This window comes from Xenopus tropicalis, chromosome 1 (assembly GCF_000004195.4).
Source record: "Xenopus tropicalis strain Nigerian chromosome 1, UCB_Xtro_10.0, whole genome shotgun sequence".
NCBI classification, from domain to species: Eukaryota; Metazoa; Chordata; class Amphibia; order Anura; family Pipidae; genus Xenopus; species Xenopus tropicalis.
Window position 1 is genome coordinate 97,587,616 of NC_030677.2, and position 55,673 is coordinate 97,643,288.

The 55,673-nt window shown below is 38.5% G+C and overlaps 1 protein-coding gene across 2 annotated transcripts; it reads left to right on the plus strand.

Annotated features, from left to right (window-relative positions):
• Nucleotides 1-23,744: 23,744 nt before the first annotated feature.
• tex15 (testis expressed 15, meiosis and synapsis associated) lies at nt 23,745-54,305 on the plus strand. 2 transcript variants are annotated; one of them, XM_031904390.1, is made up of 11 exons: nt 23,745-23,998; nt 30,080-30,115; nt 31,511-31,582; nt 32,759-32,924; nt 35,168-35,399; nt 36,033-36,179; nt 40,529-40,685; nt 41,918-46,533; nt 47,609-47,676; nt 47,791-48,749; nt 51,295-51,541. In XM_031904390.1, exons 3-11 carry the CDS (start codon nt 31,516-31,518, stop codon nt 51,303-51,305), a joined length of 6,423 nt encoding a protein of 2,140 aa, XP_031760250.1. In that variant the 5' UTR covers nt 23,745-23,998; nt 30,080-30,115; nt 31,511-31,515; the 3' UTR covers nt 51,306-51,541. The 2 variants fall into 2 exon arrangements, with proteins under 2 accessions (XP_031760250.1, XP_002939306.4); XM_002939260.5 differs by lacking the exon at nt 30,080-30,115 and having other exon boundaries at nt 51,295-54,305.
• Nucleotides 54,306-55,673: the final 1,368 nt, after the last annotated feature.

Here is a 55,673-nt window from a genome sequence, read left to right on the forward strand (position 1 = left end):
TGTGTCTAATAACAGTTAAGTGTAGTAAGCATAATGTACAGTAAACTGTTGCTTAGACAAGCACAGAAGAACTATATCTTTTGCTAGCCAAACAACAGACAAGACGTTTTTCCCAAAGAGGGGCCACAATGCAATGTAATTTTACTCACATTGACAGTGTCATCAGCCATTCTAGTTTACCAGAGATAAAATTAATTGGAGGTGCAGGTTTTGGGCTGACCCCATAGTTGTTACTTTCGCCACCTGATATTATGCCGATGTGTTAAAAAGAGGAAGATTTATAACTTGGAACATTTTCGATAGGCCTATGTCATAAGCTTCTGTTGAACAAAATATGGTTGGCATGAAGTCTGTCCCAAGAAATTCTAGACCTCTTGTTTTAATTGGTTTGAATAGCTCGCCAACATATAATAGTTTTCATAGAAATAATCTACTTCCAAATTTAATAATTCAAGGCTACATTCATGCATTTTATTCTTTTCTTTCTTCAATATTAAATATTATTTTTCCTGGAATAACCTTTGCCCATTCATGCATGCTGGATATTGTCATACAGAGCTATGATAAAATGGCAATGTTCCTGATTAATATAAAAAAATTATGCACACGACAATTTTTTTTGACGTGCAACATTTGAGCCGTTTCGCAAATCTTTTAAAAAAATCGCAGATTCATTAGTGCTTTATTTTAAAAATAATGGATTTTCTATTTACATATTATTTGTAAAACAACAGTATAGCTGTATGTGTGTAAATTGGTTATAAAGATGTTGTAAGGTTAGTGATACCGTTTATTGGCTAACCGCTTTGCTAAGCTTTGCAGCACCCAGGCCTCTTTGTCAAGCAAAATACAATTGAAAGCTGGAAAGGCACAGCATATATACTGTTAGATCATTTAAAAAGGTTCATGATCAAAAAAATAGGAAGTTACAAATACATAGAGATAAGTTGTAGAGATAAAAAAAAATATTAATTAGGGTGGGTTGTAAATAGTCCAGGGGGTCTGGATTCAGTCAGGTCACTGACTTAGTCTGACTTAGACAAAGACAGAAGACTTGGTAAGCATAGTGAAGGACAGTAGGCAATACATATATTCAAATAAGTATTACAGTGTGTGAGTAAATGAACATTCCCTGGGAGAAATATTTTTAAACATGCATTCTCAGTCACAGGCAGCATTTATAGTTAAAGAATTCAGGGAGAGAGATAATGAAAATTCAGCTTTGGCTGTTGTGTGTGGTTCTTTTTTTTAAATAATAATATATGTGTTCACTGCCATATAATAATTGCATGCACATTTATTTAGCGCAAACATATTTAGGAAATTAAATGATTGGTGTGTGAAAAAAATAATAGATTGGACGATAGTGTTTATAGTTTGTATTAGGTACCACCTGGTCACCTTATGTTGCTGACAGATGACAGCCTTTGTGGTGTCAAGCAGTAATACAACATGGAGATTTCCAGAGTACCCCAGGGACTGGCAGTGGTGCTGGCATAACTGTGGGTTAATCAGCACTTATCAACCACAATTAATTTTAATTACAGATATGAGATTTATTATCTGGAATGTGTGGGACCTGTTTTGTTGTTTTTTACATATAAGGGACCTTTCCATAATTCTGAACACTTTGCCTTAATTCCACTAAAACATATCTGAATATAAAAAAAAATAGGGCTGTTTAAGCACCAGTATGGATTGATACTATCTTAATTACCATCAGGTAAAAGTTATTGTATTATTGTTACTGAGAAAAATCAAATCAGTCAAAAATTAAGACTTGAACCAGAATTCTGTGAAAAATCTTTTCTGGATAATGGGTTTCTAGATAATAGATCACATATTTTACTGATTTCAAGTTATCCATTCCATTCATCCAGGGCTTCCAAAAGAACCAGTGATGTGGTGCCCATTATGGCCCTTCTAATGTGTGCCCTGGCTGAATCCCATCTGTTTCCATGCAAGCATGAAACATGTTTGATGCTGTAATAGCATTGTGTTGCTATATTCGCGGTATATGGTAGTAGACGTTTTGGTGCTATGTATGTCGTCTGGTGTAGATTCCAAGTTTGCATAGTAATATAAATATTGGTAAAGATAGATATATTCTCCCCAGTGGTGCTGTTATGCTAAAACAAAATCTGACTTTCCCTGCTTGTACTTTGATGAAGAAAAAAAAATGATTTCTTATTGGAATAATGTGTTAAAGAAAGTGCTGTATAATTGATGTGTTGCATCTTTGTCTTTCATGCCGTTTCATGGCAAGGTTGTTTTAATACTGGATACATTGCTTGGCTGTGATTGTCAGTGCTACATTTCAAAAAGTCCCAGTATCCTACTGGCTTGCTTTTTATTTGTGTGTGAATTTCAAAAAGTGATAGCAGACATAGCAAATAGGGGTTTCTAATAAAAATAACACTGTTCCTGTGAGTGCACTGGCTTAAGTATTGTTTTTACCTGGCATTTTGTTGCTTGTTCACCTTAAGCACCATGGTTGGAAAAAAAAAATGAAATGTATTCAGCTCTGTGTTGCGCGTATCCTCCTTTATTCCAGTGTAGCCATTTCGCTTGGGCTTGACAGTGTTTAGATTTCAGATAAAAGGTTGTACTATGTTAGCTATTTGTAGAAGCAGGAAGAAGTTTACTTACATTTATGAGCTTTTTGGCTAAACTAATAGTTATTAAATAATTCTTTAGAACTAACTTTGTCTCTTGACCAGGTTAGACCATATGATGAAGAATATACCCCATGAGGAATATGCCTGATGGGACCAAATTAGTACTGAAACCATAACATTTGGAGTCTGTCAAGGTTTTAATTTAATATTTTACTGGCTTATATGTAAAGCATTGTACACTATTGAAATACTTTTTACAGTTTTATTGTTTCTGATCAGCTAAAACAAAAGAGCATAATACTATACGAAGAGATAAAGTATATATGAATTAATAATCTGAGTATGAATAAATTCCTTTTAGTATCATACTTTTTAACTTATAAAGACATTAAGTTTTTGCCTAAACACTATGGGATTTTTTTTAAGCATTCAAAAGCTTTAATTCAGTTTCCAGTGTTTATGTAGAATAGGACACAATATCAGATTTTACCATTCAGTTATAGACATATATATATATACATGGATATACTGTATGTGCACTGCAAGTAGAATTAAGTGTACAGGCATCAATGGGGTGATTGTAGTTTGGTTGCTTAACAGTGTAATGCTTGCTTGAAATAGTGTAATAGAAATGATTTCCCCTTTTCCCTTTTGTAAAAAGTTGTTAGCCTACAAAATTGTTGTAGCAAAATAACATTCTACATGTAATTCAAAAATAAACAAAAACCTATGGCTTGGCTATTGGAGTCTCTGCCAAAACCTGCTGCTGCTACACATTGCAATAAAGTCATTGTGGCGCCTGCTCTAGAGTGGTTGCCGAGTGCAGGTGCAAATGCTCTGTCTAAGACTTGTATGCCAGATTTCCCCAGTCTTTCTTCTTCCTTCATGTGTCCACCTGTGTGCATTGTACAGTTGCCACAGGACAAATCACTGAAAGCAAAGCAACCATTGTGGAAGGAGAATGCTTATCTACAATTAAGATGTAGACAAATCTGCTGTCCAGCTGCATTCAACAGACAGTGTTTCACTTTTGATTTTACAATACTCCAGTGTCAGCAGGGTGCATGGTGGTATTCCCATTGTACTGTACTTTAAATGTGCTCTATTAAATGTATTGTACTGTATTCAAATATCTTTAAATTGCCTTGTATTGGACCTAAATGTGTACCAACACTAATTTCCAAGTTTTTCTATGCAGGTTGCCAGTTAGCTTCCAGAACAATTACAATTATCTGTGGTGCTATTCCTTCTTATGGTGCTTCTGTGGTTGCTAACTGCATACATGCTAAGCAAAGCTGGAAGAAAATAATATCCTTTATTGCAGCATTGTCTGTCTGTAACAGCATAAGAACAATGTTTTGATAAACTTGAATTTCCTTTCAGACTCATTGACAATCTAAGTGAGATTTTATATGTGACCTTTTGTTTGTGTCTTCTGATTCCCTATGACCCCCTTTTTTCTTGAAAAAGCAGCTCCTACACAAATCATACTTCATTCTCAGAAACCACAAACCTGTCTGTTCTAGCCAAGGAATTAACAAAACACTTCTGATTAGCCCCTTCTTCAGTGCTGAAGGGGTTATTATTTCACTTCGTAATCCTGATATGGCCAAGAATCTTCTGAGCTTCATATTAACCTGTACAGAACTAAAATCAATATGGACTAACATATGGGCTGACCAGCTTAGTACAGTGACAGTCTTCAAAATGTTATGTTATTGTTACTTTATTGCATGGTGCTTATGGAATGTAGTTTGCATGGAACTATATTTGCCACACAGGCCCTTTAGAAACCAGTTGGTCATACTTGCACAAGGACTGCTGAGGAAAATAGCACCTGAAACTATACTGTGCCTAAATAATCTTAGGGCTTTTCTTTTTATGTCAACATACCTCATGATTTACTTGCTAGTGGGGATATTAATGCAGCGGCCTATAAAGGACACAAACTGCAGGGCAAAGACAGGATGCATTCATATTTTCTAGGGAAAAATATTTATATAAGTGTGGGCTATTCTTTTTTTCAGACCTAGATGTGGCTTTTACAGAATTGGGCCAAGCCATTTGGGTGCCCTAGGCAATCTGGTCAGCTACCTCTTCACCTCCTATGCCCCTCAGCTCCCGTGTGCACAATGACGTTTTTGGAGGAGAGCACAGCATGTCAAGGTGGCAGGGGGCAAAACATTGCAAAGTAGGGGTAGGCAGAATAGGTACCTGCCTAGCACCCCCCATCATTCTGCCTTAGGCAGGTGCCTCTTCTGCCTACCCCTACTTCTGACCATGGGCTTATACAGTAGCTTTGAGTTCTCATTTTGGTGTGTCAGCGGCCCTGCAGATACAGGTTACAAACAGGTGCTGATGGGTGTAAAATAGTAAGCAGTTGTTTCAGTGCTGTTTTCCTCATTACAAAGAAGACTTGTTCATTCCATGTGGAGTGAGTCAAGCTTTAGATAACTTTTCTTCAGCTTTCTTGGCCTGATGGATTTAACCAGAAATAGAATCTTGCTGTGCAAATATCAACAAACACAAGACATGAGCTGCTGTAAAATAATTTCAAATAAAGCAAACATGAAACAATATTAAAACAGTCAGTATATTTTGTAACTATTTGAAACAAAGTCTGATGTTTACCCTGGTTATTGAGTAAACTTGCATATTGGTGTTTGCCACTATATTTGTTCTGTCTTAGAAATAAATTTGCTTCTGTGTGTAATAAGTGTCTGGGTATTTTTTAATCAAGGCAATAAGCATTATTTATTTATTAATTCATTATTAGTTTTTTATTTTGAATTTTATTTATGTTGGAAGACAAATCAAAGAGTTAAGGTAAGTACCTAAACAAAAATAATTTAATAAATTTTGCATACTATGGGCGACATTGAATTTGATGAGAAAATCGTATCTCCTAATTCAATTAGAAGCTTATCTTGAAACGATTGTTTAAAAGTACGAATTGTCCATCAATGAAAATGACAATTTGAAGTGATTATTGTCTAGTTGAAGCTAGGAAAACTACCTGCTTGGTCCTGCAAACAATTGGATAATGGGCAAATTTCATTGCTAACAATGAAAATTTTCAAACCTGGCCAATCTATTGGGTTTAATTACTGTTTAATTTTTTTTTTTTTTAGCAGACTTAAGGTAGGAGATCCAAATTATGGAAAGACCCCTTATCCGGAATACCCCAGGTCCCGAGCATTCTGGATAACGGGTCACATAGCTGTATATATAAACCAGTTTGCACTATAAAAGAAATGCTACTCTAAACAACTTACAAATATTTAAAAAGCAGTATGTTCTCTATATTTTATTCTCTGAGGCTGACTCTGGGAAATAATTTAGCAAAAATCAGTTTTGCAGGACTACTAGATTGTTTCAGGAGTCGGGACCAACAAGAAAAGATGCTGAAAGATAAAGATACTGTTTTCAGTACATCTACTTAGAGCATCAGTGCTCATGATATAAGAGAAGTAACTTACATATAGTGACTGGCCTTCCATTCTCAGCCATAGAACCATCTAAGCTTGTTTGCATGGAAGGTGGCTGTCTATATGTGTACTGTATGTATTGGTCATTATCCTACACTACTAAACTCCTAATATGGTTTTGGTTTTGAAATATTTTGTGCCTTTTACAGTCATTCCATTAGAGTCTTCACAGTTCATGTACATTAATGTCCTTTTCTTGCCTTGGGCCACAAATGCCTACAGAATCCACTTGTCCTTTCATGGTTGACATTCTGTTCTAGCATAAAACCAGCCACTACCTAATGCTTTGTGGAGGATCGTTAGGGCTGGTTTGTGAAAAACCATAAGGGAATAAACTAATTAAAAGGCCTTCCAGGTTCATCTTATTTCCCACCATGCATGATATTCCTGGATGCATATTGAGTGTTGTACTGTCAGCACAAACATTATTTGGTTGCTATGGGTTACTGCTCCTCTGCAAACTTTTGCATTTAATTACATATTAGGGCAACTGTTTCAAAGAAAGCTATTTATGCAAGTTTCAGAAAATTGCTTGATTGCTATGGAAGTAAAGATATTATACTGCACAACATTGTTTTAATGCTACAAAAATATGTCTCAATCTTCTATTATACATACAAACATAAAATATTTCTACAATTATCGTAAGGTTGTTTTTTAAAAAGAAGTATTTACACAGGATTAGATAGTTCAAGTACACTCTCACTGTGCTGTCTGCTTGAGAAATACAGGCCACTGCTGGAATTATTAAAATTTTTCGAAAGAAAGTAACAAAGGTACTAAAGTGGGTGTTGGTAAAAAGACAGAGCACAGCACATACAGAATTAAATGTTTAAATGTGTATTTGTTTATGCCTAGATACAATTTAAGCACACTGGAGATCTGCAATCAGCCATCCGAGATTTCCATGCAGCAAGTAATTACACGCTGTGTATTTATATATATTTTTTTGCCATACTTTATGTTACACTTTGCTGTAAACAGTGTAATCTGCGGTCATCAGACAAGCATCAGCAGTCACCAGTGGTTCGCTTTATTCACATAATGCCTGCTCATATTGAAGATGCATGCTGCAATTATGTGGCAGACGTAGATGTGCAGAGCAAAGTATGGGGACATTACACTTTAGACATGAGGAAGACACAGTTGCCAATATTCTTTAATGTACAGATATTTACAGAGATACTGCCTGGCATTGTGTCTGTGCTTAGTTTTTAAAGCTGACTAAATGGATCAAAGTTATATGATCTTATAACCAGTAATCAGCACTTGCTCTAACTTGCAGTTATTGCAGTAAGTTTCTTAAAATATAGCTGTAATATTCCTAAATGCGTATTGAGTGTTGCCTTCCCAGCCCAATTCACTCAAGGCTTCAATGCTCAGTGACTGTGCACTTTTTGATTCCAGGTAAGGATTGTATTTTCTCCCAAGGGCTCAGATAATGGGTGGCAGCTCTATGGGGTGGCCCCCTGGAGGCTTTGAAAAAAATCCCCTTAAGCCTGGTGCATGGGGCAACTGTACTGCATATGTGCCAACCAGCTAAGGATGGGAAGATGTCAGATGCTTATAGCAGCACCTGCTAAAAATATCACACTTTTTGTTGCTGAATTAGGAGCCGTTGGATTTAACAGGCAGATGTCCGTAAGCAGGGCCACCATCAGAAATCACGGGCATGGGCATCCGCAGAAAATTTTCCAAGGGGGGTCAAGTAAGCTAGCATCATCCTGCAACAGACAAATATATATATATCCTTGATAAAGGTCCTAATGAGGACCGAAACGTTGGTTTTTAAACAATGAGTTTTCAATAAAAAATTTTTTTTGAATTTTAAGGGTGTGCCGGCCATGGATTATTTCATACTAAATACTCAGATTTTGGCTGTGCACCCCACAGAATACTAAAGCCTTGGAGTGCAGACACCATCAGGACTGTGATATATATAAATATATATATTTTTTTTTTTGCAGGATGATACTAGCTTACGTGTGTCTGTATGTAAAAATATACAATTGTAATTAAATATATTTTAATTAATGAATGCATTTACAACTGTTAGTGCCTTTTACAACTACTCTGCTCTCCTCAGCTACCTACTATTCACATAATTCAGTACTCAGAAACACACATTAGATGGATCAAAATTATCATGCCACATAAAAAAGCCCCCAATTGCCCCCATGTACCAGTGCCAACAGCCATCATATTGCCCCCATGTATTTGTGCCAGCACCCAACATATTGCCCCCATCTGTAATGTGCCAGCAGCCAAGCCCCCCTCATATTGCCCCCCATCTGTACTGTGCCAGCAGCCAAGCCACCCCTCATATTGCGCCCCCAGGCCCCAGCATCTGTACTGTGCCAGCAGCCAAGCCCCCCTCATATTGCCCCCATATGTACTGTGCCAGCAGCCAAGCCACCCCTCATATTGCACCCCCATCTGTACTGTGCCAGCAGCAAAGCCCCCCTCATATTGCACCCCCAGGCCCCAGCATCTGTACTGTGCCAGCAGCCAAGCCCCCCTCATATTGCCCCCCCATCTGTACTGTGCCAGCAGCCAAGCCCCCCTCATATTGCCCTCCCATCTGTACTGTGCCAGCAGCCAAGCCCCCCTTATATTGCCCCCCCATCTGTACTGTGCCAGCAGCCAAGCCCCCCTCATATTGCGCCCCCAGGCCCCAGCATCTGTACTGTGCCAGCAGCCAAGCCACCCCTCATATTGCCCCCATATGTGCTGTGCCAGCAGCCAAGCCCCCCTCATATTGCCCCCCCATCTGTACTGTGCCAGCAGCCAAGCCCCCCTCATATTGCCCCCCATCTGTACTGTGCCAGCAGCCAAGCCCCCCTCATATTGCCCCCCCATCTGTACTGTGCCAGCAGCCAAGCCCCCCTCATATTGCGCCCCCAGCAAGGCCCCAGCATCTGTACCTGTGTCAGCAGCCAAGCCCCCCATCTGTACTGTGCCAGCAGCCAAGCCCCCCTCATATTGCGCCCCCAGCAACTGTGCCTGTGTCAGCAGCAGCAGTGCCCGAAATCCCAGTCCCAGGTGCCAGTCAGCCAAGGCCAGCAGTCCTGCTCACTCAGCCAGCCCACAGCACAACCGACCGCCGCCGCACCCAAGCGCCTTCTGCGCCTTCTGGCGCCTTGTGTTTCAAAGACACGCATGCGTAGGGGGTGCGTGCCCAATACGCATGCGTGTCAAATGGGCGCACGGAGGTAAGCGCCGCTCCAGTATAGGGAAGGGTGGGAAGGTGGTGCCTGCGCTTAGTTCCTGGGACCTTTAGAGGGGGGTCTGGGCGGCGGTTTTATAATGGCCAAGGTGGGGATATAAATAATGTTACAACCAAAAAAAAAAAAAATTCTTCTCCCCTTTAATATGCGCCCCCAAGTGATTGCACCTGTTTTTTTTGCTACTTCCAGGGGGGGACAAGTGCCCCCTCTTGCTCCCTTCTGTGGACGCCCATCATCACGGGGCCCCTCACAACCAAATTTTCTGGGCCCCCCTCCTCCCATGCCCTGCACCCCAATGCTCCCTCCCATTAGTACAAAGGACACACAGACATTGGTAGCCAGGACCTCCTAAAACATTGGTAGCCAGGGCCCCCCAGCATCCTCCAGCTCCCCACCAGCTCCAACCAGAATCCTCCAGCTCCCCCCCAGCAGCTTCCTGTGGCTCCCCGCTGCATCTGCACAGCTCACCCCCATCGTCCTCCTGCGGCTCCCCCAGCTCCACCCCCAGCGACTTCCTCCAGCTCCCGCCCCCCCCAGCGACTTCCTCCGGCTCCCCTAAGCTTCCCCCCACCCAAGCGACTTCCTCCAGCTCCCCCCTCCCAGCGACTTCCTCCGACACCCCTCAGCTTCCCCCCATCCCAGCGACTTCCGCCAGCTCCCCCACCCCTGCACATTTTATAAGGTTGCGCCCCATGTGTACGGACGCATGGGGCGCAACCAATCAAATTTCATGCTATCCACCAATGGCAGGGCCCGTAGTTCTTTAAAGGGGGCCCAAGCTAAAATAGAAAAACCGTATCACGGCCGGGCACCTTTAAAGCGACCATCGTCCGGGCCCGGGACAACTGTCCCCCCTGTGCCCCCCTGATGGCGGCCCTGTCCGTAAGGATCATTTGGCTCAAAGGCTTCAAATTTATGACACTGGACAGCATAAACCACATTACTTTTCATGTGCTTGTTGTAGGGCCTTTAGGGTGCACCAACTTTTGTATTAGAGTGTTGCTGGGTTTGAAAAACACATGAATGCAATGTTTTTTGAAAACATTCTGATGTTCCAGCAACATATGGGATGACTGTGTTGCTTTGCCTGCTGTGTTCCTCCCTTCTGTTTGTTGGTCTGGTCTTTTTGCTTGTCTTTGATTTAGTTTTGATAAAGGCCAAGTCTGGGTACCCACAAGTTTTCAGAGGTTCTTTCAGATGTTTGTATTCCTTCTCTTGAGCCTCTGCATTGGATGCCACAGTTTCAGCCGGATAATGTAGAGTCCTAATAACACCCAGTTTATGTTCCAAAGGGTGGTGGGAATCAAACAGCAAGTACTTATCTATGTGGGTGGGTATCTTGTATACTTCAATATCCAGGTCGCCCTCTCTTTAACAACTATTGCATAGTACAAAAATGCCAGTTTGCTGTCTTTCACATCTTCCCTTGTAAACCTGATGTTTTTGTACACTGAGATTATGTGTTCAGTGAAAGTTGGAACCTTGCATGCTTTCAGTGTCATCCACATATCTGGACCAATGACTGGTGTTTTTCCCTTGAAGGTGTCCAGAGCTTTCTTTTCCACTTATTCCATATAAAGATTCGCTACACTTCCACACTTCTAGCAATAAGAGGTGCAAAGCACTCTAGCAGAAAAGGGGGTTAATGTAATTTAAACACACACTCTTCCTAACAGCAGTCAAACTGTTAATCAGCATACAGAAGACCAATGTTTCCTTTCAGTATGCAGAGGGTTAAGTCACACAGTTACACACATTCAGACTATGGGTTATTTTAGAGCAGCTATAACAACATATATTTAATATTAGAAGTAGAAGCAGTGCATTGATATGAAAATATTTTATAAAATGATGTACATTAAAATACACAATCACAAACAATTTTTTAAAAATAAGGTCAAAACATAGTAAACATACACTTAACCCAAAAAATATAGAATTTTCTAGTCCTAGAGGCAAGGAGAAAAACTCCCAGCCAGAATTGGTCCCTCAAATTAATCCAATTCTTAACCAGAAGAGTCACCCAGCAGCAGTTCTTTAGGGACTGGAATATAAAGCTCATACTTCTTTACAGGCAAGATCACATGGAGCGTAGATCCGCTTCTCGTGGATTCGCTTCCCTAAGCTGCTCTGTGTGTCTGCACTGAAAACTACAGTAAGAAAAACTAAGTGCAGGCACATGCAACGGAGTAGATTAGAGGTTGTGAACTCTTCACACACAGGGCCGCTCCTTCCATGAGGCAAGGTGAAAACCTTTCCTTAGACAACAGCCAGTTGCCAGGTGTGGCAAAAGGCCACCTCTTGTAACTTTAAGAGCCAAATGTTTGTTTTATTTTTTAATTAAAAATTAAGCTTTGCTATGTGGCCCCCTCTGGACCAACTCCAACGCTAAATTTGTAAACGTGGAGTGGCAGAGAGGGGGCAGCATTTCAGGCAGCAGCAGCAGCCCCATGGCAAGGAGACTTCTCAATTGACCCTTTGCCTTGAGCCATCCCACTGAACCCCCATTGTTACATACCTTAATAAAACACCAGGAGATAAAAATGGAATAAAATGGCCACAGCATTTATTTACATATTTAAATAAATAAATAAATAGGACCTTGCCAGCCTAACCCAAGGCAATATCCTAAAGCCAGAATTCCATCAGAGATTGCTACTATGCTCTGTCGTTTCTTACTGAAGTCTTGACTTTCACTTCCGTGGTTGCCATTTGAGATCAGCACTATGTTATTATATCCACCACTGAGTATTAGACTGCCTCTACCTACAGAGAGGATGGCCCCAAACTCTGCTACCAGCAGGAGCTGCATGTCCCATAATGAGAGAGGTTCAGCAGCTCTGCTGCCAGTCCTGAATCTGCAAAGTCTTGATGATAGGAAATCCAAGCAGGCTGTCAACTAGCACAGCAGTAGTAGATTCTGTATTAATGAAACCATCCTGCAGTCACAGATGAGAACCTCCTTTCTTCCTTGCAGTACTCTGGCAAGGTCCTACCGCTGCTGCAACAAATAAAACTTAAAATACATTTTCATATATCCACTGTTTTTGATCCAGAGGAAGGCAAAAATACCCAACCTAAAGTCAGCGCCAAATATGCCTCAAGATGGAAAAGTGGTGTGCCTGGTGCTGTTTATTTGTTTAGTTACACCACAGTTTCCTCTTAATTGTAATTTAGAGAAATCATTTTGTTTCTGCATCCATCTTGTATTCTGCTGTGTAAAGTTAATATTTTTTAGAATAATAAAAAACACAAATACAAGAGTATTGTAGAAATGATACCTATATTGGCTAACAATAAAAAATACATTGCAAGCTTTCAGAGCTCTAAGGCCCCTTCGTCAGGCAAAATACAAATGAAAACTGGAATGGCACAAAATTTATACTGTTAGATCATGTTTACAGGGTAACCCTTTTGAAATAAAAAATAACAAAAGTGGTATAAAGGTGATACCTTTATTGGCTAACTAAGATAACCATAGCAATCTTTCAGAACATTTTAGTTCCTTTTTCAAGCTGATTACTGTTAGATCAGAAGTGTTCATTCACGAGCAATAAATTAGGAAGTTACAGAAACAGGAAAAGGTGATGTACCGTGTTAGCCAGTCAAAAATGTTTACAGGGTAACCCTTTTGAAATAAAAAATAACAAAAGTGGTATAAAGGTGATACCTTTATTGGCTAACTAAGATAACCATAGCAAGCTTTCAGAACATTTTAGTTCCTTTTTCAAGCTCATCGAAGTTACAGAAAGAGATAACTTGTGAAGATAAAAAAGTAATTGATGTTTATTAGTATGGGTTGTAAATAGTCCAGGGGTCTGGATTCAGTCAGGTCAGATAGTGTGACATGAAACCTGACCCCAAATTAAGGCCCTGTCTTAATGGGTTGAATAACTCCATACATTTGAATTTATAGCCTGTGGTCCTGATTGCAGAAGTGTTGTCCCACTGGTGTATCACACGCTTTGGTCTTGATCTTATGTCCTAATAAACATTAATTACTTTTATTATCTTCACAAGTTATCTCTATCTATCTGTAACTTTCTAATTTATTGCTCGTGAACACTTCTCTCTGATCTAACAGTGTAACTGTTTTGCCATTCCAGTTTTCATTTGAATTTTGTCTGAAAAAGGGGCCTTAGAGCTCTGAAAGCTTGCAATATATATTTATTGTTAGCCAATATAGGTATTATTTCTACAATACTCTTGTATTTGTGTTTTTTTTTTAATTATTTTTGACACTGGCTAACACGGTACTACAGTTTATATTTTTTAGAAGGCTTTCTTGTGAATATCAGCACTGCCTACCCCCTGTTTCTCTGTATCAGTGTGTGCAATGGTACTGGAATGTGAAACTCTAAGGGAGTGTAGATAAGATTTTAGGAAGTAAAGGTGGGAGATGGTATAGAGTGGTCAGGGTCAGCTCTGCTGGATTTTACTTCTTAGGGCTCTGGCACACGGGGAGATTAGTCACCCGCGACAAATCTCCTGTGTCTCAGGCGACTAATCTCCCCGAAATGCCATCCCACCGACGAAAATGTAAATCGCCGGTGGGATGGCATACACGGCGGCGCAATTCCAGTGAAATCGCTCAAGTTTTCTCTCGAGGCAACTTGCGCGATTTCACTGAAATCGCACCGCCGTGTATGCCACACCACCGGCGATTTACATTTTCACCGGTGGGATGGCAATCCGGGTTAGTCGCCCGCGAACAGGGAGTTTTGTCGCGGGCGACTAATCTCCCCGTGTGCCAGAGCCCTTAATGTTCACATATGCAATAAAATATATAAAACCCACAGATTGAGGGCTTAAAATCAGACTTTCCTTCTTACTGCTATAAAAGCTGCATCTTGCTGTTTTCTGGCAAATATTCAAATAATTAATGTGAAGCTTTACTCTTTAATTTTTTACTGCTATAAAAGCGGCAGCTTGCTGTTTTCTGGCAAATATTCAAATAATTAACGTGAAGCTTTACTCTTGAATTTTTGCAAGCAAACTTTACTTTACAGTTTTCTTGACAAGCAAGCAAGGAGTCAGATCTCTGCTGCCATTGTACCAGGACATCACTAAAAGGTGCTTAAGGTGAGAGATTTTAGTGTTCATTTACAAAGTAAGTAGGGAAGCACCGAATCCACTATTTTTGGATTCAGCTAAAACCCCAAATCCTTTGTGAAAGATTTGGCTGAATACCTGACCAAATCCTAATTTAAATATGCATGGAGCATGGATTAACAAGGAGTAACAGCCATGGTTACAATGCACTTTTTTCTTATTACAGTTGTGTTTAAATGCCATCACTTCCTGCACACAACATGAATAACCTTATTAGCATCCAATTCACTTGTTGCTAGTCTGTTGTGGCTAGTCACTAAGGGAAGTCCAGACCTTGAGAGGAAACTTCCGCGATTTCAGGGAAAATGCGGCACCGCGTATGCCATCCCACCGGCGATTTACATTTTCGCCGGTGGGATGGCATTTCGGGGAGATTAGTCGCCTGAGAACAGGGAGATTTGTCGCGGGCGACTAATCTCCCCGTGTGCCAGAGCCCTTACAAGGTAGCCCTTTTGAAATAAAAAATAGCAAAAGTGATATAAAGGTGATACCTTTATTGGCTAACTAGATAATCATAGCAAGTTAGTTCATTTTTCAAGCTGATTACAATGAAGCTGTGGTGCTCTCTGATATAAAAACTGTTAGGGTTGTACCGATTATTAGTTTTGCCACAGATTATATACATGTAGATAAAGATATTCCATTATGCTTACATAACATGGGGTGGGCACATACGCCTTGCAGTTATTAGCAGAAAACAGGAATTCATTTAGAGTAGCTGCTGCAGCTTATTTTGGTTTATTAGCCTTGAACATTTGCTGAGATAATAATTTCGACAGAGACAGGATGGTCAAGGTAATCATAACAACTGAAGTAGCACATACACAGACCTTCTTAAAATTGTGCATACATATGTTAACCCTTCATATGCAACATTCAGCTCATAGATCAAATAACCAGAAAAAAGGAATATCTGTGTGGAAGGTGTTAACAAAGTCATATAAAAGGGGTCTGCAAGGGACCGATATCGGCAGCTATAGTCGGCTCGTGTATGGGGACCTTAAAATGTTCTGAAAGCTTGCTATGGTTATCTTAGTTAGCCAATAAAGGTATCACCTTTATACCACTTTTGTTATTTTTTATTTCAAAAGGGTTACCCTGTAAACATTTTGACTGGCTAGCACTGTACATCACCTTTTCCTGTATAGACAACATACACAGTGTTCCACCACAGATCAGTACCCGTCTTCAGGTAAGGGTCTCCGAAATGTTATCATCAGTGGGGGGAATGTATATATTTACGTTAAAGTGTTCCTTAGCGATAGACTTGGATTAGATGCTCTACAATTGGATAATGCTGACAGGGAGTTAAATTATGTAGCTCTGAATTTTAAGTTGTGCAGCCCAAAGCAGCCAAATATTGAACAGATAGTACATACAGTTAGTACACATAGTTAACAAGCAATATGAGCAACAGACTGCCATACAACCAGAAACATTAGGTATGCAGGGGGACCTGGGAGTGAATTGGATGCATATAGATTGTAAGCTCTACAGGGCAGGGACCTCCATCTTCTTGTGTCTTTGACCCTTAACTTGTTGCAACTGTATTTATCTTGTATCTATCTGAATTTATTGTTATACTTTGTATTTATTATTATCTTAATAACCCCCTGTTTGCATTAATGTATTCTACTGTACAGCGCTGCGTACATAAGTAGCGCTTTATAAATAAAGATATACATACATACATAAGATTCACACCTGATGCTGCAGCATCCCTCACCAGGATAATAATAAATAAATAAAAAACCTGATCCACCAAACCGCGAAATAATGAGACACATAAAGTTCACATAATGGCTACTTGACTGTTGCCCTACTTGCTTACTAATTTTACCTGGAACTAGACGTTGGTCTACACCTACCAACCTCCCTGCTTAATCAGGATCCAGCTACATTGCAGTCTATGAGGCACTCAGCAGTAAGTAGGCGTTTTATCTGATGTGTCAGATGTGCCAGTATAATTACTACAGAAAATGGATAATCAGCATATCAACCCCTGACATGCCAGTATAATTACAATAGACATGCCAGTAGTATAAAAGCAGAAATAGATATTGAAATAACCAACTAAACTTGCACAAGCAAAATACCAATATCAAAGTGTTCATCTCTCTTTGTGCTGCTAGAGTTGCTTGTTTCTCTTTTTCTCTCTGTCTGGCTGAAACTGCTGTGACACACCGCCATCTTGGATTTTTTTTTTCCATGGAGCAGGGAGCAGAAGAAGAGCAGGGCAACGCTGGACTTTTAAACAACAATCAGTACCAAATGCAGTACTGTCCTGCAAAAAAGTGGGACAGTTGCAAAGTATGCCATACACCCCTCCTTAAAGGGGAAGGAAAGGCTAAGTCACTTGGGGTTCCTAAAATGTTAAGCACTCCCAAGTGACTTGAATCGCTTACCTCGTACCCCGGGCTGGTGCCCCTGTTAGGAGAAAACTGCACCAGCCCTGGGCACCTGGGGCGATTCGCTTCCTCCTTCCGTCTCCCTTTCCCCTGGACTCCGAGTCCGGCGCATGCGCAGTAGAGTGAAAAAGCCGACTTCTCTGTTAAAGTTTGGCTTTTCACTCTACTGCGCATGCGCGCACAGCAAAAGAGGAAGGAGGAAGCGATCGCTGCTACCCCGGGCTGGTGCAGTTTTCTCCATACAGGGGCACCAGCCCGGGGTAGAATGTAAGCGATCTAAGTCACTTGGGGGTGCCTAACATTTTGGCACCCCCAAGTGACTTAACCTTTTCTTTCTTCTTTAAGGTGAGGCTCAAAGTAGGGTTATCAGGTCTAATTTTCAAAACTAGCCAGCAAGTAATTTTAAAAGTAGCTGAATTTTCATGGTGATTTTTTTAAACAATAAAAGAGTATATCTGAAACTACACCTCCTAAAAATCTCAAACAAAAAGGAATGCCCATACCTACAGCCCACCTTTCAGTGACATCCATCCCTGAAATTGATAGGTGTCTGCTGTGCCCAGTACATGCAGCTTACTGTAGATTCACTTTAATGAACACATATCTTACTAAATACGGTAAGGAAACAAAAGTAAATGTTTTCAAAGTATCGACCTACAGAAGGGGACAAAACTAGCCCAAATATATTCACTGGTAGGTTGAAACTTTGACAAGTTGAAAACACCCCAAGCAGGTAATCCCAGTCCAAAGGGTCGAGACCTCAAGATGTTCCCCTATTAAAGACAAGGGATACCTGACACCCCTGTCCAATAAGAAATTACCCTGGCATGCTTAAACCTGGAACTGTCCGAACTCTAAACAGACCCAACCCAGTGCTAAGGTTAACCCTAGGGGACTTTTCTAAGTAAAGCAAGACCTTCAACTATAATAAGACATAAAATGAAAATGGTTTAATTTTCTTACTTCCTTGTAGAGTAAGAAAGGTTAGAAAAGCAAATTATAAGTCCATGGGTAAACTGTATGTAAAATGAGCTGCTTTTTTTAAAAAATCTCAAAGCCTATAAAAAGCTGAAGCTTATGAATTGCATGAGGTTTATTTTCATTTGATAAAATACTTTTTTTAATGATTTATATTCAGGGGTGCTGCTGCCATGAGGAAAGCTGAGAAATTCACATCAGGCAGCAGTGCCCGGCAAGTTACCAGGGGCGGAAAAAAGCCACTCCTGGTTACTTAAAGAGCCAAAACTCAGATTTTTAAATCAGAATTTCGGCTCTTCTAGTGCAGAGAGTGCTATTGTGCTCTCTGCACTAGAGATGCCCCCCTTCTCTGACGCAAAAAAGCTAAGCATGGGGGGAGCAAGGGGGGCAGCAGCCAGGATCACTGAGCGCTGTTTATAATTAATAAAATGGAAGATATATTAAAAAAATACTAGAAAGAATACATGTATTTTGCTCATGTTAAACAATGGTGTATCCACTCCAAAGACCAGTATTATCATTAAAGGTGTGGTTCACCTTTAAGTTAACTTTTAGTATGTTATAGAATGGCCAATTATAGAAAAATTTCAATTCTTTGTTTATCTTTCTTAGTTATTTAATTATTATCCTTCTTTTTCTGACTCTTTCCAACTTTCAAGCTAGGGTAACTGATCCCAGCAAATACAAAACTGTTGCTCTGTGAGGCTATTATTATATTCTTATTATTAACCTTTATTTCTTATTTTTCTATTTAGGCCCTCTCTGATTCATATTCCAGTCACTCATTCAAACCAGTCCCAGGTTTCTTAGGTATTTTGAACCCTAGCAACCAGATATCTGCTGAAATTCCAAACTGGAGAGTTGTTGAACAAAAAGTAAAATAATTAACAAAAACACAAATAATAAAAAATTAAGAACTTTAATATGTATAAATTAAACATACAAGAAAACATACAAAAATAACCAAATACAGTAGGTACAAAGGCCCTGCAAAGGCAATGACAGACAGGGTTATTTTGTTGCCATATATTGTTGCATAGACAGCTGATGACTAGGCCAGAAGGAGCTGAAACGCCAGCTTAAAGTAGATAGAATTTTCGCTTACTAGGGGTTCCGAATGTTTGACACCCTGAGTGGTTGTAATCCATTACCTTATACCCCAGGCCAGTGCTCCTGTTAGTGAAAAACTGAATCAGTCCAGGGTACTTGTGAGTGAGCGATCCTCTTCTTCCCGTCTTCTTTTTTCAAAGTTCTGGGGTCGGCACATCTGTAGCAAAGTTGAAAAGTTGGCTTTTTTGTTAAAAGTTGGCTACTGTGCACCTGCGAAAAGACAGAAGAAGCAGGTAGAGGGTCGCTCATCACAAATACTCCAGTGCAGTTTTCTGATAACAGGAGTACTGTTTCAGGGTATCAGGTACTGTAAGTGATTATAATCACTTGGGTGGGGTTCCTAACATTTGTGATTGAACCCTAAAGAAACGGGGTGATTAGTAATCGCAACTTATTTAAAAGTGCCCATGTATTGCCCTTTGCCCTTTTAAGAATTAAAACCATTATATTTTACAGAGCTTATCTATTATCTGGTGTGTAAACATAAGTTTTTTTGCTCTATTCAACTTGGTCAGCTACCCTTATGACTACACTGCAGCTTATATAGTGAAAAATGTATATGTTTATATAGTAAATAATAAACTCCCTGTTATAAGAGAGGCTGCCTCTCCTGCCTCTTTGTACCTTACACATTGGAATGACATGCAAGGTATGGGGCAGACACCTACGTGTCTCCCCCCACCCACCCCTTTTGAAAATTAGAACACTCACCCATGATTCTCTTTCTGTATGATAGAAGGGCCCATGTTTTTGGAAGCCTCCTATAGGACTCAATGGCACTCGAAAGTAGGGCAAATTAACGAAAAAGTCAAAGAAAATACGCACAGTTCTAAAACAAATTTTTAGTATTCGGACTCAATCGTACATTGATGAATGTGCCCCTAGGTTTACTCACAAAACAAAAACTGTAGTACCGTGTTAGCCAGTGTCAAAAATAATACAAAAAACACAAATACAAGAGTATTGTAGAAATGATACCTATATTGGCTAACAATAAAAATACATTGCAAGCTTTTGGACCTCTAAGGCCCCTTCATCAGGCAACATACATACTTTTGTTAATCAGGGCTACCATCCGCAGGTTATTGATGATCAAATCCACAGAGCAACTCAAATACCCAGAGACACACTCTTGGATTACAAACAAAAAATAGAAATCAACAGGGTACTTCCTAATTTATTGCTTGTGAACACTTCTCTCTGATCTAACATTATAAATGTTGTGCCATTCCAGTTTTCATTTGTATTTCGCCTGATGAAGAGGCCTTAGAGCTCCAAAAGCTTGCAATGTATTTTTATTGTTAGCCCATATAGGTATCATTTCTACAAAACTCTTGTATTACCGCTAGGTTTCGAGATCTTAATAACAGAAAGATCACTTATATGGAAAACCTTAGGTCCCAAACATTCTGGATAATAGATCTAATAGATAATAGATGTAAAATCATAAAAACCTTTGTTTACCATTTAGCTTGATTTACATTCCATGGTTACTCAGGGTATAAATAAGCACTCATCCTAACTGGCCTTCAGGCTGTGTCTCCTTAGAGCAAGGGCACATGGTGCGTATATCCACTTCCTTCAGCCCTTCGCTTTTCAGCCAGGCTGAGAAAAGTGAATCTGCTTGGTTACACTGGACTGTGTGTCTGCCCTAAAAACTACAGCATCCGCCCAAGTGTGGACACACAGAGCAAAGGGGATTGGAGGTTGGCCTGGAGAACGCCCGCTTTCACTTTTTTCAGGGCAACATCCGATCCACTCTGTGTGCCCACACTGAGGCAGTTGCAGTAGTATTTTAATGCGGGCACACAGTGCAGCATACAAATAGCACAAAAATACCGGCACAACAGGGCTTGTTTAAGCGGGATAAACCCTGCTGATTTTTAATAGTAGCAAACCATGTTTAACATGGTTTGCTACTATTAAAAATCAGCAGGGTTTATCCCGCTTAAACAAGTCCTGTTGTGCCGGTATTTTTGTGCTATTTGGATCAAGGTGGAGAGTGCCGAAGTTTCTCTAAATACTATGCACCAGGTGGAACAGAGTGGAAAGGCCAGAGTGTGCTGGTGAGTGTGGTTTGACACAGTGCAGCATAGGCAACCAGATCCACTTCTCTCAGCCTGGCCAAAAAAGGCAGATATAAGCACTGTGTACCCTTGCCCTTAGCTCTTAATAAGGTCACAGATATATAGAAACATTATATATGTATAACAGTCACTCTGCTATAGTTCTAGGGATCATCTGGACAGAGAATGCTATTGCAGCCTCCCCTTGACCTCTTCCAACACAAAGTATTAACCACGGAGGGGCTGACTCATCTCCTAGGATGCCTTGGGGAAGCACTAGGTGCTGAATCACCCCTCACAGACAGTTGTGACCTGAACAGCCCTAGGAAAACCCAAACTGTTCAGGTCAAAACCAAACAGGTGGCAACCCTATGACAGACAGTTGTGACACGAACAGCCCTAGGAAAAACCAAACTGTTCAGATCAAAACCAAACAGGTGGCAACTCTATTCCCTGAACTATAACAGTGTCAGACTGGGACCCCAGGGGCCCATCAGAAAACCTTAGACCATAGACCCACTAACCAAACTATTTTTCCTCCTTTCCTCACCCAACCTCTTTATTCTCCTAGTCTCTTTTATTTACATGCTAGCATCTATTCTTCTATCTATTAATCCTCTTTCTTCCCATTCAGAAATAGGTAATAACCATGAGACAGGCCAAATGGTCAGGAGCAGGAGGGCCCACTAACACCTGGGCCCAGTGTCGGACTGGCCCACCAGGATACCAGAAAAACTCCTGGTGGGCCCAGGTGTCAGTGGGCCCTGCTGTTCCTCACCATTTGGCCTGCTTCATGGTCATTCCCTATTTCTGAATGGGAACAATGAGGAGAAATAGATGGAAGAATAGATGCTAGCATGTAAATAAAAGAGAGGAAAAATTGTTTAGAGAGTGGGTCTATGGTCTAAGGTTTTCTGGTGGGCCTCTGGGGTCCCAGCCCGACTCTGCCTGGGCCCACCGGGATGTTTTCCTGGTAGGCCAGTCCAACACTAACTATCAAGTTGCAACAGATTTATGAATTTTTATAGAAGAACAAATTGATATACCTATTATAGAATCTACTATACTATTCTTGTTCACACTGGCCTGGATTAGTATATTTAGTCAGTGTCGGACTGAGATGGCAGGGGCCCACCACAAAACCTTGGACAATGGGCCCACTCTCAAAACTCTGTTATCCTAGTCTCTTTTCTCTACATCATACTCTATTCTTCCATCTATCAAGCTTTCTTGTTCTCATACAGAAATAGGGAGTGACCATGAAATAGGCTAAATAGATAGAAGCAAGAGGGACCACTTACACCAGGGACCACTTACACCAGGGCCCACTGTGAGTTTTCCTGGTATCCGGGTGGGCCAGTCCGACACTGTATTTAGTAGATGTTTTGTATATACAGATCATATATAATATAGCCATGCCCTTCTCCCCCATCCCCAGAAAAAAATGGACAATTTTTGTTTTTTGGTAATGTAAATACACATTTATTAAGTATTTCCTAAAATAATAAAAACAGCATCAGTTATAAAATCACAATATAACACACAGTTGCCATGTTTTGTCAAAGTATTAAACACAAAAATCACACAGTGCACAATATTAGTTTTAGTGTTACCAATGTAAAGGTGTCCATTCAGATTTCAGTCTTCTTCTGACGAACATTAGGTTATTGATTGTATGTTTAAAGGAGAACTAAACCCTAAAAATGAATATGGCTAGACATGCCATATTTTACATAATGAACTTATTGAACCAGCTGATTGGTTCAACATCTCTATAGTAGTAATAATCCAGTCCTTTAAAGTTGTCACAGGGGGTGACCATACTGGACACTTCTGTTAGAAGTGTCTGTGACACTCACATGCTCAGTGCGCTCTGAGCAGCTGTTGAGAAGCTAAGCTTAGGGGTTGTCGGAAATTATCAAGCAAAGAAAATTATGTTTGTCTGTCATATAAGCTGATCCTTATGGGCTGATTATTAAAGTCTGATGCTAATAGCACTGGTTTCTGACCTGTCATGTAGTAATCACCTGTGTTAATTACTAATCAACCTTATTTAGTGATATTTATATTCTATATATACAGTATATAGTGAGTCGGTCCCTAAGCTCAGTAACTACAGCAGCACAGAGCGTCAACAGAATCAGAATCAGCTAAAAAGTAGATAGGGAGCTAGTGGGCATTTTCAGAGTCACAGATCTTCACAAGGGCTGTGCTTGCCTTGGGCTGGTACACTACGATTGGTGTCTGCCAACTATTTCACGTTCAGAAACCCCAATTTGTTATTTTTCTGGGCTTTATCCTACAGTCTGTTCAGTTTTAGATCATTGCATTTAAAGGAGAACTAAAGACTAAAAAACTAAAGGCTAGAAATGTTGTAAATTATGTTTTGTGCTTCTGTCCTCATTGCTCCATATGGGAGAAAAAGTGCGGCCCCCAAATTTGTGCTGCCCCAGGCCCAGGCCTTTGTGGCCTTTCCACAAATCCGGGCCTGGATATCATACAATACATGCACAGATTTTATCATGATCGGACCAAAATTTTCTAACCTGTCCAATTGTCTAAACAACTGATAATTTTGAGCTTATACACTGCCCTAAAATTGTAAAAAATTATATTGCTGTGTTTTAACGCAAATTTTTGTGCCAGTTGATCACTTGCTAATGACAATCTGAATGAGGCTCAATTCCCTTCTAACAGATTTGTGCTTCCTATATAAATCTAGACAGCAAATCCCACGCAGGTCTGGAAGGCGCGATTTCTTACAGCACAGGGTGCGCGTCTCCTACGCTGGGGGCGCGCTCCGTATGACAGTGTCAGTGCGCGGTACCGTGTTACTCTGGAAGCGCGCACACGTGAAGACAGAAGCGATGCTCGAAGCTCAGTTCAGGTAAACTGGCGGCTGGCGGAGGGACCTGCTCCTCTGCTGGAGGATTTTATAAACGGTGCCTATGATAACGGAGTAGAAGCACGATGTATTTATAAACATATAAGGTAATGTATCATTTAGTTTTAATCTATTGTGTGCTATAGTACAATACGTTTCTTTATTTAAATGTTTATCGAACTATTGCTGCCTGTTTCAGCTTTTATTTAAGAGTTGCAGTCGCAGTGGTGGAACTGTGAGTATCTGCATTGAGGACTGGAAAGAGCCTATAGTATTGCCTTAGGACAATATTTATATGCTGAAGGGGGGAACTTGTACTGACTTGCAGCTTTATATCAAGACTGCCCAACATTAATCCTTCAGCTGTTTTCGAACTTAACTTCCCAGCATCCCCTACAACCTTTAACTGTCAAGGGACCCCGGAACAGGACATTTAGACTCACTAAGGATACCTCTGTCCTCTAGAGATCTCCCCACCTACTTAAGCTTATTTGTGCTATGGCCACTTGGTTGATTTCCAGCGTTTTACAAAAGGGAATGGGTGGTGAAGTTGGAGTGGGTATCACAGTTATTATAGGTATAGGATCTATTACAGGTATGGGACTTGTTATCCAGAATGCTCGGGTCCTGGGGTTTTCCGGATAAGGGATCTTTCCATAATTTGGATCTCCATAAGTTAAGTCTGTCAAAATTATTTAAATATTGAATAAACCCGATAGGATTGTTTTGCCTCCAATAAGGATTAATTATATCTTAGTTTGGATCATGTACAAGGTTCTATTTTATTATTACAGGGAAAAAGGAATCATTTTTAAAAATTAGAATTATTTGCTTATAATGGAGTCTATAGGAGATGGCCTTTCTGTAATAGGGAACTTTCTGGATAATGGGTTTCCAGATAAGGGATCCCATACCTGTGAGGTTTGATATAATATCCTATATTCTCATATTCATATAATCATATATTCATATATGCATGTATTTTGATACTTTGATGCTTAGCATATCATACTCCATTTTAGAAATGTATCTCCATTTTGTAACAGCAACCAGCAAGGTTTGAACATCCCATAATAGTTGTTTTTCCCAAATAGTACCCTTGCACAGCTTGCACCTTACGAAATATAAGGGCTCTGGCACACGGGGAGATTAGTCGCCCGTGACAAATCTCCCTGTTCGCGGGCGACTAATCTTGCCTTCCCACCGGCGAAAATGTTAGTCGCCGGTGGGATGGCACACGATGCGCAGGCGATTTTGGTAAATCGCTGAAAATGCCTCGTGAGGCAACTTACATTTTCGCCGGTGGGATGGCAATCCGGGGAGATTAGTCGCCCGCGAACAGGGAGATTTGTCGCGGGCGACTAATCTCCCCATGTGCCAGAGCCCTAAGCCTTGAAAAACAACTTAATCTTATCTATGCACTGACGCAACTTCTACTCCTTGTGTCCTCCTTAAAATTCCTGTCCCGTATTAGCCATCCTCGAAGGCCATCAATAGACCAGCTTTGTTCTAAAGCTAATGTTATAATGATTTCTTTGTATCTGCACATACGCAAGTGGTATAAAAGCCATGATCACGTAAGAATAAACTAAACAAGTTTGAACTTCCATTTGGTTGTGTCCTTCTTGTTCCCGTCCTGTAAATTTACAGTCTGCGGTCAGGAACCCTAACAATACCTGTATCTGGAATGCTTGGAACTAAAGCTGGCCATACACGCACCGATAATATTGTACGAAACCTCGTTTCGTACGATATTCGGTGCGTGTATGGCAAGTCGGCGAGTTGACCAATATCACAGGAGGCGGCTGATATCGGTCGACGCACCGATCGTCTAGGTTAAAAGATTTTGATCGGGCGCCATAGAAAGAGCCTGATCAAAATCTGCCTTCAGGGCTGAAGCGGCAGAGGGAGGTAGAAATCCTATTGTTTCTACCTCCTTATCTGCCGTTTCAGCCCTGAATGGTTAGTGGCTGATTGTACGATCTTTCATGCACGAAAGATCGGAAATTGCCACGTGTGGCCACCGTAAAGGGCCACAATAAAGGATTAGTGGTGCAGAAAGAGGTATAACAACCAACTTTGCACAGTGAGTGTCTCTTTATGGCACTTTGTTACTGTAGTGCAGTGCCTCCACTGCTTGTAGTTAGCAACAACAGGTTTTGTGAAAAAGTGGGGTTATCAGTATTTGGAATGTCAGATAATCTACACTCACTTTTGTTTAATACAAAATGAGTTAAGTAAGTCTTTTTTTCCAAGTTGCATTCTACTTCCTATTCTGCTGCTGTTTCTGTAATAAATAGATTGTTTTGTTCATTATGAGAATAATGATAACAATAATTTAATATTCTCATTATTAAATTATTAAGATACAATTAACTGTGTCTTATATCTAGCAAGATCTTTAGAATTGGAAGTATTTGTAATATTCCCTTTATAAAAATGGAATTGGTCTTGTGCAGTCCTAGCTATATTTTTGTTTCATGGCATGGTTTTGTTATATGGGAATACTGCATACAAATAATTACATCTGAGAAGCTATAGTTATTAAGTTAAGAGAAGCACAGTAAATAACACTGGGCTTTATATTCTCCCTAATGTCTGATATCTGTAAATCTTAATTGGCATACTACATATATAACATAATAAGGACATTTGTAGTGCTGATATAGTCTATAACAATGTACAGCATATCCAAAAAATGACACTGCATGTGTTAAAGCAACCATTATGTAATCACTGTACAGGCATAATTACAAAAAAGTACATCAAATAAAAGAAAAAGATGTTAATGAGTGCTTCTTACAGATGCCTAGTGATTTTGAAATGATATGACATACACGCATTCACCAATGTGTGTTGCATTGTACTTAAGCCCAGTAGCTTAAAAAGTATTGTTTTATATATATATATATATATATATATATATATATATCTGCATACAAATGTATGAAAACAATACAATTTGCATAGGAATGTACAGGTAACTACATTGTAACTATATGAAAATGTTTATGTCATCAGTGTTACTGGCCCTTTAAATGACTTTAATATATGGGTATGGGTGCAGTAAACACTCTGAGCTTAACATGTTTGTTGTTTGATAAAGCTACTGCCTGCTGTATTGTATAGCAGCAGAATTACAGAAACAACTAACATTTGCAAAAACACTTTTCAATGAACATAAATTATGTATTTTAACTGTTTATAGAAAATAAATACTGTACATGTGTTAAATTAGAGAATGGGATTTAACACATACAACTTCATGAACACCATTGAGTTGAAATACCTTTTCTGATATTTATTTTGTCCCCTATGCCTCATTACACAATAATATTCTTTAGTTTTAATCCAGGGATATCAACTCTTATGCTCTTTTTTTATAACTGATATTTATGCTGCCAATGCAAATAAAAGAACATGTATGTGTTATTACTAAAATATGTCTCATGATGTCAGAGTTGGCCAGGTGCATGGTTCCTGATTGCACCAGTGTTTCTTCCCCCTTTTTCTATATGCAGTGGTCACAGTTGTAAATTATGGGGACACCATGGAATGGGATACCACAAAGTCCATCATAGTAACATAGTAATATAGGTTAGATATGCTGTTCATTGTTACAGACTACCAATCAGTACCACAATTGTTATTATTATGTTATATGCGGTATGCCAATTTAGATTTATAGATTTCAGACAACATGGAGAAAATGTTGTTTACAATGTTTCTCTTAACTTAATAACTAGAATTTCTCAGTAAAATGAGCAGTAATTACTTGTATGCAGTGTGCTCAATCCAACTTGAAAAAAAAAACTTATTTAAAGGAGAAATAACCCCTAAAATGAATAGCTAGAAATGCTATATTTTATATACTGAACTTATTGCACCAGCCCAAAGGTTCAGCATCTTTGTCATGATATAGGCCTGTAAGGGTTAATTAAGCAGGCCAAGGTATCCCAAAAATCTTCCCTAATGTGCCAGAAACAGATATTGAACAGGCCTCTGGACATTAGGGTCTGGAACCATCCATGTGTAAAGGCCGTACAACCTGGGATGCCCAGCTCTAAGCCCTGGCTGATAAGAGCCATGCCATGTGGGGGAGTGAAAGCCCACCTGGGGGGTGACTTAGAGTTCACATCAGGACCCATCATAGGTGATGTGGGGGTCACACCATAACCTAAACTCACAAACATTTATTGTCCCAGAACCAATACCATTTATACTAGAGGTACCAAAACCTGAGTATATGTTTAATTTAATATGGTCTGTCATACGAGTCCAAGCATGACTTGATTTGGGCACTCTGTTAGCAGGAATATCTGGGCAGGGGCAGGTCACACAGTAGTGATGTTTAGTCTGTATGGGACCGGTGGGATCATTTAGAATTGATGAATTTAATTTCATCTTTCTATTATGTTCCCACAAGGAGTTATGGACATTTTATCATAGGTCCAGTCCATAAACTCAGGCCATAAAACTCACACTGTATCCTGCTAATGGTGACACCCCTTGCATTCCTGAGGGAGGGGGGAGTGTCCAGTTACCTGATGCCCCTGCAAACAGGGATAAATAGTCAGCTTTTCTGACTATTCTTGGATTTACTTTGGGGGACCAATTTTGATTGGAGGTTTATCCCGTGGTTTTCCCTTGCCTCCAGGACTAGAAGGACTTGGTACAGTATAGGACTTCTATGTTTTTCCGTTTTATTTTACATAACTGTTTTACTTATTTTATTGTATGTCCTATTTGTAAAATCTTGTATATATGCACTGTTCCTTACATTAACCCTTTCTCTACTAGTGTGCTTGGCATCTCTCATCGCCAGTGTAAGAAGTATAAGAGTGGTGGCAGCAAGTTGTGTATGAGTTAGTGAGTGTTGGTTGGTCTCTGGGGTGCTATGACGCTAGTTTGACCTGTGTGCAAGGTGTATGAGATTGAGTCATGTGCATCTGAAGTGGCATAATCGTGACAATCTCTATAGTGGCAAAGATCCAGGCCTTTAATTTGTCACAGGAGCTCTTCATCTTTGATTGTATTAGAAATCATTGACAGTGTGAGCATGTGAGCACTCTGAGCAGCCTTGGAAAAGCTAAGCTTGGTGGTTGTTGCAAGTGGAAAATTAGGTTTACCTGTCATATATACACATTCTACAGGGCTAATTATTACATTATTAATGCTAATTGCATTGCCATTGAATGTGAATCTTAATTACTAATCAGCTTTGTATTGTGACATTTATATTCTATATATACAGTATATTGGGAGTTGGACCCGAAGGTCAGTAACTGACAGCAGCATAGAGCATGTTCAGTTAATCAGCAGAAAAGAAAATGGGGGCTACTGGGGGCATGTTTCAATGGACAGATCTTCTCTGCTAAAGGGCTGTGGTTGCCTTGGGGCGGAATCCCATTTCTTGAAAGTTCTGAATTGCAGGAAGGCCATCTACCATAGAGCCCATTTAAGCATTTAAAAATGATTCTATGATAAATAGATAATTCTACAACTCATTTTTCTGTAATATTAACACAGTACATTGCAATAATAAAGAGTACTTGATCCCAACTAAACTGTTTGAATCCATGAATCCATATTGGTGGCAAAACTATCCTATTGGGTCTATTTAACATTTAAATGATTTTTAGCAGATTTAAGGTATGATGATTCAGATTACAGAAAGATACTTGGAAAAATCCCAGGTCTCAAGCATTCCAGATAACAGAACCTATACCTGTATGTGTATGTATATATAAATAAATACATATATACATGGGCAGCCATCTCGCCCCTGCAACCTCCCTCCCCCCCCCCAACGTGTGTGCGCGCAGGTGTGAGTGCATGTGCAATTCCATTACTGGTGGGGGGGGGGGGTCATTGCCTCTGCCACACAATGACAAGTGGCAGGGGCAATGACAAGGGAGTGCGGACTAGGGGTATATATATATATATACTTTACCAGCTTTCTCCTGTGTGACCAGTCTGAAGTGGTTCAGACATACTACCTTAGCTACCACTGTCATCAACTATATGTATACAACAAAGAAGGAGAGCCAAAAAGTGTAATCCCCAGTATATCTGGATTCCTGGGAATGACGCTGCTGCATTATTTAGATTTGCAGCAAAAGTTATAGTTGGACTATAACATTAAAATAAGATGGTATGTAAACTGTAATTCTGTTTGTATTTTTTAGCTTCATTGACTCTGATCACTGTGTGGACCAGATATTGTAAGTATATATATATATATATATATATATACTGTATATATATAAACTTCCAAGTAAATGCCGGCACTCACGTATAGATAAGTTGCTGTTGCCTGGGTGCAGGTCCAAATAATGTTGAAGGTGCCTGAGAGAGGGTCAGCACTCACAGGACTTATACAAACAAATTATTTTATTAAAACATATATATATATATATATATAGTTCTCTCACTGGCAGATAAGCTGTGAGGTATATTTCAGTTAAGGTGGCCATATATGGGCAGACTTCATCTCCTTCAGTGTCAGCAGCTTATCCAATGGGCATACATAACCAAAAAATGAGGGGCGAAAATTGGCCACATTTTGTTTGGTCTGGTTTAAAAATCATGTCAGAGCAATGACCATGTTGGCTTATTAAGGTGGTCCTCGTCCCTACAGCCCATATCCCCATCATTGTGATCCAACAACTACTATAGTTGTCAGTGTTTGGCGCTGCTGTTTAGCTGGACTGAGCACTAACACACCATTATAATGAATGTGTCCAATGCATGTGGACGAATTAAAACATTCTCAGCTGTAGATGGTGTTATGTTGTAAATTAATTGCAATGAATGAGTTAAATCAAGATTTAACTCTCATTTATGAATTTGCAAGAATACTTAAGCAATCATAAATGTGTGCACAATTTCTGTCAGTTTTACTCTTTTTACTCTGTTTTACTCAGTTTTTACTCTGTTTTTCTTTTGTGTCCAAATTTGCTTAGATGTGCAACTGTAATCAACCTGTGTGTGGCAACTTTTACTTTACAGTTGAAAATCCACCTTAATTCATCCTTTTGCATTTATAATACCAATAGAGCATATATCTGTAGTAATAATCAACTGGACTTGTGTATTTCTTGAAGACTTTTTGCCAGTCATCCAACTGGGTTTCTCAATTCAGAAAAGAGCATAGACCAGAAGATTTCTCAATTCAGAATAGAGCATAGACCAGCAGATACAAGCTGTCACACCGAATTATTATAGCTCTTTTCACATTAGGCCATCTTGTGGACAATATATAAAATGCATTTATGTATATCGTATGATATCATCATGGAACAAGGTAAGGGTGAATTTAAATGACTCTGCCAGCCTATGGTGTGAATTGGGAAAATGGTTCCTGCAAGTCAAAACCTATTGTGGTTCCTGAACGTTTCCTATGTAAGGAATTAAGTATGTCAGTATAAATATAATAAATAAATATGTATTTTGGCAGTTCAGATAATGTTTTCACCTTTTTAACTTAAGCCCAAGCCCTTGAGATTATGTCAATATGAGGTGGGTAATTTTCTCTTAAAATTCTGTATTTGCTGTGTAGAATTAATTTTTTATTTTCCTAGTTGTATGGTTAATAATTCTGTTACATTTTAAAACAGAGAAAATGGAAGACAGCATGAAGTCCCTTAAGAACTATATAATTCCTAAAATAAAAACAACTGCTGAGAAAGGTTAGTATTAAACCTTATCTTGCCATTCTAGGCATAAAAAAAATACAAAGATGTGTAGGTTTCAATAGAAATATAATTAGTTGCATTTAAAATTTAGATGTCATTATTATACTAATGTATTTTCAGATATAATTTCTTCTTATAAGTCACAGAGGAGTTTCATGACCCTTTTATCAGTCATGGAACTCTGAGTTGAATTCCAATATCCTCATATTTTACAACATGTATATGTATATATATATATATATATATATTGATCATGGGAAGCCAGCACTCACGTTAAATCAAGTATATTTCGCCTGGGTGCAGATACTTCAAAAATCAGTAAACAAATTGTAGCCCAAGTACAGGAACCGCTCACACAGGTCTTATGCAGCTTGAAATCAATTTATTAAGGTGAACAAACGACTTTTGATTTCAAGCTGCATAAGACTGTACTTGGGCTACAATTTGTTTATATATATATATATATATATATATATATATATATATATATATATAAAGAAAGAGTACAGCACACACAGGGGCTTAATGCAAAAACTGTGTGTGCGGTACTCTTTCTTTACATTTTTATGTTTAACCTGCATCCAGGGCAATTGGACTTGTGAAGGGTGTGCTCCTCTCTGTCTATATATATATATATAATCTAATATATATATAATCTACTTTGCTTCTCACTATTTTGATTTGTCATGTTACTGTATTGACTTTCGTTTTGTTTTTGTATTTTCTTGCCTTTCTATTTAATCCCTTATTTACCTGTACACTAATTACTGTAAATGATGAATAAAAAGCTTTAACTGTGCCTTTGAAACTGATACAGGATAATTTATGATTATTAATAGTGATAAGCAGGTGTTAGCAGAGATTTCCCATACCATTATGGGTTATGCCACTTACGCACAGATCCAGTCATTTCAGCCATTTGATACTAATTAATCTAATTTGTCCAAGCACTGTGGGATCTTGGAGACAAGCTGTGATGCAGCTCACTATCCCTGACATATTTTCTCCTTCTCTAATGTAGATACTGAGAAAAAACTATATACATTTGCTTCAGAAAACTATATACATTTGCATTGTGAATATCTTTCTTTGAACATTATATAATGAATATGATACATGATAATGTAAATATTGTGTTGTTTAATTATATCTTTCTGTTTGTATCCATAGGGTATCTCGCTCGTGACATGACCAATAAGAGGGAATATAACGATATTCTCAATATTTTGAATGAAGCAAGACTAGACATATGCTGTGAACTAGAGTCCTCATGGAAGTTTGAAGAGCCCAAACTGATCTGCAATTCTAATTTAGAAAATAATTTTATTGAAAAAAGGTAGCAGTAAATACTTACAGTGTAGGGTTTTTGTATGCCTGGGAGCCAATTAAAAGTGGGGCTTGGAAAACCACTTTATGTGTAATTTGCCCCCCCTTTTTTTTATTAACAAAAAAAGAGTTTAAATTTTGTGGTATAACATTGTAACTACAAAACACAAGTCAAAGTAGCTTGTGCTGACCTATTTATGGCCGTATTCTATTAACAGAGAACCAAATATTAAATTATCAAGCAGTGTGACACAAATAAAATTTACTTTGTGATGGCTTCTTGGCCAGCACATGCAATGATTTGGAATTACTGTTATTTATTTTAGAGCACCACTTCACACTTATGCAATACTTCACATAGTTTTTATTATAATTCACATTAGTCACTGCTCCAGTGGAACCTGTAATATGAATCTTATCTAACAGCATTTATACACTAGAGTCAATGTTTGAGGAGTCAGTTTCTAGTAGGTATACAAATAAACCTACACCCAAACCTTACCTTGCAGATTTATAGCTTAACCTGTTTTCAAAAACTGCAACCTTTGTTTAGTCCAGTGCTTTAATATTGCATGGTATTAAAGGAACAGTAACACCAAAAAATGAAAGTGTATAAAAGTAACTAAAATAAAATGTGCTGCTGCCCTGCACTAGTAAAAGTTGTGCGTTTACTTCAGAAAGTCTACTATAATTTATATAAATAAGCTGCTATGTAGTCATGGAGGCAGCCATTCAAAGGAGAAAAGGCACAGGCACATAGCAGATAACAGATAAAACACTATTGTACTCTACAGAACTTATCTGTTATGTAACCTGTGCCTTTTCTCCTTTTTTCCAGCTTGAATTGCTGCCCCCATGGCTACAGAGCATCTTATTATATAAATTATAGTAGTGTTACTGTAGCAAACACACCTGTTTTACCAGTGCAGGGCAACAGTGCATTATATTTTTATTACTTTAAAGCTCTTTCATTTTTTGGTGTTACTGTTCCTTTAAAATGGGTTATGTAATAAAAGGTGAGTTTGCTACAGATTTAATCACTTATACCAGAGGTCCCCAACCTTTTATATGTGTGAGCCACATTCCAATGTAAAAAGTGCTGGGGAGCAATACAAACATAAAAAAGTTCCTGGGGTACCAAATCATAGCTATTTTGTAGCCCCTATGGACTGGCAGCCTACAGAAAGATCTGTTTGGCATTACAACGGGATTTTACGGGATTTTTGCCGCAATTCAAAAATAAGCACCTGCTTTGAGGCCACTGGGAGCAACATTCAAGGAGTTGGTAAGCAACCTGTTCTGCACAAGCCACTGGTTGGGGATCACTGATCAACAGCAACCAATCAGAAAGTAGTATGTACTTGTCATCTGTTTAAAAGGAAACATCCTACTGGTTGCTACATTTTACTGCACCTGGGCATACTTGTGCCTTTTATTACATTTTGGAGTAGATATTATAGATTTGGTTCAGCTGAATTCTAAGAATATGGCCAATCCAAAGTGAAGGTTTTGACTAAATATCAATGTGAATCCTAAATTCTGTGCATCCTTAGTTTTTGTCATAGTAAGAGATCAGCTCTGAACAAGTTGGTAATGTTCTCCAATTGCAAGATTTAAAGTACACATCACAAGTCTAGAGAACATTCCACTGCTCCAGACTCTTGTGGCAGTAGATGTTTTATCATTCTAGTTGACACTTGGCTTTGAATATGGCAATGGCTGTCCCTTGGAAACCCATCTTCTTAAGCTTCCAGCATTTAGTTCCTGACAGGTCTGGAGTGAGATTTTCGGGTACACAGAGGTCCCCACCAGCCCAAAAAATAGCGACTGTCTTTGGCATGTTACAGCAGCCCCTGTGGCATATCCAGGCCTGGTTCCTGTCCTGATGCAAAAGACATCAGTACAGTATTCTCTTTCTTTTAGTTTTTGTCTGAACTACTGTTGCTCCTTAAAGTTGTTTCCATAACTTACAGACTCACAAGTTGCAGAAGTTACTTCATGCATTAGTGACTCTCGTGGGACAACTCGTGCAGGTCCTACATTTGCTAAATTCTTTAAATTTAACTGTTAGGGTTGTTCTGTAAGAGTGTACATAGTGTTTTTATACTTGATAAAATCAAGAAAAAAAATATTAGTTGAGGTCTAACAAACATGCTGATAAATTTTGTAATATAAACTATATATATATATATATATATATATGAAAATTATAAAATATACAAAATTCATGTATTTTTGTTTTACCCTTTTTAGGTCTGAGATGCGAGAACTTGGAAAAAAAGATTTCAAAGAACAATTTTGCTTTCTAGTGGTCCCTAAGGCTGCAGTTGTAGACATATGCCATCATGGCCTAAGTGTTAAAAGTTCAACCATCAAAATGTTAGGGAATCCCCAGCTAGGAGTATATGTCTTCAGACACATTGATGTTGCATTGAATTATGCAAAGATGAAGAATAGTAAATCAAACATCATTGTGGTATTTAAGGCAAGTATTTGTAAACCTCTAGTTTTGGTAGAATTTATATGAAGAAAATGGTGATTAAATTGTTTTTAAAGGTAACTGCATTCCCATTGTGCTTTAAAGTTCATACAAATACTGCAGAAATATTATCTGTTGCTTTCATTTAGGCCACAATTCCTGCAGTGCTACTTTTCTTGGTTTGCCACAAAATGATTAGTAATTTATAGCTGCTCATTCTAACAGGACCTACCGTTTGGGTCCTGTTGGCACTGCAGGATATACAGTGTGCCCTGCTGAGAACTATGGCTTGGCACACTATATCCTGCAGCTGATCCCATGTATAGGCAAAGGACTAGGAGCAAATTTTTTTATAGAGACCTGCAATATTGAATAGAGTTTTCTTTTATTACCTATATGATTATAGATGTGTAGATGTAAGTGCCACTATTTAATATGGCACATATCTTTAATAATGTAGTATATTGTGCTACACTTAAACTTGTATTTTAATGATAGAGATATAAAAATGGAAACCATACATACCACTGAACTGAGAATACTTACACCTCATATGAATAGGTTATGTGAGTGAAATTTTACAATTTTCTAATACCATTTTTTTCTAAGACTGCCATATTAATGCTTTATCTCCATTAGACACTCTTTGGCAGAATTAAGAAAGTACAGCCAGTTTTGAATTCTAAGAAAACTCCTCTGGATCCTGCACCAAACTATGATAGCCATATGTCAAAAAGCTTAGCATCTTGGACTGATTCCTTTGAGAAGCAAACGGCTAATTCATTAGTATGTATTTTTTATTACTTATCTAGCTGTAAAATTGACTGTTAAAAAAGACTTAATATGTGTAAATTGATTAAAGCACAAGAGAACCCCAATTGTGAATGTGTTTAGGAAAAAAATGCACCAGCCCAGGGAAAAAAGGAGAGCAGCACTTTGCTGCTATTTTACTTTATTCCCGGGGTTCACTAGTACAGACTTAGACTCGCACATGTGCAGTACAGTATAATACAAAAGTTTTAATCTAGTGCTCATGTGCAAGTCTTGGTCTAAAGAGGAATGTCTGGGAAAGGTGGTGATGTATTTGTTTTTTTCCTCGAGCCAGTTCCTTTTTTTCCTAAAATGAGTGTCACACAGGGGAAAAAAAACTAAACATTAGACTCAATAAGGAATGCCTAACATATTAGCATTTAAATTAAGATAATTTATTTGTAATTTATTCTTTTTTCTTCTATAAAGAGTGGGATTCTACTGCAAATGAGGCTGAGATTAAAAAGGAAATTCAACCTTAGACCTAATCTAAGAAAATAATCAGTTGGTATTCATTTGTGTTATTTATGAGTAGTTCATTACAATAATGAACTTTGGGCTATGCCTCCCATTTTGGACAGTAACATTCTAAAGGGTGGTCATGAGGGTCCGCTCTGAAGCCAAGTTCTTAATAATCTTTATTATTATTTACAGTGGCTTGCAAAAATATTCAGCCCCCTTGAACTTTTCCACATTTTGTCACATTACAGCCACAAACATGAATCAATTTTATTGGAATTCCACGTGAAAGACCAATACAAAGTGGTGTACACGTGAGAAGTGGAACGAAAATCATACATGATTCCAAACATTTTTTACAAATAAATAACTGCAAAGTGGGGTATGTCTCTACCAGCTTTGCACATCTAGAGACTGAAATCCTTGCCCATTCTTCTTTGCAAAACAGCTCCAGCTCAGTCAGATTAGACTGCGTTTGTGAACAGCAGTTTTCAGATCTTGCCACAGATTCTCGATTGGATTTAGATCTGGACTTTGACTGGGCCATTCTAACACATGGATATGTTTTGTTTTAAACCATTACATTGTTGCCCTGGCTTTATGTTTAGGGTCGTTGTCCTGCTGGAAGGTGAACCTCCGCCCCAGTCTCAAGTCTTTTGCAGACTCCAAGAGGTTTTCTTCCAAGATTGCCCTGTATTTGGCTCCATCCATCTTCCCATCAACTCTGACCAGCTTCCCTGTCCCTGCTGAAGAGAAGCACCCCCAGAGCATGATGCTGCCACCACCATATTTGACAGTGGGGATGGTGTGTTCAGAGTGATGTGCAGTGTTAGTTTTCTGCCACACATAGCGTTTTGCATTTTGGCCAAAAAGTTCCATTTTGGTCTCATCTGACCAGAGCACCTTCTTCCACATGTTTGCTGTGTCCCCCACATGGCTTGTGGCAAACTGCAAACGGGACTTCTTATGGTTTTCTGTTAACAATGGCTTTCTTCTTGCCACTCTTCCGTAAAGGCCAACTTTGTGCAGTGCACGCCTAATAGTTGTCCTATGGACAGATTCCCTCACCTGAGCTGTAGATCTCTGCAGCTCGTCCAGAGTCACCATGGGCCTCTTGGCTGCATTTCTGATCAGCGCTCTCCTTTTTCGGCCTGTGAGTTTAGGTGGCCTTGTCTTGGTAGGTTTACAGTTGTGCCATACTCCTTCCATTTCTGAATGATCGCTTGAACAGTGCTCCGTGGCATGTTCAAGGCTTTGGAAATCTTTTTGTAGCCTAAGCCTGCTTTAAATTTCTCAAGAACTTTGTGTTCTTTGGATTTCATGGTGTTGTTGCTCCCAATATTCTCTTAGACAACCTCTTAGGCCGTCACAGAGCAGCTGTATTTGTACTGACATTAGATTACACACAGGTGCACTCTATTTAGTCATTAGCACTCATCAGGCAATGTCTATGGGCAACTGACTGCACTCAGACCAAAGGGGTCTGAATAATTACGCACACCCCACTTTGCAGTTATTTATTTGTAAAAAATTTTTGGAATCATGTATGATTTTCGTTCCACTTCTCACGTGTACACCACTTTGTATTGGTCTTTCACGTGGAATTCCAATAAAATTGTTTCATGTTTGTGGCTGTAATGTGACAAAATGTGGAAAAGTTCAAGGGGGCCGAATACTTTTGCAAGCCACTGTAAATAAGGGGGGCACATGGGACATAACTGTTAACCTCAAGTCACTGATTGGTAACTGACTGCAACAGATTAGATTACATTTCTGGCTATCTAACTATATTGAAAACATTTTTTATTTTGCACAGTCTATCTATTTTACCCAGATTAATTTTCACACTGAACTGTTCCTTTAAGGGCTCTGGCACACAAGGGAGTTTAGACAAATCTCCCTTGTTGCGGGCGACTTAAACTCCCCGATATGACATCCCACAACAAGGGAGATTTGTCGCGGCCGAGTAATCTCACCGTGTAACAGAGCCCTAAGGCCAACTAAGATAATATCCAGAGGGAGTTGGATCTGGTGCAGTTTATTAATGTGCAAGGGTCTCTACTCTTTACCAAAAAGAATAAAAACTCCATGGTGTCTTTTATTTTATAGATAGCAGGAAATAAAAATAACGGTACATACTATGTTTGTATAATTTCACATGTTAACAATTTCATAACACTGCAACTGGGACGCACCAGGAGTCGGTCAAACCCAACCCTTAAAATCATGTGATTTTTTGGCAAATGAACAAGAAGATTGCCAGTTCTCTTTCCTAAAATACGTATGTGAGAATTTTAGGTATCCCGCTTGACAGGGTCAAGTAAATCCCCAGTTGTGTAGGGAGCTGGCATGGCCATACACCGGCGAATCTTTCCCCAGGTATTGGATTGATCTGACCCTCAGGCCAAACAATACAGGATGAGGGCTGCATCAGTGTGCTACTTGTCCTTATGGAATTTTTAAACCTGCCCAATCAACATCTGCCCAGTTTTCTGCTAGATATCAGTCGGGTCAGCTTGTCTGAGGACCCCATACACAGGCCGATAAGCTGCTGACTCTGTTGGCAGCTTTTATTAGCCTGTTTGGCCACCTTAAGTCTTTAGTATCCCCTTCAAGGGACAGGGTGAATGTAGGTCCATGGTCACTGCCTGTAGTCTGCATTGAAGAGTAGGCTTGGGCTGGGGACCCATTGAGTAAGGCTTAGGCAACAGAAGTATCTTTTTCATTGCAATTGCTATGAATATGTCTGGTAGGAAGCCAAGGCTGATGTGGAGTGGTAGTTGGGTCAGTATCACAGTAGTACAGTGATTAGAGATAAGAAAACGTGCTGACATGAAATGTCTGTCATAGGGGCTAAAGTAATACATTTATATAAGGTGCCCAAAAAGAGAAGATTAAATTCTCTGGTGTGCAAAATATTTTTTGCAAAGATAAGGGTACAATATTGTTATACACATCCACTTTAATCAGAAAGAACCTAATCTGAATATAAGGGGTTTTCGTGTAACCCAAACTAGATATATGCAGCTAAAGAGGCATTTGAGAAATTTTGTTTTCTTCAGTCAGTAATTAATTTACTATTAGATGCCTGTTGGTTGGGGCACACAATTCCCTGATAGCTACAGTCTTTCTTGATACTTGCATGAACACCTGCACTGTGGGTGCTATAAATGGCCAAGGGATGACGCTTAATCATAATGAGCCATAGGCTGCTCTTACCTCTTGGTGTAGCAGCATTAAGGGATTTAATACCAGTTACATTCCAGATGTTTTGCTGCTTTAACCTTGTCAGAAAAAAACATATCACTGGTAGCTGTTTCCTGTGATATGCAGTTATGCTACCTGTGATGCAGAAAAGTTAGTATTAGGGGAAACCAACATCATTAACATTATTTTGGTACACCACGTGCCATGGGAAGCACCAGTGGCATAACATAGAACTGCATAGGCATTTAAGGGGCTCCCTACATTTTTCATAAACATATATTTTCATAAACATATATTGATACTGCTTATCAGTCAGGGTCCCTCTGTGCCTCCTATTCTTCTGGGCTAGTTATGCAGCTAGTTGTCACTGGTGATTTAATCCTAGGTATTGATTTATCAACAGATCTTTCTGTCATTATATTATATTTTTGTCATTATGTTTGCAGTCCAGAACTAGCTGCATCTGAAGGCATGCTGAGTTAGTGTGCTGATTGTTAAACCTTAGCAACTTAATTTTTTTTTGTCAAAGGGGGATTCCTCCAGTTTGACTTGTGCCATTTAGTCCTGTTTTGCAAACAGTCATATTAAAAATGCATGCAGAAATCACTAGAATCACAACAGAGCCAATAGAGATAACCATATATGTTTTTCTGTCTTAGGTGTATTTGTATGAGTATGATCTAAATTGCAAGCCTGCCGACAAACCAAGACATTGCCTTCCATATGCTTCAGTGTCTGCCGCATTTATTGAACAGAAGACAGAAACAGGTCCCATGCTGGCAACAGTTAAACTTAAACCAAAGCTGCTTACTGATGGTAAAAAAACTTGTTTTGCTTTCAACAATACTTATAAATTAGGCTAGTCCTTTGTATCAGGACAGTATAAGCTCTGTAGATGTCTGTTCAAGGTTATGTGGTTTCAGGCTAATACAGATCATATTGGTGCTGTTAAATGTTTAAGTGTTTAAATGCTTAAGCATTTTTGTAACCTGTCTGACCCAGTGTAGCCGGAGAGTACAACAGTGGCCTCATGACCAGGAATTTTCTTAGTCAGTCCTGCTTTTTGCCAGGGTCTAATTTTAGAAAAAAAATCACAATTAATAAAATATGGTATGTGTCAGACACCATCAGATATTTTATTGTCAGATGAAGACGCAGCATGCAGTATTTCCTTCCGACATGTTGTGTCAGATGGCTAATCTTTTCTGCACATCAGATTTTTCCCATTATATTTTGACCCATGTGACCACATTGGATTTGCGGGATGCGTTTTTTTGATCCAGTACCATCCTACAAAATCCTCCTGTGGAGTTTAGCCCTTAGGGAGTCAGGGGATGTTGCATTCTGCAGCAATACAGATCTGGAAAATCTGATTTGTTATTATTTCAAGCAAACCAGTTTTAGAAGCTGTTACTCCCAGAATTTTTGTATCAGCTGTCAACAGTAAGAGTAACCGTGGAGCTACTTAGTGGCAGCTACTTGTAACAGCTTCTGAATGCCAGAAAATACCCTGCCATAGACAATACAATACTGAGAATTGCCTCTGGTAAAACACTCATAGAGGCAATCATCTACTGATCTGTTGCCTTTATCTAGATAGTGAGGGAGTTGATGGGCTACTAAAATTGTGTAAATCCGTTCTGACATTTGCATAGTTTAAATTAAAATTATAAATTAGGGATCTGCAACATGTGACACTTCAGCTGCTAATGAACTACAGCTTAGGCTAATGCCACACCATGCATATGGTGTATATTTGTCTCACAATTTTATGCGGATTTCGGCTACATGTGCCTGCACCCAAGCGTATTCCATTCATTCAAGTGCAAGCACAGGTAGGAGGATATGGTGCATATGGCGCATATTTTCGGCAAGCTTTTTCTGGCTTGTGTGGCATTAGCCATACATCCGCCATACTGCTGAATAATGCTTAGAGCTATAATTGGTAGCAGCTGGAGATTCACATGCCACAGGTCCATGTAGTTAACCATGTATTGCAACAATGTTGAGAATACTCTTTGAAAAGTCTTTTGTGTTTTGTTTTTTAGGTAGTGCTAACTTAATGAACTGCACAGTAGCAAAACGAATTGGTAAAGGCAAAGATGCAAAGATTGTTTTTGAAAATTTTCGTACAATAGAGCCAAAGCCACCTCCAATGTATGCACAGCAAAATGAGTTCCTCCTTTCTTGTTCTGCCATAAATCTTCTGTTGGAAAATCTTTTATATGATAAGCAATCCATGGACTCCGCTATGCATTTCCCTGATCACTTTGATAAAAAGGAGAAAGCTGGAAAAAGAACAGATGACATAGAAGGGTTGAGTCCTTCAAGCATGTTGATTACATCTAAATCCATAAAAGACCCCAGAATTAGAAAAGAAGAACAAGAATTAAAACATTGTGATCAGAAAATAGTTGATCAATTGAATTTTCAGCATTGCGAGGAAAACGTCAACAAGTCATTATCGCTAAGTTTTGAAGAAGCTCGACTTTTTGACAGTTTGATGGCAAAGGATAAAGTAAATAAATGTTCATTATTTAATGAATGTGAAAAGGACTATAAAATGGTGATGAAACAAAATAAGACAGTAGGTCGTCATTCTCAAAATTTGTCTGAGAAAGAGGTATTTGAGGAAAAGCAGCAAAAGTCAAGTATGCTCTCTGAAATGGAACATTCCTCTCTTACACAAGATATGTTTCATGTATCTAAGTCTTTATCTGTCACTAACACAGTCTGTGAAAAAGTGGTTAAAAAAGGTCATCAATTTTTTAAGAAACGCAAGAAAGAAACGTATTTCAGTCTTGGGCCAACAAAATCAGAACTGACAAAGGAAGCTTCCATTTCTAAACAAAAAAAGAAAATTGCAGATGTGATGGAATCTAGTGGATGTAACTCCCTTGAAACAGGTCATAAACATAAACCAATGCAGAGAAAGACATGCATTTCTAATGATAATAAAGAGAAAACAGTCAATAGTAAAAATATGGCTGATGGTTCAAAATGTGGTAACAATCCAGAAGAAAATATATTATCTACTAATTCTTCAAAATCAAATCACACAACAAAAGTTGAAGAGAGGGCACAGACTGGAAAACATGTCTTTAAAAAGTCACCGAGCAGTCACAAAATAAAAGGTAATAAGGTCCATGGTCACAAAACAAATGTTGAAAGCCCTGGGAATTTTAAAAAAACTGCTGCTTCTTTACCTAAAAATGCCACCGCACCTATTAATAAGATGGATATCGGCAATATAAAAAGCTTTGTTACAGGTGCAGATAAAAAGGAAGAACACTCCTTACTTGTGAAACTACAAATCAATTCTTGCTTGGAATTAAATGATATGGAACATAGTATTATTAAAAAGAAGACAACAGCTGAAAATCAAATCCCAGAAAAGCTATTTGCTAATGTGGAAGAAGAACTACCTTGGTTAAAACAAAATCTTCCTGACAATCAGGAACATCAGTGCAGTAAAACAATCACTCATGATATAATACTGGCAAAGGAAGAAATATTGATCCCTCCAAAGAAAACAAATTCACAGATATCTTGTGTTACTTCTGATGATAACTTTGAGATGAGAGATTTCCCAATTGATTACATGGAATTTCAGAATGAAACTGTTTGCTGTCAAGAACTGGTTTCTTTGAAAGTGGGTTCCCTTAAAGAAAGTGAAGAGACAGTGACAGCAAAAACTCCAGAGATTAATCAAAGCAAAACAACAGATTGTTGCGTAGAAAGTATATCCTCTATGCATTTGAAAGAACTAGCATTTGAGCATCAAATTTCTCATGTACTTTTACCTGAAAACAAAGTTGTTAACCAGCACTGCACAACAGATGAGATTTATTTGTTTGATATGGGTGATATTGGCATACCTACGGAAACCAGCATTTTAAGTGTGTCTGAAAACTTAACACATTTGTGTTTCCAGAGTTATGAAACAGAAATAGGGTATGATGGAGATTTACTTATTGAGGATATGGAAATTGGAAGTGAGACTGAAATTCCATCATTTGAAACCATGAATGAACCAAAAGCGCAATTGCCAATTCATTTAAATATATCTTTAAACATGTTGCTTGATGATTTTGATTGTAGCCACTTGGAAAACCGCATAGACTGGAATAGTCTCTTTGGACTGGACAGTTCCACAACGTTAATGGAAGAGGATGTAGTGCCACAATTTCACAAATCACCTCTCCAAAAATGTGGGCTTTATAAATGTGAGAGTGAAAAGATAATTTATTCTGATTTACAAATAACAGTAAAAAACTATAGTAAACTGGATGGTAACCACACCCCTGCTTGCTGTGATTATGTTGTAAAACAACTTCCATATGATGACGTACTTTCATCGCTGAAGACTACTGAGAACACAATTTTGATGGATAGCATTAAAAGCAAAAATAATGCTGCACCTTTGATTGATTTTATACAAGCACCTCATGAAAATGTCAACATAAATGCATCTGATTTAAGCTTTTCTTCTTGTACGTCAAATAACACACAAGTGACACAGAAAGCAAATGACTCGTATGCCAACGTAGAACAAGATTTTAAATGTCACATAGGGGCAAATAGTGGCCATAGTAAGACAGATAAAGGAGGCAAACTGAAGGGCTGTACACAGCAGAAGACCAGGTCTCCTGACAAAGGTTCATCTGTTTCATTAAATGTATGTGCAATTTTAGAAAAGGCAGATAAAACATCTTGTGTAAATGTATTGCAGGAATATAAATTAATTTGTGAGAAAATGCTTCCCAGATTTATAAATGCTTTTAAAGATAAGCAGCATTGCCCAGTCAAAGATGTCATGGTTAATCGGAAGTTTTTGCTTGAAAGAAACCTCAAAGCAGCCTTTAAGTATCCCTTAAAACCACAGGCTATAGAGGCATTTATTGAATTACAAATGATGATGGAAACCAAACAATTCATAGAAAATAGAATATACAGTCTTAAAGGTGAGCCCACATTCAGAAGTCTCTTGTATTATGACAGCTCTCTCTACCTTGAGTTACTTGATGGAGACAGGGGATACCAACAACAGTCCAATTTTTATGTTGGATTTCAACAAAAGCTAAAATGTGATCCTCTTGTTACTCTGGAAAACCACCATGCTCAACTTTGTGATGTTCTTGAGAAAATTCATGAAAAATGCAGATCATATTATGTCCTCCTTAAATACCGGAGAGAAGTTGAGGAATGTGAAGCTGTTTTAAAGAACTCTGCTGATCATTTGGATTTTTGTCTCTCAGTCCCCTTATCTTGTGGAGTTCATACTGGGGACACATTAGAGGAGTTAAAAAACTTGCAGACAGGAACTTTAGAGCTTATTAAAGCCTATTATAATCTTCCAGATTGTGATGCTGGAAAACAAGAACATGCACTGTGCCTTTTAGAATTAATCTGTGCAAAAATTGATTATATTCAGACCTCAGAGTCTTTAAACACTGAACTGTCACTTTTTGGCATTGAACACTTATTGTTTGATGCAGCCAAAAGCACCATTTTGAAGGAGAACGCAAGATCTTCTAAACAGAAAAAAATACCCTCACTAATTTTGGAGTCTATCCACAAACTGAACCATTTTGCCTTATTAAAATTATATGAAGTCTATGGTACATGTGTTGAAGAAACCACAGTCATAAAAACTTCTGGTGACAAACAGAAAAAATACAAAGAGTCAAACTTTAATCCAGAGTTTAACAGCGGGGAAGATGTATATTATGTTGGGAAAATCATAGACCAAGCGCGATGTGCAGACACTGCATCAGTGAATCAAATGATTGCTGGCTGTAAGAAGCATTTAGAAGCTCTAAAAAAATATTTTCAGATAATGCAAGAATGTGATGCAGATGAAGTCATAATCACAGAGAATAATGTTTTTGATGCAGCTAAAAAAAATACTCAGCCTGCAATACTTCTAAAACCAGAGGCAATAGAAAGCTACATTGATATTCTCATGGCTTATGAAACTTTACATTTCCTGAAATGTTTAAAGGCTTCCAAAAAGAACAAAAAGAGATTCAGAGGGCTCCTGTGGTTTGAAAAATCTCTCCTTCCTGAATTAATTCTATCCCAAAACAGAATTGGATCATATCTTAAAGCAAACTTGAATTCTGATGTCATAGAAGTCATAAATAGTAATATATATGAGATTAAGACAGAGCTTGAAATAATATGTGACTATTCAGATTCAGTCAATTATACCTATGCCCTTCAGATAATGACACGGGAACTTTCAGAGCTCTCAGAACTTAAAACATTTGTTTCAAAATCCAGGTTTGCAATGCAATCCTATATCCACTTTTCCCCACATATTGCCTCTCTGCACTATGGAAGTACTTTGGTGGATCTTGATCATAACTACAACCAGTTTTCTGATCTGCTAGGGCTTTTAATGTCCTGTCCAAAGAAAGACTTGGGAAAAATTGCCCAAACAATGAAAATCATGAAAACTATTGAGCTTATGAAACAAGCCACTTCCAGGTCAGACACTTCAGCATTTGGTGTATGTTCTTGCCAGATCATGGAGAACAAAAGAAAACGTGAACACCTACAAGATAAAGGTGATCAATGTTATTGGATGCTGAACACAAAGAAAAGACCATCATTGGTTCAGGATGATCAGACATATTTTACGAGCCCCAAAAAGCGAAAGGTAAAGTATGATTCAAAAACAGGAGAGACAAACTACTCATGACACTCATAGGTTAATAAATGATAAATGCTTTTATAACTGATATTGAAACCCTTTGGTAAACTGTAAATACATCAACTCATCTAGAAAAAGGGCTGGTGCATCACTGGCAATTATCCCTATAATGATAATTATGCTTTATGGTAGTGTCTTTATTTATTAGTTCAAAATCCTAAATAAAAAGTGAAGTTTTCAATTGGAAGGAAAATGTACTAAGGGCATCTTTGATTAAACCGTATTTTACATCTATTTATTTTAAATTGTAGAACTGATGTAATTGTACATGAAATTATTATATTAAATGTATTATAGTGTGTAGGCTTGAAATTTGAGGCTCAACAGTAGAAACATGGGGTCCAGGTGCATGTGCCCAAGACCTACAGCTTGTGATGGTAAGAATGTATGCCCTGAGGCCTCTCTCTCTCTCTCTCTCTCTCTCTATATATATATATATATATATTTATTTATTTATTTATTTTTTTGTATAGAGAGTGGGGTTGTCTAGGTTGCTAGGATGCAATTACCTTAGCAACCAGGGTGTGGTTTGAATAAAAGACTTGAATAGTAAATAAATAAGTCATATAATAATATAAAGTAACAATAACCATTAAACTGTAGCCTCACAGGGCAATAGTGTTTTGGCTCAGGGGTCAGGGACCTCCATTTGAAAGTTATAAGAAAAAGGTAAATAATTTAAAAACTATGAAAAATAAATAATAAAGACCTATTGAAAAGTTGATTAGAACTGGCCTATAACATAATAAAAGTTAACTTAAAGGTGAACCACCCCTTTAATGTTATCAGGTGTTGATGACATTAAGTATAAGGACATTAGAAGGATATATAAGGATATTAGAAGTCACAGTATCCAGTGTGGTACATTAAAGCACATATTTCTCAAAATTATCTTATTACTTGTTTTAAATATGCCTAGGCATGGTTGTAATGGAAGCATTGATAGCGTCCCTAAAAAAAGCCATGGTTTTTGGAGTTTTTTATTTTTAATTTTTACTGAAATTGATTCTTATTTTATAAGGTGGTGAATTCCCCTCCACATGATTCAAAAGGAGAGCAAGAAAAAAGCAAACAGAAAAGCAACACAAGGTATTTATTATTGACTGGTTTTAGAAGGAGAAGAGACCCATACCAAATGTTAACTTAAAAACAAACATGGAAATGAATCATCATTACTTATAATACTGTTTCTATTATTTCTAGGATAAAAAACAAAGATCACAGTAATGCAGCTGAGAAACAATGCAAGAAGTCTGAAAAGACTCCAAAAGATGTAACAGGTGTAGAAATAAAAGATCAGTCTTCATCTATTAATGAACATACATTTCAAAAAAATGATGGATTGTCTTCAGTCAAAGCAATAGTGTTAGAACATGCCAATGATAGAGAAGTTAAAATAAAATGTTCCACTGATGACCCAGTAAAGGAAGTCCTAAATGATTCACATCTTAATCTGCACACAAAAAGTCAACTTCAGGTACCAGATAAAAATGTAAATGTTATATCAGAACACCAGTCTCTCTCTGATCAAAATAAGAAAAACACTGATGTAGTATCTCAAACAGCTGAACAGAAATCTATTCTTAAAAAGCTGTATTTTTCAGGCAAGCAAAAGAAGAGCAATAATGTACACTTTGCTGACATATGTTCATTAGACACAAGTCCTACGATGGAACAGAAAAATGAAACGGCAACTCCCATTACTGAAGCAAAAGACAAGAAGAATGAACCATTGGTACAGCATAATGACCCATCCAGTTGTAGTGATTTAAACAACAGCCATTCTCAGAGCTTTACACAGATGACTGGCACATATTCCCAGCTATCCAGCTGCCTCTACCCTTGGCAATATTATTTACATTACTGGTATCAAAATAGCAGTAACACAGGTGTAATGACCCAGCCTTACCAAGGAATGCCTTACAATACACAGCAATTCATGCCATATAATGGGACATCCTTATTCACTACCCAGAATCCTTATACTGGTAACCAGCCTTATCCTTACCCAAACAGCCAAGTTCCGCCTCAGATGTTTCAGACAACAGATGCACTTAAAGCCACAATGAATTACAGTTACCCAGATCCACATTCTGCATCACAAGATTCCGTGCAGGCAAGATATGCTTATGATGCTACACCAACAGGAACATGGTCATGGGGTAAGTGCTTATAAATTAGGTCCTCAAACACACCGGTTTATTGTACAGGTAGTAAGTAACTAATTTAACTGGTGGGCTAGAGCTATGTCACCTGTTTGTATGTACTGGAGAGAAGAAACATATGCCAGCAAATGTCAAAGTTTACATTTTGTGTCTCCCCACTGTCACCTCACCATCAGCTTTTGGGGGCCTTCATTAATTCAAGAACTGACATCTCACCCTAATGTCAGAAGTTCAGAGTTGTACCTATGTCTCTGCTTAACTGTTAAATTATGAACATCACACACAGCTGACACACCTGACATTGGAGTGTACCTCCTCATACTTTGATTTACAACTGAATTACCCATCACTATCCTAAAATAGAATTTAAAAAAAAACTGGCTATATATTCTACTCTACTTCAATGGTTTATTGCAAAACCAAAAAAGTCTGTATTACTTCAACCTAGTGCTGGGCGGTATGACCAAAAATTTATATCACGGTATTTTTCAAAATTATATTGGTATCACAGTATTTGAAGGTATTTTTTTTTCCCCATGCATGATTAGGTGTTAACCCCAGTTTGCAGGCATCCCCCCCCCCCCCCCCCCCATATACATAAAAATTGGTGGCCAGGGGCCAGAGCCCCTAAATAGTTTGCAGGCACCCCCCCCCCATATACAAAAAATTGGTGGCCACCCATCCCCCCTCCCTCCCTCCACATAAATAGAAATTGCTGGCCACCCATCCCTCCCTCCCTCCACATAAATAGAAATTGCTGGCCACCCATCCCCCCTCCCTCCCTCCACATAAATAGAAATTGCTGGCCACCCCAAACACCCCCCCACCCCCTTCACATAAATAGAAATTGCTGGCCAGGCAGGCACCCCCATAAAATATCCCCCCTCCCTCCACATAAATAGAAATTACTGGCCACCCCAAACACCCCCCACCCCCTTCACATAAATAGAAATTGCTGGCCAGGCAGGCACCCCCATAAAATATCCCCCCTCCCTCCACATAAATAGAAATTGCTGGCCACCCCAAACATTGGTGTTCAGTGATGTCCGAGTGATGCGTCCTAGCGATGGCGCTTTTGTAGAGCGTGCGCGCTGACGTCACGTGCGCAACCCGGAAATACTTCGACCTCTCCTCTTCTCACTATTCTTCAGTCCAGGCTGTTTTAGATTCCATTGCAAAAGTACTGCAACTGTATGCTAACATAGTATATAATTTATTGTTAGTCCTGCACTTAAAGGCCTGTTTCCCTAGCACAGTGATCTGTTACACGTAACCATCTTCTTATTTGTGCATTTGCATCATTCATTACCCACTTAAATGTTCTTTTTGTTTCTGAGGACATCTATAAGTAACATTGTTATTTATCTGTGCACCTATCACATATTTGCTTGCATTTCGGCTTGGTTGTTAATACACAGTACAAATGTTCAGTGTTGTATTTGCTGGGTTGCTCTACTAAAATACATTATAATATTACTTTACTGTCAAAAAGACAAACAAACTCAGTAGTGTGAGCAAGTTCTTTTTGTGGGAACACTAGCCAGAAACAAGAAAAATAAGAAAAACACTGATGTAGTATCTCAAACAGCTGAACAGAAATCTATTCTTAAAAAACTGTATTTTTCAGGCAAGTAAAAGAAGAGCAATAATGTACACTTTGCTGCCATATGTTCATTAGACACAAATCCTGTGGTGGAACAAAATAATGAATCGGCAACTCCCAACAGTTTAATTGCTTGAGCAGATGTCATAATATAAAGAGTGTTTTTTGGCTAAAGCTGTGATATGTCAGTCAAAGCAGAAGAGTTGGACTACTGTATTGAAAGCAGCTTGACCTTATTGATAGGGGTGCTAAGCTTGGTAAAAGGCACATCAGGGCTGAAATGTCACAACCATAGTCTAAGCCAGGGATCCCCAACCTTTTATACCCCTGAGCCACATTCAAATGGAAAAAGTGTTGGGGAGAAACACACGCATGGAAAAAGTTATTGGGGATGCAAATAAGAGCTATAATTGGCTTTTTGGTAGCCCCTATGAGGACTGGCAGCCTATAGAAGGCTCTCTTTGGCATTACACTGGGTTTTATGCAATTAACACTTGCCTCAAAGCCAGGCATTCAAAAATAAGCACCTACTTTGAGGCCACTGGGAGCAACATCCTAAGGGGTTGGGGAGCAACATTTGCTCACAAACCACTGGTTGGGGATCACTGGTCTAAGCCAATAAGTTGTCTAATAATGGCTTTTTTTTAACAGGACAAGTTCTTGGAGTACTGCAAATTTGTACGGGGTCCTTAATATACCATAGTAAGAAGGATGAAATTCTGTAAACGGTATTTTTGCAAGCTTTGATAAATGGCCTAGGTTGACTTTCTTTCATTTTACAAAGTTCCCAACCAGCAAATGGTTACTTTGCCTATAATTTATAGAGTATATATCATGGGATATGATGTCTTTTAGTTGTCAGAGGCATAGGCACATACTTGTATTTTATTCCTCACCTGTATTTCAAAAGTGACACTTTGTTTTTTTAACTTTTTTTAGGTTCTTGGTAACAAGATTTCCTGTCCTTCATCTTGCTGATATTCTCATCACTGGAAAAGAACAAGTTAATACATCATTCTTCCGAATTACTGAAACGACAAGATTGCACTTAATGTAGTGAATGGTGAAACAAACTATGTGTAATGTGCTCTGTTGATGGGGTTAGCCATAGCTTATTGTACCTTGTTGCTGTGAAATTGTGTGTGAATGTGTAAATGTAGTAGCAACAGTACAGATAAAAAAGGTACCTAGTGTCACTAGTGTGTTTTTAGTTAGGAGAAGGGCCTGGAGAGCAAAGGTACACTTCCAGAAACACCTGTCTTTGCAGTTTATACTATTTTAATATTTACCTAATTTCTGACAAAACTTTACAAAAGTTGGTATCTTGTTGGTATCTTACACTACACATTATAATGATCCACATTTTAATGCCAAAAATGCTTCATTTTAATTAACATTGGGAGCTATAATTGGTTTTATTTTTTTCAAATAAAGCCATATTTTTTCATTCATTTAGGCTATTGGAAATGCAGGTAGTGGCAGCAAGTGTTTGAGTGGTACTGTCTGTAAGCACTATGTCCGCCTTAGCCTTAGGCAGCACATTTCCCACACATGTATATGGAAAGCCCTTAGGCATATTCATAAGCTAATAGCAGCTATCCTACTGAAAACTTAGGAGCCAGATGTCCCAATGCATTTACTTTTTTTGCCCCAGTAAATTCAGTTACATCTGTCGTAGTGATCATTTTATATAAAGAGAATATCACTCTGAACTTTGAGTTTTACAAAATATTTGGTTATAACTACTAAAAACATTGATTAATACAGGAACCAAATTTTGCTTATAAAATTGACTACAATTTCTAGTATTACCCACTTTCCTAAAAAAAAGGAACTATAAATGTATATTTTCTCTCAGTAAGCAAAGTGGCATCTGCCACTAAAAACATAACAGAAAGTGTTCAGTGAACACATTAAGCCCCTGTTCCCAACTGCCCATATTAGAAACAATCAATAAACTGCACTGTTTACATAAATGTGAGCGAAATAGCTGTAAAATAAACAACATGGTACACATACAGGGACAGTGCCTCCATTTATCTGTGGGTTTTTTTTTTACATAAAATGGTATGGTGCAGACTTCCATCAGGAGAATGTAAACTTTACTATGTGTGCTTTCAAGCTGATCTAATCTTCTGTTTTTGGGTATTGTAAAAAAAAAACTAGACTGCATTTGTGACTTTTTGTAATTATGCTGGAGCCTGTACTTAAGTACTGCTGGATAAAACAAAACATGTATTAATTTATTTAGGTAGCCTTTCATGGTCATGTGATGTCTAACCAACACATCATTTCAGTACTTGGTGTAAGGGAAAAGATCAAAAACTTTCCCCTGTGTCAGTGATAGCACTGTCTGTATCACGACATAAGTATATTTCTATAACTTCTTGATTGTGTGTTTTTAAACTAACTTAAAACTTATTTGATCACATCTGTGATGTTACTGTACATTTCTATTTTATATTTATTCATAATTGCACATTATTTATATTACTGCACATTAATATCTAGCCATTTGATTTACTCATTTTTTGTCGTACATTCACAAGGGGACTCACTTTACATGTCATATTTATTGGTATCTCATTGATTAGTGTTGGATAGCATGACACTGGGTGAATTCTGTGGCATTACACTTGAATTTCCTTTATAGATATTTTTCTAATATTAACCATATCTTTTCCCTGCATCTGTCACAATCACTTTGAGCTACCCTATTAAAGTAAGAAAAAGAAAACCCTTCTGTGGACCATGATACCAGTTTTACTTTTGGACTCTTTTACTGCTTATTTGCTCACCATGAAGAAAGAAGTGTGCATAGGGTTTCTTAAGTCAATAAAGGATGATGAAAGCAAAATGTCACTGCCTTTGAGGGACTGTGCTCTCAAGCCTTGACTGTAAGGAAAAATAGTGCTCATGTAATGTTTTCCCTGTTTATAATAAAAACTGACACCTGGATTAGAGAATAGAGTAAACCAAAAAGATGCAATGCACAAATTACCACTCTGATTTAAGGCATTATCAAGGCTTCTGAACTGATTTCCGGTAGAGAAGTATGTTCACCTAAAAATTGAAAGAAAAGCAATGTGGATGGAAAGTGCCTCTTCAAAGCACTGCAGGAACAGGCTTTGGTACAAAACCTCTTATGTTCAGTTCAGTTCGCAAGCATTGTATCAGGAATTTGAGAGTTGTAGCTTAGCAACAGCCTCACAACACGGAAATTAATAAGTGGCACAGTTATACCATGACCAGGGAAGAATATTTATTTTGAGTACAAACTATTCTCTTTGTTTATATATATATGGAAGGAAGCTGCCAAAAAATTCTTGCATTGCAGAGGCAATCTCTAAACGTACGTAGAACTGTTCATCTAGTTGTTATTGTTAGATTGCAGTGATTTAGTAATGGCTATGTAGAATGTCTCTGCTGGGATAATTTACATTTGCTTTGAAACGTAAGCATATTTATATGCTTTATATTTTTGACACATGCATGGAAAATACCATGAAAAATATCTCAACCGAACATTATCCTTTCATGACAATTAGTATATAATATTTAACTGGTTTCCACATTACAGTCCTGCCTCTTACATGGATGGCTCATTAATAGCATACACTGATGTGTTGGTTTCCATAACAAGTATTGTCTTTACATCTTTGTATTTCTACTTTATTACTATTGCTGCAGCAACAACAAGTTTTATAAGTATTGTTTGTGTGGGTTTCTAATTCAGCTTTTTAAAGTTTTACTATTTCTGCAGTATTTCTTTTTCATAAGCAAAGTTAACTTATTTTCTTACTTTTGTACCATTTCTATGAGAGAAAAAAAATTAATCTCAGGTTACTGTAGTATAGCAAACTGTGTTGTTTGGTAACTGTTTTTGTCGAAAGGTGACTTGTTGTGAATTGTAGCTTTGTTGTTGTATTAAAGTAACACTGTTACCAGAATTTTGCATCTTGTGTTCTCTGTTTGTGGAACAATTTCCTTTTCTGATAAAAAAGGCACTAAGTTTGCCCAGGTGCAGTAGTAACCCATAGAAACCAGTAAGATGTGACCAGAAAATGCTACCTTAAAGGGGGGTTTCACCTTAAAATTGCATTTGGTCTTCAATTTGCAATTGATCTTCACTTTTTATTTTCTGTGTTTCTTTTAATACTTTTTGTTGAAAAGCCCTCCAGTTTGCAACATCAGCAGCTATCTTGTTGCTAGGGTCCAAATTATCTACCAACCAGGCAGTGGCTTCAATGAGATACTGGAATATGAATAGGAGAAGGTCTGAATAAAAAAAAAAGATATGTAATATAAAGTAGCAATAACAATAACATTGTAGCCTCACAAAGCAATAGTTTTTGGTTGCTGGGGTCAGTGACCCCCTTTGAAAGCTGGAAAGAGTCAAAAGAAGGACGCAAATAATATAAATAAAAAATGACCAACTGAAAGGTTGCTAAGAATCGGACATTCTATGACATACTAAAAATTAATTTTAAAGATCATGATCACAGGAATAAGTGCTGCTTCTGCCTTTCTCCTACAAGTAAAGATGTCAGTGTGAAACTGCCTGAAACTGGACTGCCGCTGATGGGTCCTCACTATGTATCATATTTTAAAGTATCAGCCGTAGCACAGCTATTAGAGGAGGTTGCACGCTATAGAGGAGGGAGTAGGCAGTTTTGAAGAATGCTGCACAGTATGGGTTTCATCTTACTAGGGTTAGCCACAAAACCACTCCTAAGCACCTTTAAAACTGCACCTTTGACAATTTCCTGTGAACTGTAATTGTAATTCACACTCACTGTAACTCTTAATGGCAGTACAGCAAGCAACCTGGATCTGCTATCTCAAGTTAGTTACTGTAATGCTAACAGAGTTCCAGTAAGTGTGAATTACTCTTGACAGCACAGTTTCAGAGAGTAATGCGCAAATTAGATGAGCCAACTCCATCCCTCTTGTCCCACACATACTGTACCTGTCACAAAATGTTAGGGGCCACGAACTGCATGCACCTGTCAAGAAACACTGGGGGGGCACACCCTACATTTGTCACAAAACACTGGGGAGCACACATACTGCCTCTGATATGAAAGACTATGGGAAACTCTGTGCCTGTCAAACGCAGGGAGGTATGCATATAGATATCCCTTGCACCCAGGCGTCTCAAAACCCACGGAGGGGGAGATAATCCGGCCGGATTTGTGGCAAGGCCTAGGGAGGCATGTCGCCCAGCCGCACCTAAACTTTGCTCAAATACAGAGCACCGGGGACAGGGCCCATCGAAATCAGCACATCCTATAACCAGTGCTCCATATGTGAGATTA

Excerpts from the sequence above, each read along its gene's own strand:
- tex15 (XM_002939260.5), top strand. The coding sequence starts at position 31,516 with ATGGAAGACAGCATGAAGTCCCTTAAGAACTATATAATTCCTAAAATA. Across the intron at positions 31,583-32,758 it reads AAAAACAACTGCTGAGAAAG|GGTATCTCGCTCGTGACATG; the intron begins GTTAGTATTAAA and ends TTGTATCCATAG. Across the intron at positions 47,677-47,790 it reads AAACAGAAAAGCAACACAAG|GATAAAAAACAAAGATCACA; the intron begins GTATTTATTATT and ends TATTATTTCTAG.